This window comes from Aegilops tauschii, chromosome 4 (genome assembly GCF_002575655.3).
Source record: "Aegilops tauschii subsp. strangulata cultivar AL8/78 chromosome 4, Aet v6.0, whole genome shotgun sequence".
In the NCBI taxonomy this organism is placed as follows: Eukaryota; Viridiplantae; Streptophyta; class Magnoliopsida; order Poales; family Poaceae; genus Aegilops; species Aegilops tauschii.
This window is the reverse complement of record NC_053038.3, coordinates 499,202,489-499,273,097: the sequence shown is the minus strand read 5'-3', so window position 1 is coordinate 499,273,097 and position 70,609 is coordinate 499,202,489. Positions and strand designations below refer to the sequence as shown.

Sequence of the window (70,609 nt, the reverse complement as noted above, 5' to 3'; positions counted from 1 at the left end):
TTTTACTACTCCCTAGAGATACAGAGCAAGTGCGTGAGGAGCTTCGTGACTATCTTTCTGTTCGTGCTCGTTGGAGTTGTATCGACAACCATTCACTGTCTCTTTGGGTATCCTTGACCCAAAATTGATTAGTGTCTAGAGTTTGAAACCTATATAGATTTCTGTAGTTTAGTTAATGTTAGTGCTTCAAAATTGATGCTCGGTGTATGAGGAAAGATCAGTGTTTAGATTACTGTTGTTTGTGCTTCAAAGCTGATGTCCATCTATGGGCAAGATCAGCTTGATTTATGTAAGGGAATGGTACAAAGTTAGTTCAATCAAAAAATGGTTTTATCATTAGAGTAACTTTGATTATTTTCCATTTTACAACCGTGAAATGGAAGAAGGGATTTGTGTATGTAACCAACCACTCCCGAATCTAATTACTTCTACTTCGCCTTCGGAAAACTTCAACTTATGCTTATAAAACAAGTCACACAAAAAACCATATCAACCCAACCAAACAGTCAAATGGCATGAAGGATAAGCAAACTCAAATTTACGATCATCTTGCAGGGCAAAGTTGCAAGACTTGTGCCAAGGAAGAGCACTCCACCAAAGTTTTAGGCCCAAAAAGTTGCCATACTCGGGAGAACCGTGACAATTCATCCTTTTATGAAATTTCAACCAAACAATCCTCCTTCGGGATTTTGGAAATATCTTCCATTTTGCATCCATGAGATGGCAGAAGGGATTTGTGCATGTATTTAGGCTAGCTGGAGTACACTACCTAGTCATAATCATAGCCCTAGACTGGCTACTAGTACTACAGAGGTGAAGATAAGGATGCAAACATAGGCTACGCCTCAGCTAGAGCCTGGAAACATGTAGACCAGGCAAAAGATCTCCTCACCCCAGCAAAACCTCTCCCTCCCTCTCTCTCCTCTCTCTCTCTCTCAAAATGGTGGAGAATTGTTACACGTTCAACTTTCTTTTCGGCTGTTTGTGCACATTACACAGGTTCAGTTTGTGCAGGATTTGCATTTTACTACACCGTAGAGATTCAGACCAAGTGTGTGAGGAGCTTCCTGACTATCTTTCTGTTCGTGCTTGTTGGAGTTGTATCGACAACCATTCACTGTCTCTTACATTGGGTATCCTCGATCCAAAACTGATTAGTGTCTAGAGTTTGAAGCCTATTTAGATTTATGTAGGTTAGTGCTTCAAAATTGATTCTCAGTGTATGAGGAAAGATCGGTGTTTAGATTAGTGTTGTTCGTGCTTCAAAGCTAATGCCCGTCTATGAGCAAGATCAGCTAGATTTATGTAACATGAGATTTATGTAAGGGAATGGTTCAAACTTAGTTCAATTGAAAATGGTTTTATGATTGGAGTAACTTTGATTATTTTCTTTTTTACATCAGTGAGATGGCAGAAAGGGATTTGTGCATGTAGCCAACCACTCCTGAATCTAATTACTTCTGTTTCACCTTTGAAAATCCTCAACTTATCCTCATAACACTAGTCACACCAAAAACCATGTCAACCGAATCAAACAATCAAATGGCATCAAGGGTAAGACAACTCAAATTTACGATCATCTTGCAGGGAAATGTTGCAAGACTTGTGCCAAGGGAGAGCACCTCCACCAAAGTTTTAGGCCCAGAAAGTTGCCATTCTTGGGAGAACTATCAGAATTCGTCCTTATACGAAAGTTCAACCAAAACAATCCTCCTTCGGGATTTTGGCAATATCTTCCATTTTACATCCATGAGAGGGCAGAAGGGATTTGTGCATGTATTTAGGCTAGCTGGAATACTACTACCTAGTCATAATCGTAGCCCTAGACTGGCGACTAGTACTATGGAGGCGAAGATAAGGATGCAGACATAGGCTGCGGCTGAGCTAGAGCCTGAAAACATGTAGACAAGGCAAAATATCTCCTCACCTCAGCAAAACCTCTCCCTCCCTCTCTCTCTCTCTCTCTCTCTCTCTCTTCTACTTTGTGTGTGGGAGAGAGGTGGCACTGGGTTCTGTTTTTTACTCTACATGCTTTTAATGTTTGGTGATGCTAGAAGTAGCAGGGGAGAGAGAGGGCGAGTAAGACCAAGCCAAACCAATGCGACCTGGTTCCCACGGTACTTTGTTGCCACTGTGTTGCTTGCGCATGTCTGTTAATCATGTCTTGGTTGGTTGCTTTGTGACTTGGTTGAGTATGAGTAGCAATGTAGCAGTACCATCCTGGTGTGTGTCTCCTCGACGCCTATATAAACGCTCATAGTATAGTCCAACTCATCACCACAAGCCAACAACCTAGAACAATGGAGAATACATTCGGTCACATCTTTCCTTAAAGCCGCTGAAATCATTCGCTGGTTCGCTGGCATGTTTGTCGTAGTGCTAGCTCTCATCATTTTTGCCTCCAGTTCCACTCATTCATCTCCTTGGGCACCCCTGCTAGTCCCGCCTCCTATCATACCACCTGCAATGAAGATGAGTTGCATAAACTCATCGCAACTTACATGCGCTATGTAGTTTACGCTATGGTCATCGCCATGCTGTTGATGATTTTTGTTCGGAAGGTTGCAGATGGGGCAGCCAAGGACCACAAGCGGGTCACCGCCTCCGAGGATGTAGCTTACAAGGCTGCGTACAATGCCGCAGACATCACCAAGGTAGTTGTCGACGCCGCCAAGAAGACCTTCGACAAGCTTAATGGTGTGGATCGTTGCAATCTAGCCGCGGGCGCTGTGGAGGGTGCCCCGCACGTCCGCCCCGATGAGGGATCCTCACCCCCTCCAACTTTGGCTCAAGCACGGAACACGCTGGATGAGCTCATCCAGAAGTGGAGGCTCGCCATGGATAAGTTGGAACGCCTAAAGCCCAAGGAAGGTATTTCTTGCCTTAACAAACGGCGAAGAATTGTTGCGCGTTCAGCTTTCTTTTCTACTGTTTGTGCACATTACACATGTTCGGTTTGTGCAGGATTTGCATTTTACTACTCCATAGAGATACAGACCAAGTGGGTGAGGAGCTTCCTGACTATCTTCATGTTCGTGCTCGTTGGAGTTGTACCGACATCCGTTCACCGTCTCTTACTTTGGCTATCCTCGACCCAAAACTGATTAGTGTCTAGAGTTTGAAACCTATTTAAATTTTTGTAGTTTAGTTAAGGTTAATGCTTCAAAAATAATGCTTAGTGTATGTGGAAAGATCAGTGTTTAGATTAGTGTTGTTCCTGCTTCAAAGCTGATGCCTGTCTATGGGCAAGATCAGCTAGATTTACGTAACTTCATATTTATGTAAGGGAATGGTTCAAACTTAGTTCAATCGAAAAATGGTTTTATCATTAGAGTAACGTTGATTATTTTCCATTTTACATCCGTGAGATGGCAGAAGGTATTTGTGCATGTAACCGACCACTCCCGACTCTAGTTACTTCTACTCCACCTTCGGAAAACCTCAACTTATCCTCATTACACAAGTCACACCGAAAACCATGTCAACCAAACCAAACAGTCAAATGGCATCATGGGTAAGGCAAATCCAATTTATGATCATCCTGTGGGGCAAAGTTGCAAGACTTCTGCCATGGGAGAGCACCTCCACCAGACTTTTAGGCCCAAAACTTGCCATTCTCGGGCGAACTGGCAGAACTCATCCTTTCTCGAAAGTTCAACCAAAACAATCCTCCTTTGGGATTTTGGCAATATCTTCCATTTTAGATCCATGAGATGGCAGAAGGGATTGTGCATGTATTTAGGCTAGATGGAGTACTGATACGTCTCCAAGGTATCTATAATTTTTTATTGTTCCATGCTATTATATTATCTATCTTGGATGTTTTATATGCAGTTATATGCTATTTTATATGATTTTTGGGACTAACCTATTAACCTAGAGCCTAATGCCAGTTTCTGTTTTTTCCTTGTTTTTGAGTTTGGCAGGAAAGGAATATCAAATGGAGTTGACCTGAAACTTTACGATGATTCGTTATGGACCAAAAGAAGCCCACGGAGTACCGGAGATGCACCAGAGGAGTCCCGAGGCCACCACAAGGGTGGGGCCCCCCCTCCTAGGGCGCGCCCCCTACCTTGTGGGCCCCTCATGGACTCCCCTGACTTGTTCTCGACGCCAACACCTCTTATATATCCCCAAACCTCCAGAACTGAACCGAGATCGGGAGTTCCGTCGCCGCAAGCCTCTGCTGCCACCAAAAACCAATCGGGACCCTGTTCCGACACCCTGCCGGAGGGGGAAATCATCACCGATGGCCATCTTCATCATCCCGGCGCTCTCCATGACAAGGAGGGAGTAGTTCACCCTCGAGGCTGAGGGTATGTACCAGTAGCTATGTGTTTGATCTCTCTCTCTCTCTCTCTCTCGTGTTCTTGATTTGGCACGATCTTGATGTACCGCGAGCTTTGCTATTATAGTTGGATCTTATGACGTTTCTCCCCCTCTATCTTCTTGTGATGAATTGAGTTTTACCTTTGAGGTTTCACTATTATTGGATTGAATACTATTATGGATTTGAGAACACTTGATGTATGTCTTGCGTGGGATACCCGTGGTGACAATGGGGTGTCTATTGATTCACTTGATGTATGTTTTGGCACTCAACTCGCGGATTCCCAAGGTGACATTGGGGTAATCTATGCATAGGGGTTGATGCACGTTTTCGTCCTTGTTTCTCCGGTAGAAATCTTGTGGCACTCTTTGATGTTCTTTGTGTTGGATTGAATATTATGAATCTGAAGTTGTTTGATGCATACCTCCCGAATATAATTACTTCTACTTCACCTTTGGAAACATCAACTTATCCTCATAACACAAGTCACGTCAAAAACCATGTCAACCGAACCAAGCAGTCAAATGCCATCAAGGGTAAGGCAACTCCAATTTACGACCATCTTGCGGGGAAAAGTTGCAAGACTTGTGCCAAGGGAGAGCACCTCCACCAAACTTTTACAACCCACAAAATTCATCCTTTCCCAAAAGTTCAACCAAAACAATCCTTTTTCGGGATTTTGACAATATCTTCCGTTTTACATCCGTGAGATGGCAGAAGGGATTTGTGCATGTATTTAGGCTAGCTAGAGTACTACTACTGAGTCATAATTATAGCTCTAGACTGACTACTTGTACTACCTAGGAGAAGATATAAGGATGCAGACATAGGCTGCGCCTGACTGGAGCCTGAAACGTATAGATCGAGCAAAAGATCTCCTCGCCTCAACAAAACCTCTCTCTCTGTCTCTTTTTTCTATTGTGTGTGTGGGAGAGAGGTGGCATCGGGTTCCTTTTTTTACTCTACACGCTTTCACTGTTTGTTGTTGCTACTAGTAGCAGGGGAGAGAAAGGGCGAGTAAGACCAAGCCAAACCAATCCGACCGGGTTCCCACAGTATTTTGCTGCTACTGGGTTGCTTGCGCATGTCTACCAATCATGACTTTGTTGGTTGCTCCGTGACTTGGTTGAGTACGAGTAGCAATCTAGCAGTAGCATCCTTGTGTGTGTCTCCACCACGCCTATATAAATCTCATAGTGTAGTTCAACTCCCCACCGCAAGCCAACAGCCTAGCACAATGGCAAATACATTCGGTCACATCTTCCTTAAAGCCGCTGAGATCTTTTGCTGGTTCATTAGCACAATTTTTGGCATGTTTGTCTTAGTTCTAGCTCTCACCATTTTGCCTCCATTTTCACTCATTCATCTCCTTGCGTTCCCCTGCTAGTCCCACCCCCTATCATACCACTTGCGATGAAGATGAGTTGCATAGACTCATCGCAACTTACATGCGCTATGTAGTTTATACTATGGTCATCGCCATGCTGTTTATGATTTTTGTTTGGAAGGTTTTGGATGGGGCAGCCAAGGACCGCGAGCGGGTCGCCGCCATGGAGGACGCTGCTTATAAGGCTGCGTATGATGTTGCGGAGGTGGCCAAGGTGGCTGTTGAGGCTGCCAAGAAGACCGTCGAGAAGCTCAACAGCGTGGATCGCTGCAATCTAGCCGCGGGCGTTGTGGGCGGTGTTCCGCCCGTTAGCCCAGACGAGGGATCCCTGCCCCCTGCAACTTTGGATCAAGCATGGAACACGTTGTATGAGCTTGTCCAGAAGCTGAGGCTCGCCGTGGATAAGGCGGAATGCCTGAAAGCCCAAGGAAGGTATTGCTCGCGTGAACAAATGGTGGACAATTGTTGCGTGTTCATCTTTCATTTCGGCTGTTTGTGCACATTACGCAGGTTCTGTTTGTGCAGGATTTGCATTTTACCACTACCTGGAGATACAGACCAAGTGCGTGAGGAGTCTCCTGACTATATTTCTGTTCGTGCTCGTTAGAGTTGTGTATCGACAACCACCCACTGTCTCTTACTTTGGGTATCCTTGACCCAAAACTGATTAGTATCTAGAGTTTGAAACCTATTTAGATTTTTGTAGTTTTGTTAAGGTTAGTGCTTCGAAACTGATGCTCAGTGTATGAGGAAAGATCAGTGTTTAGATTAGTGTTGTTCGTGCTTCAAAGCTGATGCCTGTCTGTGGGCAAGATGAATTAGATTTATGTAACTTAAGATTTATGTAAGGGAATAATTCAAACTTAGTTCAACCGAAAAATGGTTTTATCATGAGAGTAACTTTGATTATTTTCCGTTTTATATCCGTGAGATGGCAGAAGGGATTTGTGCATGTAACTAACCACCCCTAAATCTAATTATTTCTATTTCACCTTTGAAAACCTCAACTTATCCTCTTAACACAAGTCATGCCGAAAACCATGTCAACCGAACCAAATAGTTAAATGGCATCAAGGGTAAGGCAACTCCAATTTATGATCATCTTGCGGGGCAAAGTCGCAAGACTTGTGCCAAGGGAGAGCACCTCCACCAAACTTTTAGGCCCAAAAAGTTGGCATTCTCGGGAGAACGGACATAATTCATCCTTTTTCGAAAGTTCAACCAAGGCCATCCTCTTTCGGGATTTTGGCAGATCTATCCCTTTTGCCCGATAGCAGCCTAAAAAAAATGTTAGATCTGGTTGAGATTACGGCCAGGGGGTATGTATAGCTGAATAGAAAAGAGTTAGTTATAGTGGAGTTGCACGAGTTATATGATCACTTGATACTTAACCGCTGGTTCCAGAGGAGTAAAAAGTAGCGTGTGTTATGGGAGGCCGAACGAAACAAAACCCACAGCGGCCCACAGTGCATTATCAGGTGGTATGGCGGCCCTGCCAATGCAGCAGACACTGTCCAACGCCCGGCCCTACCACTCTTCTTTTACAGGCTGGAAACAGAACACTATTTGAGCCTTTGTTTGTTTCAGTTCGCGCCCTTCAGCCGGCTCCCGTGCGCGTGAAAAGTGGCCATTCTCAGGCTTATTTTGGCGCTAGCGTTCGACTTCCACCGTTGTTGGCATGCATGCATGCATAGGCTATGTTCTACGGTGCATGGACATGGAATCCTATGCAGCAACCACCTGCATCCCTGCGACTGTCTGTATGTGACTTCAGTGAGTTGGAGCAGTGACTATGACATTGAGAAACATAGTCGTGTTCTTTTAGGGAACATAGTCGTGTTTTGGGATGCATATACACACACGCCTCATTTGTCATGAACATATATCCCCAGGATGTTCGAGCACGGTAAGGCCCTATACGGTGGTGTCAGAGTGTGAAATTTACAGAAGGCCGGACCGGATGTGAGAAAAACACCGAAAACGATACTGCTCCGATAGGGAGAAGCTGGACGCACAGAAACTTCTGATGCACCTTCTAGAAAAAAAACTTCTGCTGCACAAATGATATATATCGCCCCGCTCTGGGTGCTACCCTTGCGATCACTCACTAGTGCACGAGTGCGGGCCATAGTACATTGCGATTGTGGGAAGATTGCAGATTATTAAAAAAAAAAGAATCTGCCCGGCTTTTTTTTTCAAATTTTCTTTCTATTCCCATTTTTAATTCCAATTTTAGAACATTTTCAATTTCATGAATAATTTTAAAATTTGCTACATTTTTCATTTTTTGGAATTGATTAACGTTATTCAATTCACATTTATTGAATTCTTGTCCATTTCCTGAATTCACAAACACCTTTTGAGTTCAGTTTTTCTGAATTTGCAAACATTTATTAAAAAAATCAAATTTTAAAGTATGCAATAATTTTTGAATTCGCAATTATTTGAATTTGTGAATATTTTTTGAATTCATGAACATTTTCCAAACTAATGAATAATTTCAGAATTTGGAAACACTTTTGAATTTATGATTTTTTTTACTATTTTTGAATTCACAAACTTTTTCCAAATTCAAATTATTTTATATTAATGAATTTTAAATAAAAAATAAGACGGTCAAAATGAAAAAGGGGAAAAAGATGTGTGCTTCTCTCGCTAGTTCCTCGTTGCTATTGCTGGGCCAATCCCATGTAGCGTGATCGTGTTAGCAACATGAGCTTGCAACTGGGGCGCCGCTATGTGGTGATGCCCGTTATGCTCGTTATGTGCCGACAAGAGATGAGGAGAGAGGTGTATGTGGTAACATAATATATTACCGTAACATAAAGCATCTTAATGCAAAATGAGTCTACAATTTAATAAATGAGGGCTTGCATGACACTACACTTATATTATTATCAATAACATAGACTTGTAACATATGCATGTTACTTGTCTAAATTACCTCTCACTTAATGCCATCGATATTTTTTGCGGCAGTAAGAGGCTTCTGAGGTCTCAGGCTCTGCGGATCCTTATCGTTCCAAATGGAATGGACTGACTCGCTCCTGTCGGCTATGGCGGCTGCCTTAAACTAGCTCTGCTCGATGCATGGGCGGATTCAGACCCCAGGCAGAAGGGAGGGCGACCTGGGGCGTGAGGCCCATTTCCTTCGTATATTGTAGTACCGTTCTACAGTAAAATGCTACAATCAACAAAGGTTGCCTGAGCTTTGGCCTAGTTCGCCTGGGGCCTGGCCCATTTCTAGGTTGGTCACTGGCTGGATGCATTCAGAGTCGCATGCAGCAGGCTGGGTCGTCTCGGTCTGGGTGACTGACTGTCAACGAGGAAGGCGACCTACATTTAATTTTTAGAAACTATTGCAAACCTAACGCAGTTGGCTTCTGGCATACACTGAATCACGAATGATACGATATCCATTGGGCTATTGACTAGGCCTGAAGCAATGTTACATGGGCCGACGACCAGGAGTAGTTTTAAATCCGACGTACACAAGGCGATCCTGATTTGCAACCATGGTCTCTGCTTTCGAACAACCTAATTTGCTTGCATGTTCTAAGAAAAAAAATCATCTAATTCGCCTGCACAAAGAAGAAGAGTTCAAAAGAAGAAGAAAAACTAATTCACTTGCGCATGATGATTTGTCAATTTTCTTTCCATTTGTGGGAGGAGAAACTTTATCACGTTTGATGGTTTTCCGTCTAAATACGGGTTTTCCATTTTTGCTGGTGTGTCTACCTTGGTCCGTAATCCCCATTAGTATCTTGAAACAGATGATGATTTTTTTGGAGAACCGCCCTTCTAGGCATTTTATTCAAAAAATGTGGAATTAGTCCCTCCCTTCTAATTTAGAGGGCCTATTTCATTTTTTTTTTGTTTTCCCCATTTTGCAAGTCCTATTTTTTATGTTCTCCACCACCTGTTTAGACATTGAGGTATATTAATTCGTTGACATACATACATGCAAATTTTGGGTCATTTAATGATCACGCATGCCTGCGTTGCAATTAAGCATCGGTAAACACAATTTTTTTCCGGGTAAAACGAGCGCACTAATTTGACTCACCATCGGGCGAGTCTATAACTCGCTCGTAGTGACTCCTACGTGACAATCGCCACCTAAATGGGTCAGGCCCAGCTAGCTAGAAGCGTTCCATTGGACAGCAAACATCTGTAATGATCATGCGTTTTTCATAGACCAAGGATGGAGTTGTTTCTTCATTTGTTTGTTTTTTTACATTTATTCATATTTTTAAAACATGCTAATTACATATATTCCAACACTTGGTTTCACTTCAAAATTATAAAAACCATTAATACGAAAAATGTTAATGCAGTGTAAAAACGGTTAGGGTAATTTAAAAAACATTCAAAAATGTTCACGGGTTTAAAAAATTGCATATGACATTTTAAAAACGTTTATAGATTGTACACAAATATTTTCATAATTCAAGAAAATGTTTTGTACCATTAAAAAATGTATATACATTTACAAAAAAAAATTATGAGTTTCAAAAATATGATCATGACATTTTAAAATACAAATGTGCAGAAACGTTCAAATACTTTAAAAAAATTGTATCATTGAAAAAACATGTATTTGTAAAATGTTTAACGCGTATTTAAAAAAAAGATTCAGTACAGCCCTCCTCCTAGCAAAAATATACTGGAATCTCTGAATATCCGAGAGAATAGACTTCAAGAAATGATGCTCTTTGCCCTCGTGAAAAACACACGCACACGAATGACAGCATCAGCAGCCGCACCCATCTAAAAGTTAAGAAAAAGGGTCACATGACATGCACGCAGGGCAATCGCGGACGATCAGCCAAGAATCCCGGCCGCATCTGCACTACATATGGTGCCGTTTATTTAAGTACTTCCATTGTACTAGTACCCTGAAATAGTTGACATTTTGTCGAATCCATCATGGTTAAACTTACCTCGTTTCCACAAACAGCACAAGGAAGCGTGCCCAGAGCCGGAAGAGCAATCATGAAGTAACGTGCATGGCGCAGATCTCAATTGACCATAACGTGGTAAACGGCCATGAAGACATAAACAATCCACAGTAGTCAGTAGGGTATACGTCTAGTTTGGCAACTTTAGCAAGTGTCAGGACGTGCAGCTCCTGGGTGCTTATAAATAGCATCGCTCTGCTCCTTCGATGCATACCACACCACATATAGTCGATCTTCACATCACATTCTTCTACTCCAATCAACATGGCTCCAGGTTCAGCCACCCTCGTTCTCAAAGCGGCCGCTGTCGCTTCCATCCTCGCCATGATGGTCCTGCCCTCCCTGGGACGCTGTCCGTCGCTCGGCCCAGAACCGCCGGTGGCGGCTCCGGCACCGGGGCCGGGGCCGGCGATGCGGTGTGACGACTGTGGCCCGCACTGCATCTCGACGTGCAGAGTCTCCGTCCCTCCGAAATGCAGCAAGCCCTGCGGCGCTCCGAGCTGCGACGAGTGCAGGTCCGCCGCGTTCGAGAAGTGCAGCAGGGCCGACTGCGCCGGCGCCAGCTGCGACGACTGCGACGGCGAGGCGACCCGGTCGTGCTACGACTCTTGCTCCAACAGCTCTGCGTGCGCGGACTGCACCAGGGCTGCCAGCAAGCAGTGCTCGGCGGACTGCAACAGCCACTGCGCCGCCACCTGCTTCTGAAGAGAATCAGGAAAGGGAACACGCGCCGTCTACCCAATGTGTGCATCTGTTTCGTGGTTCTATCGTTTCTAGTCGTGTACGCATCAACGTGTGGCATAATGTGCGGAGGTCGTTTGTTGTCATCACGGACTACCTTATGTTCAATCACTGTCTTAACAAATTACTACTACTCGGTATTAATTTTTGATTTGGAATAAAATATATCCGATTCTTACAGCACGTTCGTCATGTGCTTTTGTATCCGTCTCCTTCTCCTCTTTAGGTGGCAGTCCGGCCATGTTGCAAACCGCCCAGGCTTCCTCGAGAGAGAGAGGGCGGTCATGTTCCTCCTCTGCCGCTTGTGGAGGATGCGAACACGGATGACTTCCTTTTCGCGGTTTCCGTCACATCGGCAGCGAGGCGGGCCTCGCGCTCTCACCGCCTCTGTTTGTTACGGTGGACACACCGGTCCCTGCAACCCTCGTACTCCTCCGGGCCGGAGAAGGGGCGGAAGCCGAACCTCGAGCTTCCAGCCCTGGCAGATCCGAGCGCCAGTTGTGCTGGCGCAATGGATCCCCGTCGAATCGAATCCGACTGGGTCCGACGCACTCCTCACGAGAGCAGCCGAGGGCCATGCGGATGGCCATAGCCTCCCCCCCCCCCCCCCCCCCCCCGCGCGCATGGGACGACGCCTCAGTTGAAGGATCAAGAGTGGTTGGAGTCGGATCCGCTGCCCGTCAAGCCGAAGAAGGCCTAATATTGTTGGAAGGGAGATTAGGGCAGAGCAGAGTGGAGTTGCTAGGGTTTGGTCCTGGAAGCGGATGGGGACGAATATATATGGGGTCGGGATGGGCCATCGCGAGCAGGACCCGAAATGGTGGATGCGCCGGGTGGTGCCGGTCAGCCTGGGCGTTTGAGGCCGATATAGGGCGTTCGTCTGGGTCGAGTTGTTTTTGACCGGTCAGGAATCGGGCCGTCCGTCCGAGCGTATAAGGGGAGTTTGGAGAGTCCGGTTGTAGATGCTCTAAAAGCATATATTCCACTAAAACGAAATATTTATGACCCGTGGCAACGCACCGGCAATTTCTTAGTAAATTAAAAAAATCGTAGTGACTCCTAAACTCATGTTTTATATTAAATATAAACAAATTAAGTTCACACCTATCACTGAACCACAAGGAAAGGGGTTAGTTAGCATATACTCCCTCATTTCCTTTTTAGTCCGCATAAAAGTTTTCTCTGAAATTTAAGTATCTTAGTTTGACCAAACTTGTAGGAAAAATATGAACATTCACGATGCCAAATCAATTTCATTAGATTCATCACGGAATGTAGTTTGATATTATATATATTTGATTGTATATGTTGATATTTTTTTAATATAAGTTTGGTCAACTTTATAAAGTTTGACTTACATAAATCTTATACGTGGGGTAAAAAGGAACGGAGGGAGTACAGCATGTGGAGTGCCTAACTGCCTAAACGAAAATGCAATGTAAATGTAGCACAAATTAAAAAATAGATTGATGATGCACAGAGCGTGGTAGGGAAGAGAGGGGTTTAAGCTCCAGGATAGCTGTAACGCGTGGCGCTCAAGTTGAGCTGGCCGTCTGGCTTCCACCATTGCTCGAGCCCGTGGGCGTCGCAGTCGCTGGAGTTCTTCACGAGCATGGCCGAAGGCAGGAGATGCGGCCGCTCCTTGTCGGCGCCGACCAAGGAGAAGAGCATGTCACGGTACGACAGCGTCATGGCCGACCTGGCCACGCCGCGGAAGCGCTCCTGAATGAGCTGCCGCTGCTGGAAGTAGTCGATGAAGCCCAGGCAGACGACGTCCCTGTCGTGCACGTACAGCCGCGGCGCCCACGGGGCCAGCCTCTGGAACAGCGTCTCCATGCGTTTCCGGTGGGGGCTGAGGACCAGCCCGAGGCCGGCCTTCAAGACGTAGCTGGTGGCGTACAGGTCCCTCTTCCCCACCTCCGTCGGGTGCAGCGCGTTGATCACCGGCGCGGGCGACACCTGCGGCGGGTTGAAGAGGAAGGTCGGGAGGCTCACCCCATTCTCCGCCATCATCCTCCGCCCCACGTCCAGCGCCAGGGACGCTCCGAGGGAGTGCCCCGTGAGCCACACGGGGCTGCAGCCGGCGCCGAGGAGCGCCTCGACCTCGGCGCGCGCGCGCTCGGAGCGCTTGCACCGGTGCAGGGTGTTGGCCATGACCTTGAGGTCGAGCCACAGGTCCTTGAACGGGTCGGGATGCCTCAGCATGGTCCCTCGCAGGGCGACGACGTACTGCGGAGCCGAAGGGTGGCGGGGGGCGCCCGCCGGCGGCACGTGCTCGTAGATGGCGCCGAAGATGAACTTGTGCTCCCCCTTGCGGCCGCAGTCGTCCTTGAGCACTTTGACGATGCGGAAGTGGAAGCTCTCCCACCACGCCGGCGCCAGCGCCTCCCCCACCAGCAGCCTGCACGTGTTCCTGTCGTCCTCGAGGATGTACGTGCCTTTGACGATGCAGGCGGCGATGCACCGGCGGTGCTCCTCATTGTCCCTGTGACATTACGAATTTATGATGAGCATAAGTCAGCGACTCAGCGTACAGCTGCAGCCACGACCACGATCGACTAAAGGCCCGCCGGCGAGGGATGTGACATACATACTGACCAGTCAATCATCATCGTCGTCGTCGCTAAAGAACGGACGCCGCCGGCTCCCGGCATCATATGCGTCGGTCCCGATAGATGAAAGCGGTCGTCGGCGTCGGCGTCCATCTTTGAAGCTATCGGTCAATGCGGACGAACGACCTAGCTAGCTAGAGGTAGGCGCAGCTACCATCCTGTGCTTGTTGTGTTTTTGCTACCATCCTGTGCGTCTCATATACTATGTACCATACAGTCTCATTCTGTTGACATCAGCTGCTAACGATGCTTCATCCAAGTTGCAGTGGTATCTCCAAACCAGGGGAGCCGGATCTTGACCTATCCTACCCTTCCACGGACGCAGCTTCAGTGACTTAAAAGGCACCTGCCTTTGGGTCCTTGACATGTGGGCCAGCCATCTGTTGGACCCACATGTCATAGGCACAAAGGCATGTGCCTTAAGGCACCGAAGCACAGTCCCCCTTCCACCATCATCACCATTGTCAATGGGGCTCGCGCTCCATTTTGGGACTCTCGTCGGCTCAATGGGGCCCGGACATTTCTCCCCTCATCTATGAGGCCTCTTCTAGGAATAAGGGCAGGGTGCACGAGGCCATGAAGGATTGTGCTTGGCTCTCCAAAAATAAGCTTCCGGTGCATTGGTCATTCTACCACAATCGTGAGATCGTCTCCCTTTGGACAATCCTAGGTGATGTCCAACCGCACAAAGACGCTGAGGACAACATCACTTGAAAGCATACTGCTAGTGGGCATTACTCGTCGGCCTCTGCTTACAAGACACAATTCCTCGAAGCCACCAGATCTGTCATGAATTCCACCGTGTAGAAGGTTGAAGGGCTTGGGCACTGGTTGTCCATCCAAAATCGTATTTGGACCGCTGAAAGATTGGTCGAGTTGTTGGACAAATTGCGGATTATGCCCACTTTGCAAGCACAAGAGTGAAAGTGCTGACCACCTATTCTTCAAATGCCAGTTCACGCTTCGGCTTTGAGGCATGATCAAGGAATGGCTTCAACTTGTGCATATTGACACCACCGCATGGTACTTGAAGCCTTTCATTAAGGAGTGTTGGTTCGACATGTCCGACATTAACGCCCCGAATAGAAAGGCAATATCCTCACTCTGTCACTAAACATGCTCACCTCATAGACGATTTGGAATGAGAGAAATGCTCGTGTCTTTCGGCACAAGACTGCTCCCCTGACGATTTTACTTGAAAACATCAAGCATTTCTTTGGGTGGTCGTATGTGCGAAATAGGTGGGTATAATCATGTCGAGAGAGTAACGATCTAGTTGTAATTTGAATTTTTCTTAACACACTCTATTATCACTCTTAATTAACAAATGAAGCAAATCTTTTGACCTTGTTTAAAAAAATGATGGGTAGGATGTCGTGTATAGCCAGGTCGGCTGCGAGCGCCTGGTGGTTAGCTATTATTTTCCAAGCCAGGCAGGTTGTAATCTTGGTTTTTGCCTGATTTTTTTCGTAATTAACATGTTAATTGTATTCTTCTCATCTTAATAAATAAAAATGATAAATAGTTTGCCTCATTTAAACAAATCCTTGAGATATTTATAAAACGTGGGGTCCTTGTATACAGCATATACATGGAAAATTATGGCAAAAGATTATCCGAAAATAATGTCGTTTCGTGTAGTAATATCGTTGAGTTCAAGTTAATAAAACGGTACTCAGTTCTCAAGGAGAGAGAGAGAGGGGGAGAGAGAGAGAGCGCGCGCGCTAATTAACTGATAGAAACCGATAGAGCGTTGACGAGGAATGCACACTGGACCTTATATACTTCCTCCGTTTCAGTTTATAAGTCCTGCGCGTATATCTAGGTAGTCAATTTTATCACCCTAATGTAAACTATATAACACAAAAATTATACCGTTTGAAAATAGAACATTTGGAGTTTATATTGGTATATTTTTCGTAATATATGACTTGCATTAGGTTCGTCAAATTGACGAACTAGGGGTATGCGCACGCCCTGTAAACTGAGAGAGAGGAAGTATTCTTTTGTTGGATTATTAATTTGTTCTATACAAATGCATACGTGAACGTGCACTCCAGTGACCCAGTCATACAAGGCCAATGTCCAATGCCGGCATTTGGTTCGGTTGACTCTGCTCAAGTTGGGTTGCGAAAGAATCAAAAGTCACTCCCCTTATTGCATAGTAAAGTACTTGATTTGGGGATGAATAATACTTTTAGACTACTGTGCTCTATTCCATAATACTTGGCTACCGTGAAGTCTTTGCCCTTCATCCATTGGCCAAGACAAACCTAAGTCTTGAAGAACCAATGTTTCAATATTAGTGCCAATTGCTCGTCAACCACTAGTGCTCCATCAACGCTCCATCCACCACTAGTGCAGCATCATACCGTTCGAAACCTCTATCACACACGATTTAGTAAATCCTCAACGCGCGTAGTAGGTGTGTGATTGGGGAGATATCATCGCACACGCTATATAAAAATGTGTGTGATGGGTCACAACTCACAAACAGTTTAAGAAATGAACATGTGCGGTGTAGGGATCGGATCTATCATCACACATTCTACAATAGCACACTTTTTTCGGTGTAACTATCATCAGACACGTTTCTTAACTAGGAACCATGTGCGGTATTTGTGGCTTGGTGCTTATCAAACCCGGTTGACACAAAAGAAACGAGTGCGATGATGAGGATGGCCGGAGCTTAATTGCTGGTGCCTATCACACACGGTTGATACAAAGGAAACGGGTGTGATGATAAAGATGATCAAAGCTTCGTTATTTGGTGCTCACATTATTAGTCCCTGTTCGAGCGGTAGGACGCTGGACGGGTCTCGGCAGGCGTCAGTCCCGGTTCGAATGGGACCTTTAGTCCAGGTTGCAGACATTAACTGGGACTAAAGGGGTTGCGGCAAGCGCGATACCCTTTAGTCCCGGTTGGGGTCTTCAACCGAGACTAAAAGCCTGTCTTCAGTTCGGGTTTTAGACTCCAATCGGGACTAAAAATTTGCCTACATATATCCTCGCCCTTGCCCGTCGAGACCCTAATCAGGACTAATGTCCCTTTTTCTACTAGTGTGCCTATCACACACAAAACAAGTGTGATGATGATGATGATGGCCAGAGCTTAATTTGGCCAGCGCACGGGACAAAGGCAATTCTGTTGGACTCCTTCAGAAGAAAGCAAGTTTGTCGAGTTGTTTTTGTCATGCACTCGAAAAAGCCTTTTTGCTGAGTGTAAAAAATGGGAACTCAGCAAACAAATGGAAGAGCAAACAATGTTGGTGCCCCATGTCGCAGGTGTTTGCCTAGTGTTGCACTCGAGTGCAGGCAAAAGGCTTTGCCGAGTGTTGCATTCCGCCAAAAAATTTAGCAAAATTAAAAAAGGCACGCCAGCAAGGCATATCACAACGCTGTTAGCAGAGCTCGTGCTCAATCGCGTCCTGGATATTGCGAGCCAGCCCCGGGTACCAGCCCGTGGTGGTCTTCCAACGCGGCCCCACAACGAGACTGAGCACATAGCTTTGGCAGACGGCCCAAAGCCAAGCAACAGGTGGTAGACCCCGCTTGACGTTGATGAGGAAGCCGCATCGGGACGCCGGGGCTCGATGGAGGCGGCCATGATGGGTTGAGGCTACTCGCTAGGAGGGTGGCGACGCGATCATGGGGAAGGTGGAGGACGATGATGTGGGTGTCGTGGCGAAGGAGCGCCGGGTCACGGCCAGGCGATGCAACGCACCTTCCGGGCAGCCTTGTTGATCTCATAGGCGACCTGCTCGAGTGTCCACCGGGGATCCTTGGCCTATTCGCACCCGATGGTAACGAGGAGTGTTAGAATAAATCCGAGGTCACCGTCGATCATCCGAGGATCAAGCAATCATATGAGCACGACATCGAGATTTGTTAACGAGGTTCGCCGATATGGCTATATTTCCGGACCCTGACTATGGGCGCTCCTTCCCATGACACCGCTACAATACAGCACCCGGTCGCCCTGGACACCGGCACACGCCGCCGGCTTCCCCTGCGTTCCGGTGCTATTATGTTGGCATAGGTTACATCGTGTGTCTAGCCCCGCTATATATGAGAGGCCTAGGATACAAGTGTCCTACTAGGACACGACTCCATATCCTATCTAAACACAATACAACTACAAGTCCAACTGTAACCTACCTTGTACACTATATTCGACACAACTCCAACAAACTCCACCTTGGCGAATATACTTCACCATTCTGGATTTGTCCATGCGTCAAACTTCCATGTACATTGGACTTGAGCTTATCCCATGAGTACCGCTGCTACTCCAAAGACTCCATATGACTCCACCTGCAACTTGTAGTCCCTTCTTTTCTTGACCACAGTCAACACTTGAGCAAAATTAAGTTCCTTGTCACTCTAGTTTGCGCTCCCAACTTCCAGAGTATCAGTCCAACGCTATCACACACTGATCACGGACCTGCGTGAAATTGAACAACTCACATATTGGGTGTCATACATAAGAGTTACCTAAACTCAACATCACCGCTCCTTTCTTGACCGCTTGTGAAACTTGAAGGAATTTCACCATTGCTTGTAGTCATCCTGAGTCAAATTCGCAGTTGTCTCACCACATGTATGACCACCAGAGCCCTGGCCCGTCTCCATGTCCCATGCATACCGCACGCCTCACCGCTATTACCGCGTCGAGCCTCCGCTGTCCCGGTCGAGTCTCAAGGGTCGTGAATCCACATCACTCAACCCCCACTGCAAAGTACCACCGATCATCACCGACCGATGACGAGTTTCACGCTTCCATCAGACCCTTGGGCTCCAGTCCGAATTACGTGTCACTTGCTTTTCTCCCGCTAAATAGGCTTCGACTCTCTGTCGACTTACGCCGTAGCCCCTCAATCAGCACCGAGTGAAGTCTTACAAACTCCAGCTCCACCTTCAACATGATTCCATGGTGGTTGTACGTGCCACCCCGCGCCCCGTCGGCTCTAAGATCTCATGTGCACTGTCTTGAATCAACCCCGCGCTATAGTCTTGTCAAAGCCACACAAGCCCTCGGGCATGTGCCACGTGTTTCCACGCCCCAGAAGTCGGTCATCATCAGCATCACGCCCCTAAGTCGTCGTCGCCGATCCCACCATCGTCTTCTGTACCAACCAACTCATGTCGATCCGTCAGACTAATTAGTCCGACCCAGCCGAACTTCCCCAACTGCAACCATCCGTAATTCCTCACAGTCCTCATCGTCCGCCTGGCCTGACATCCAGCAACGCCTTCAAGCATCCCTGTTGTGCCAACAAATTTTTTCACCATTGTCTGCCATAACCCAAAGTCGTCAGTTCCGTCGAACTTCTCCACCTCAAACCTGGTACCCGTTGGCGCCATGATTCTTTGTACGGCTGACCTGTGAAAAAGAAATCGAGCACTCTTTCCGTGATCCCCAAGTACACCGAGTATACTAGTAGCGAATCCAACAAGATAGCTTCTGGTCTTCACATAGAGTGGCTCCCATGGCTCAACTTCAATGCTAGCTTTGCCTTGCCAAAACCTTTTCCTTTCCAATGTAGTACTCACCATTGATGTTTGCACGTCCGTGTATCGGCCTCCAAGAGAAACGCGTCTCATCAAGGGACTCGGTCCCTTTTTTTTTCTCAAACAAAATCTCTCGTGTCTTTGCACCCCTTCGACTCAGCACAATGCAACAACCAGCCGGCCACCTGTCAGCTCCTTGCACACGCGCACACGGCAACGCCTGCACAGCCGCCCAACACCTGGGCCTAGCCCGCCATGCCTGCTCTGCAGCGGTCTCACCTGGGATGCATTTAGCGCACGAAGCCTCACCAGCCTGCCACGCCTTCAAGCCGCCGCCTCCCACGCGTTTGCGCTGACCGCTTGCACCGATGCGGCTCTGCGCCCCTGCCTGCGCCACGCGATTCAAGCACTGCTGCAACTTGCCGAGATCGATTCGGATCACCGCCATGAAGATTACAACGCGATCATATCCGCTTCTGATCCGCAACTCGCCGACGACTCTGTCCCGTATTACGATCGCTTCTGCATATTTCTATTGATGTTCAATCCATAGCCTCAAGAACAACCTAGCTCTGATACCACCTGTTAGAATAAATCCGAGGCTACCGTCGATCATCCGAGGACCAAGCAATCACATGAGCACGACACCGAGATTTGTTAACGAGGTTCACCGATATGGCTACATCTCCGGGGCCTGACTATGGGCGCTCCTCCCATGACACCGCTACAATACCGCACCCGGTCGCGCTGGACACCGGCACACGCCGCCGGCTTCCCCTGCGTTCCGGTGCTATTATGTTGGCATAGGTTACATCGTGTGTCTAGCCCCGCTATATATAAGAGGCCTAGGATACAAGTGTCCTACTAGAATACGACTCCATATCCTATCTAAACACAATACAACTACAAGTCCAACTGTAACCTACCTTGTACACTATATTCGGCACAACTCCAACAAGGAGGGAGATGGAAGAGGAGGTGAGGAGCGGATGTGGACAAAACATTATTAGATTTGACTAGGTCATACGTCTGTGGAGCCGGCCGATATAAAATACAAACAATCCCATCTCACACAAATTGAGTAAATTACAAAACAGATTTGTGATGGAGACAATGGATGCTAGGGTTTGATGCTTTCGGTTTGTAGCAGGTAGAAGGGGATCTAGCCGCTCTTAGGAGGGGCTCTGGGTGGCTCTGGCTGAGGGCCTTGCTTGCCAAGATGAACACAAGCGTTGGCGCTCTAGCTGGACGTCAGGTGCGTGCTGCCAGAGGCATGGAGGCCGAGGGAGAGGGTGTGTGTAAAAGACTCATAAACATCATAATTCAATGGATAATGGATTCAAATATTTGAAAGAACTCCTTGTTTTTCTTATATAAAAATAAATTGAATATATGCGACCATGCTATTTTTAGTCCATACTACGAATATAATGGAGATCAATGTGGTGTGATTGTGGACATAGTGTACTATATATACATTGAACAAGCATGGAGCCAATGGTAGGGGATGTCGCTCTGCTGGTAGGGCGGCAACCCAGCCGTGGAAGAAGAGTGCGGCCACCATGGGCCCGTCCACTCTTGGGTGTCGCCGCCCGCAGCCACCTATCCACCACCGGAGCTCCATGTCGTGCACCCCGACGTCCTCTGTGTGGCCGGTTGGAGAGAGAGATTTTTTTTTTGCGAGAGGTTGGAGAGAGAGATGACGAGGAAGGAGGTGGGTGGATGATCCATGTCCACCTCAGCAAATTGTACATTTAGGCATGCCACATCAGCTCGATAGGTGGGCAAAACCGCGCACTTTCGCTGTTTTTGCGAGCTCAGCCGACGATCAGTGTTAATAGTTAGGCTCAAATTCGATGGTTGTACGTGAGTTGTTCTTCAAGTGTTATTGATCTGTTTCGCTATCCCCGTATGGTGTATGGTTTTGCGTAATTTACTCCACCAAATCGCACGCAACATTCGTCGCCGTAGCGAGTCCGAAGCCCGAGCTAAGCAAAGGTCGGTGACGGTCGACACTGAACAAGGACGCTCGCCGCAGCGAAACAAGCATATTCAGCTGAGCTCCAGGAAGCGCCGGGCCACGGGGTGCTTGGCCCGAGCCAGGTCGGACGCCGCGAGCACCTCCACGACCTCGCCGTCGACGACCAGGCAGACCAGGTCGGCGACCCGCTGGATCTGCTTCACGCTGTGCGAGACGATCACCGTGGTGAGCCCCCTCGTCTCCTTGAGCCGCACGATGGCCTCCTCGATGTTCTGCGTGGATATCGGGTCCAGCGCGCTCGTCGGCTCGTCCAGCAGCAGCACCTCCGGGCCGTTGGCGAGGGTGCGGGCCAGGGCGACGCGCTGCGCCTGGCCGACGGACAGCTCCGACGCCGGCCTGGAGGACATGGCGGGGTCGAGGTCGGCCAGGCTCAGCAGGCCCTCCACCTCCGCGTCCGTGAGCTTCTTGCCCCGCAGCTGTGGCCCGTACCGCACGTTGTCCGCCACCGTCCCTGGAGCAGCACACGGGGAAGACAAACGGAATTCATTCAGAGGCCTCTTGTTCCTCTTGGATGCAATCAGAGTTCACATGTCAGTCAGCTAAAAGTCTGAAACTTCTTTTCTGTTCTAACAAATGGAAAAAAAAAGGTGCGCTATAGCGTTCTTAGCAATATCTCGTTAAATGAATCAACGTGCAATGTCTCGCTAATAGCACGCGATATAACACGCTAATAGCGTATTCTAAGGGCCTCGCTATTTTTCTTTTCATTGGTTCTAACAAAGTCTACCTCCATCACATTGATAGCTGACATTATGCACGTGATATTCAAATGACGCTAGCAAAGCAGGGGTGCAATTGCGTAGCAAAATGGTCGATCCGATTGGACATGGACATTTTAAAGTCAATATGTTCTCTTCACCGGTATGAAGTCATGGAAAATGTGGGTGCCCAATGTCATTTTCAAAGCAAGATTCGGCTTAACTTTGTCAACGGATCAAGCACCCCGTGATAGCCTACCAATAGCATGCACCTCCCTCTCCTCTAAAGTATAAATAAAATAAACAACTGTCATTGCACTACCATGCATCATCATCATCATAATTAACAAAGTCCAAAGTCACGAGTAGGTTTTCAGATGACGTAGGATTATATATGGGTCTGGGTTTGTCATGAAGTTCAAAGAAGCCGAAACCTCTCTCCAATCATCCCCGCCCACTACAGCACTACTGGAATCTGGAATCACGGAACGGTACCTTTGGCACAAGCAATCCGATTGTCTCAACTTTGTTACTGACCTTGACAGGGATGCATCCCCCACTTCATCATCATCTCCTACTAATTTCCAACCATGGACTAATTAACCGATACACAATAATCAATCCAAGATCGCAGCGGATCAGCTCTAATCAGTTCATGCTTTGGGGAAACAAATCCGAGCATTTCAATTCCGCGACAGAATTTCGGCAGCAAAAGCATGCCGGGGCGTGACTGTGTAGTACAGGTACGTACCGTCGAACATGGCGGGGAGCTGGAAGAGCATGCCGACCCTGCGCCGGAGCGCGAGGACGTCGATGCCGCAGATGTCGGCGCCGTCGAGGGCGACGGCGCCGGGGGCGGGCTCCCAGAGGCGGTTGAGCGCGCGGAGCAGCGTGGACTTGCCGCCGCCGCTGGGGCCGATGACGCCCATCACCGCCCCGCGCGGCACGTCCAGGTCCACCCCGCGCAGGACCTCCTCGCCGCTCGCCTCCGACCGCCGCCGCAGCCCGCGCACCCGTATCTTGGGCCCGTCGGCGACGTCCAGCAGATGCTCATGCTCCCTGCTAGTGTCATCTGTGCGTGCGTGCACGGCATGCAAGGCCGTGCGACTGGACGTAGGAGTCATGCATACATCTCGAACTTTCTCCGGTGGATTACCTGAAGCTGAGCCCATCGATCGTGGAACGGGGAAGAAGATGGCGGGAGAGAAGGAGCAGAGACAGGGGCAGAGTGCGCGCCGGGTGGAAATGGGAAGGGCGGCGCCAGGACTCGAACTATGCGGGGTCAAGCTTTAAATTTATAAGCTAGTGGAAATAATTTGTCATTACAGTAAGCAGTACAGTAGTACGTCATGCTAATCACAACTGTAAAGAAAATCCACGGTAACACCCCCCATGATCGTCAAAATCTTGATAGGTATGCATGACGGCCTTGGTATACATCATCTGCTTCGACATAAAATCAAACGATGGGATAAAAAGTCATCGGCTACTCTGTTCTACAAGTCAGACTTGATATATCTCATTGCAGATAATGCTCTCTCATGTGGCGACTGTAGAACCAATATTGGCTTCAGCAAAAGAAAAACACCAGAGGAAAGGTTGTATGCTTCTTTTCTTCGTCAGAACGTTTGGCAAAGTTCACCAACACCTTTCAAATCTGAGAATCTGGAGTCATCGCGGGTGTTTGCCACAAGGTTGTCTTTTTTTGTTTGACCGTAAACAACAGGAGCTCTGCTTTTTTAATTAAGAAGGGGGGAATAGCTGTACAATGGGCTGAAGAAATCAGCTTACGCAGTTAGAACACACTCACAAAGTGACAGGAGGGAGACCCAAAACTACGTACATCTCTGGATCCTGTCAAAACACTAAAGCGATTACTCCTAAAAAAGCCTCCCTGTAGAGGCAAAGATCATCACAAACCAGCTGATAAACTACAACTGGGTCACAGCTCTTGTTTTCAAAAGTTCTTCGGTTTCTTTCCAGCCAAACATGCCATGCTATGTACTATGAGGCCACTGATCCCAAGTCTTTTTGCTCCTCTTTGGGCAGTAAGCAGTTGACTTTCCTCCATCATCCCTTAATCGTTGTCACAGTTATTCCGATGATGCTCACCAGGATATAAATGAGCCATGGCCAATATTGTTTTTCCTTGTCAAAGTCTGAGAAATAATCTGAAGGATCCAAACAACCCACTCCGAGAAGCAAGGTAGTTCTGGTTTCACTGGCACAGCCATGAAGCTCCACATGCACTAGCTCAATGACACCATACATGACACGTCGGTGGTAATCCTCATTTGATATTGCCATCAATCTGGGTTCTTCGCTTTAACTTTGATCCTTGGGGAACATGCATGGCATCCATATCTGGAAGTGAAATGTCATATTCGATGCAAAACTCAATAACTTGTGTAAACATATCTTCCCACCCTTCCTTTCTCATGTCGTGTAGCCTTCTCTTAGTTGTACCAAGATATGAAACAACATTGACAATCTCTTGTTCTTTCCTTTTCAAATAGGTGTTCAAATCAGTTGTAATCCCAAGTATAACCTTCCTGAAGTGCACCATATTCAATACTCCTTTTGCTTTAATCCTATCAATAGCTTTGGGTCCATTTTCTGCAATAGCGTCAATGACTTCAATTACCGAGGGAAACATGACAGTCATATTCAAGAGAGAGTTCAAATGGGAACCCCATCGAGTATCACCAGCTCTTCTAAACCCAAGTTGTTGATACAATCCTCTCCCGGTTTCAAGTTCACCCATTTTCAATCCTCGTCAATATTCTTTGCTTGTTTCTCGTAAAGCATATCCCTATTCTTGAAAGGACATCCTATCGTGGATAGGATGACCCATCCACTCAAACAACCATACAATATCTTCATGGTTCTTGCAACCGCAAGTAGTGTCAATTGTAGCTGATGTGCAAAACAGTGAATACTCAGACCAATCCCCCCCCCCCCCCCCCCCCCCCCAAACAAAAAAGAGAACAACAGTCCAACCCCCAAGTCGCTGATGTTAACCGAATTTAGTATGGAAAGAAAAAGGTTTAATGGCAAAAAATGTTTTCAGTGCTTGCTTGAAAAATGTTAAGACTAAAAAAATTGAGTGTTCCAGTGAGCTTTGTGCACGTGCAAAGACTGAATGCCGAATGTTGCTCCCTAACTGAACTGAATTGAAGGGGGCAAAAACTGAACTTGAACAAAACTAAAACAACAACTATTCTATCGTCTATAACTGAACTTGAACTGAACAAGAAGACCACTATTGCCCAGAATTGTAAACTAATGGAACCCAGAATTGAACTAGATGATAACTATTTGCCCATAATTAAATAAAACTGAATGCCAACTTGTGAATGTGTAGGAAACCTTCAAGTCCAAAGCTCTGCCTTGAGCCCCACCGACAACATGCAGCTGCTTGGCTGCTACAGCCACTGGAAGCGATGCCGCTGTCAGCGGGCTTGTTGGCGCTGGCCCCGCAAAAAAAATGATTTTGCAAGTTGTATCGCTGATTTCACAGCATGTATATGACCATGGTGGGATCCGACGCCACTTGACACCCCATTCAATCCATTTCCCAGCTATGTATGTCATCTGAAAAATGAAGACTAAAGTACTGAAATGATAAATGTAGTCTCTGAAAACTGATAAACTGAATATTGACTGAAGAAACGACAGTACTAAAACTAACGCACACTGATCCACTATCATGTAGTGTCACCGCATGTGGGCCTCAAGTTAGACTTGCTCGATGAAAAGGGCTACATACAGAGAAATGTCTAAAGGAAAAATAGATGCATAGAAGATAGCAACAGGAAAAATGAGGCGGTTACCTTTTCATTTAGAAGGGGAAAACTGAGCGGATGTAAGTACAATACAACGACTATGACTACATATAACACTGAATTGATCAGAAGAAATATGAATGAGTAAACATAATGAGTAATGAAGAAAGAACGCTGAATAATGGCTGAAGAAATAAACCTAAGAGATAATACAAACAAAAACTGAACAAAATTGAAACAGTAATAAGCTGAGCATAACTGAATATAAGCTAATGACTGAAGGTCTGCAAAAAAAATGTCAGGACTGCGATAACTGAATTAAACGTTAAGAAAAACAAATATTACGAGAACTAAATGTTAAGAAAGTCATAACAACAAATGAGTGAAAAGAGGGGACTGAAAACTGTCGGGAAAACAGTCTGAAGACTTATAAACTAAATTGGCTGAAGAAAAAACAATACTATAAACTGAGGAATGCAAACTAAAAATGACAAGTACTGAAGACATAAATAAAAACGGGAAGGAATAAAACTAAATGAACTTGAGACTAAGAAGAGCACTGGAAGGAACACTGCATTTGACTGAAATAAAGATTACTGAGTTACGCCAATCAAAATTACTCATGCAGTAATGCTCAAATCTTTCAGGATGCCGTTGATCTACTTTTGGCTGAGCACAAACCAAAAATGTTAAATGGTTGCGAATTTGCAGGATGCCGAGAATGAGTTTGTCCAGCCTGGAAACCTGGAGGAAAAAATGTAAGCGCGAAGGAAGAAAAGGATAGATGCAAAAAAAGGGCTGGTGCTACTTCGTCACATGATGATGTGCTATCCTCAATGCTGTCGCTACTGGACAGACCGACATCAGGGTCATAGTTGGGTTGGTAGCCACCGCTCGATGACCTCTGAGCCGTAGAGTCCCCAGACCTTCTGCAGAAACAAAAAACACATGTTATGCGGATGGAATGTAAAATGGGGGATTTGCTAGCAGTAGAGAGAATGAACAGCCAAAAAAATTAAGGCCAACAGAACCATATAAACATTACTATGCTAGTGAGACGTCGCCTCGAAACGATTAAGTACTAATCAAATAGTAACACTCTTTGAAACAAAAGTTCACATAAAAAACATTCAGAGGACACTGCAGAAACATATCGAACAAAAAAGTGCAGACATCTTCGTGTCCTGCAGCAAACCCATTCTCTAAAAAAAATTAGAAAGTAACTGGCTGCCATTAGAAGCATTCACTAAGATCTTCAAACACATATAGTGTGCGAGCTCCCTCCTTACTATTGCTGAGAAAAAAAGGTAACAAACACATATACTGGAGTAGATCTTCAAACACATATAGTGTGCGAGCTCCCTCCTTACCCGCAAAAAAAATACTATTATGGCATAACATATTGGAGGAATTCTCCCTGACTGCTACTGAGAAAGAAGATAACAATACATACACTGAATGTCCTCCCAGGAAAGTACGCTAAACTGAATCTACCTAGAACTGACTACATCTCATGAGAAAATAAACTTGAGTAGGTCTCATAATCCACTGAATCAGCATAGAAAACTGGCTAAAATGCCATACGCATTACCCCGCTGAATTCAATAAACAAAAAAAAAAGCACTATGAGCTAAGTCTGCATAAACTGAATCTGCAACCTGACACAAAAGGCACTATGAAAACTGAACGAACAAAGCCTGAAATAAATCCAGGAAAAGCGAGCACCGGTGCCAAGTCTAGGACTTTATCTCTGGTGGGCTGGTTTCACCACAAAGAACCTAACCATCTGATCTATGCTCAGTTCACATATGACTGGCTATTAGGATGTTGTTTTGTGTAGACAGATATGATGCATATGCACTATTAGGATGTTGTCATGCAGGGATTCCATATAGTGTCATGGCAATTTTACATGTTTATTAAACAGATATGTGTGTGCTCACAGCAGCTTTCAACAAACAGGGGCCACTCAGACAATCTGATAATGGTTCTGTTACTAAGTTACAGATACAAAAGAGGAGCAAACACACATCTGGTACTACAACAGACCATCAAACACTGATGAAGTTGCGTCTATCGGTACTTCAGTCCATCACACTAGAGAACCAGTAGCATCACCAGCTGCCCATGTGGAGTGGGCATAGAGCACCCGGCCTTTCCATCCTTGTAGAAGCCACCGGTGATCCTCGCAGATCATGAAATGCTTGTGGTACCGATTCTTCACTTCGTCCTTGAGCATCATAACAATATCAGGGTCCAATGGCAACTGCCTTAGCCCCGCTCGCTGGTTCCGCGTCTGCCACTCCTTGTAGTTCTGAGGGCGCTCCACCCGGTCTGCGCCTTCACATGCGATCCTGTTTATGGCGGACCGTGCAAGTATCTCCTGCTCCACCAGAAGTCTCTTGTCGCTGTCCCATGGAACGGTGGTCTCCATCATATCGAACAACGCCGAGAAGTAGTAGAGCGCATGGCGGAACCGCGTCATAAAGAACGCCGCACTGTAAGGTCCATTGACAACGGAACTGACGAACACAGACGGCCTCATCTTCCTGATAGTGTTGAGTACCATGTCCCTTGGGCTTAGCATGTCAGAGGTGAGGCTCTCGTCCATCAAGGTCCTGAACTCGTATAGGCTGCTCACGGCCAGGACCTCATCTGGATCGATGTGCAGGTCCTCAGCCCGGACATCCTCCAGCTTGGATGCGATGGCGCGGAACTTGAATGGCACGCCAAACTGACTTGCGTAATTGTTGAGCCGGTGCCCTGCCTCCTCCATTAGTGCAGCCGGACAGGGCCCGGGCTGAGGGGTGTTGATGCCGGTGATCCTCACTTCTGGTGGCCCGCCCTCCCTATTCGCCAGTAACCGGAGCAAGTCCGGCCACTGAAACCCGGTGCTGATGCCGTAGTGCACAATGTGCAGTTTCCTCCTCCCTGCAACGGCCTTGTAGATGGTGTTGGTGGAAAAGAGCAACCCCACCTTGATCGAACAGCTCGCGGCCGTGTGCAGATGGTAGGCCCTGATGAGCTCCACGGCTGAGGTGCGCTTCCCCATGAGCGATCGGTACAGTCGGCTCCCCGTGCCAGCCAGCCGTGCCTCCAGCCCCTGGGCGAAGTAGTGCGCCAGCCGCTGCCTAGCGTCCCCTCTCGGCGATGAGTGACACTTGATCCGCTCCAGCAGCTTGCTCGCGCCACACACGTCGCTGCTGGCCACTGCTTCTGCACAGCGGGTCAGCAGAGTCTCTAGGTCAGTCACCATCGTATGCCTCGCCGCGCACCTCCCACGCCTGGAGATGCTCTGCCGTGCTGCCTTGTCCTCCTTGTCCTCCCAGGTGACACGTACTACCTCCTGCATCTCGCTCGGGGACGCTTCGTAGCCGTTGAGGATGAGCCGGTCCAACATCTCCAGCGCGGTGGCTTCCTCCTCTTCCTCCTCCTCCAAGGCACTATGCAGCATCACAACTATTTGCTTGCTGCTCCTGCCCAAGCCCGCCTCGGTCTCACCATCCATGTCAGATCTCTTCTTACGCCCCCTACCATCCACCATCACATCATCTGCGGGCAAGAACCTGTTGGCGTCCTCCATGCCATTGAAGAAAGCCATACTCATACTCGATAGCATGTTCATGCTGGTGCTGCTCTCGCTGGGAAACACCATACTATTGGGCTCCACTGTGCCTGTGCAGTTCAATAAGGCTGGATCCTGTACCTGGCACCCGGAAACCATGACGTCTGTGTTGTTTCCTTGGCTGGGCATCAATATGGAGGTGGAGTCGGCAAAGGAGTCCTGGTCGGCGGCGGGTGAGGTGTTGGCGAGGATCTCGGCGAAGGGCTGCTCGGCCTGCAGGAGCTTCGGGTGGTCAGGGTACTGGTAGAAGAACTTATCGACGATGTCCTCCTCTGTGAGCACGCGCGAAATGTATTCCAGGGCCAGGTCATTCTGTGAGTCACCATGGGTCGTTGGAGGAAGGTCGAGGAAGAGGGAGGGGGACAATGGTGCAGGCTCGGCGAGGCCCAACAACTCCTCCGGTGTGGCAAACATAGTGGAGTGTATGCTGTTCCTGATGGTGCAGTGACAATATCTTGGATTTGGAGAGGATGTCTCATTTCCTACTCCATCCATTCCATGTGAAGCCAACATGTACATCGTACAGTACGAGTTGCTGTCAATTGGAACCATCGTAGCTTCACATTTCACATGGTTAGTTTAACCATCCGCCGGCCTGCCGGCTTCTGCACATATAGGCAAAGAGAGGGTTTTGAGAAAGACCATATCCATCTTGTTGTCGCAGCCGGCCTTCTGTCCTTGTCTGATCAGAAGCAGGCAACTTTCTTGTAGACATCAATTTATATGTTTTAAAATGGCAGGCTGTTGTGAGTTCACGTGTAGTAGCACTAGCAGGTAAGATCATTAAAAGATCTCTAGTATTATCCTGAAAATTGATTAGTTCACATATAGTAGCAAGTTTTTCTAGATGCATTTAACCTGTAACCATGTTCAGTTATGCTTCTTTCCTGCTCCACGCTTGGACACCTGCAAGTAGGCAAATGGATTTGTAAGATGAGAACGCAGAGAAAGAAATTGAATTCAAGACATTTCAGCTATCATTTTTCTTTGAACAATGCGGGAAACAACAGAGACATTTAGCATGCGCATGCGGCAGTGGCACCCTGTGGAATTATTCATATTCGTGTCTAAGAGCGAAATTTAAGATGTTTGAAGGAAACAGGAGGGGATGCCACAGCTGTATCTTATACTAATGTCCATAACATTAACCTCTCCTACGCAGAAAATGTATCAGAAGGAAAATGTATCGGGATGACTCTTCTTTACAAAAGGAACATCATGTACTCTGTTAAAAATAAGCAATGAAATAATCAGAAGTTCTCGGACCTTCATCTTCCTTACCAGCGTCCCACAAATCCATCAGGCCATGACAGAGAGTTCAAATGGTTCCTGTGAACATACAAAGCTCAACTTCAAACTCCGGAGACTGAATATCCAAAACTCTGCATCAAACAATAAAACGAGTATGCAACTATGACTAAAAGAAGAGCATTGAATTGAACTGAGGAAATATGAATGAGTAAAAATAATGAGAAATGAAGAAAGAACGCTGAATAATGACTGAAAAAATAAACCTAAGAGATAATACGAACAAAAACTGAACAAAATTTAAACTGAATAATACAAAAAGTAACTGAACATAACTGAATATATACTAATGACTAAAGGCCTGCAAAAAATGTCAGGACTGAGATACCTAAATCAAACGTTAAGAAAAACAAATGTTAAGAGACTAAGAAACTAAGATGAATTAAATCTTAAAAAAATCAGAACAACAAATGACTGAAAAGAAGGGTCTGAAAACTTATAAACTGAACTGACTGAACAATACTATAAGCTGAGGAATGCAAACTAAAAATGACAAGTACTGAAGACATACATAAAGAAAAACTGAAGGACTAAAACTAAATGGACTTGAGACTAAGAAGAGGACTGAGAGGAACACTGAATTTGACTGAAATAAAGATTACTGAGTTACGCCAATCAAATTACTCATGTAGTAATGCTCAAATCTTTCAGGATGCCGTAGATCAACATGTTCAGAATATAATACTTCTAGCTGAACATGAACTAAAAATGTTAAATGGTTGCAAATTTGCAGGATGCCGAGAATGAGTATGTCTAACCTGGAGACCTGGAGGAAAAAAAAGGAAGTGCGAAGGAAGAAAAGGATAGATGCAAAAAAGGGCTGGCACTACTTCGTCACTTGATGCTGTGCTATCCTCAAAGCTGTCGCTATTGGACGGACCGACAGCAGGGTCGTAGTTGGGTGGCTACATCAGGGTCGTAGTTGGGTTGGTAGCCACCGCTCGATGACCCCTGAGCCGTAGAGTCCCCAGATCTTCTGCAGAAACAAAAATCACATGTTATGTAGCAGATGGATGGAATGTAAAATGGAGGATTTCCTAGCAGCAGAGGTAATGAACAGCCAAAAAATAAGGCCAACAGAACCACATAAACACCCCTTGAAACGATTAAGTACTAATCAAATAGTAACACCCCTTGAAAGAAAAGTTCACATAAAAAACATTCAGAGGACACTGCAGAAACATATCAAACAAGAAAGTGCAGACATCTTCGTGTCCTGCAGCAAACCCATCCTCTAAAAAAAAGAATACAAAGTAATTGGCTGCCATTAGAAGCATTCACTAAGATCTTGAAGCACATATAATGTGCGAGCTCCCTCCTTGCTACTGCTGAGAAAAAAAGGTAACAAACACATATACTGAATAACCTGAGGATCGTGAAGCCACTATCCCCCTGCATCGCCCCCCTGCGTTACTGCTTGTTATACTATTATATGGCATAACATATTGGAGGAATTCTCCCTGACTGCTGCTGAGAAAAAAGATAACAATACATACACTGAATGTCCTCCCAGGAAAAACACACTAAACTGAATCTGCCTAGAACTGACTACATCTCATGAGAAAATAAACCTGAGTAGGTCTCATAATCCCCTGAATCAGCATAGAAAACTGACTAAAATGCCAGACACATTACCCCCACAGAATTCAATAAAAAAAGCACCATGAGCTAAGTCTGCATAAACTGAATCTGCAACCTGACACAAAAAGCACTATGAAAACTGAACCCCTACACAAAACCTGACTAGCTCTCGATCAAAAAATAACTGAAAAATCAGTGCCCATTCACCTTTGTCCTGGATTAAAAAACGCAGCGGCACTATCTAATCGCTTGTCACAAACTGAACCACGAAACAGTATCTTCCTGCAGCGACAAAAGGTACTGAATCCCCCTGATATGCCTGGTTCCCCATTGAAATTAGTGATGAACCCCTGATATACCCGGTGACAGAATGTCTGGACACAAATAACGTATCGAAACACAACAGAGGTGCTGAGTTTCTCAAAGACATTTGCCTGGCAGAGGCGAATAAGTGACAAGGGGGGCAGCGCGGAAGAGCCAAGAGAGATGCCTGCAACAAAGCTCACCGTACCTGCTCTTGGCCGGCGATGACCTGGGTTCCGCCCCCGCGGACCACCAAATGCTTGTTCGCACATGACCGGCTATTAGGATGTTGTTTTGCGTAGACAGATATGATGCATAGGCGCTATTAGGATGTTGTCATGCAGGGATTCTACATAGTGTCATGGAAATTTTACATGTTTATTAAACAAACATATGTGTGCTCACAGCAGCTTTGAACAAACAGGGGCCACTCAGACAATCTGATAATGGTTTCTGTGACTAAGTTACAGATACAAAAGAGGAGCAAACACACATCTGGTACTGCAACAGACCATCAAACACTGATGAAAGTTGGGTCTATCGGTACTTTCAGTCCATCACACTAGAGAACCAGTAGCATCACCAGCTGCCCATGTGGAGTGGGCATAGAGCACCCGACCTTTCCATCCTTGCAGAAGCCATCGGTGATCCTCACTGATCATGAAATGCTTGTGGTACCTATTCTTCACTTCGTCCCTGAGCCTCAGAACGATATCAGGGTCCAATGGCAGCTGCCTTAGCCCCGCTCGCTGGTTCCGCGCCTGCCACTCCTTGTAGTTCTGAGGGCGCTCCACCCGGTCTGTGCCTTCACAGGCGATCATGTTTATGGCGGACCGTGCAAGTATGTCCCGCTCCACCAGAAGTCTCTCGCCGCCATCCCGTGGAACGGTGGTCTCCATAACATCGAACAACGCCGTGAAATAGTAGAGCGCATGGCGGAACCGCGTCATAAAGAACGCCGCGCTGTATGGTCCATTGACGACGGAACTGATGAACACAGACGGCCTCATCTTCCTGATAGTGTTGAGTACCATGTCCCTTGGGCTTACCATGTCAAAGGTGAGGCTCTCGTCCATCAAGGTCCTGAACTCGTATAGGCTGCTCACGACCAGGACCTCATCTGGATCGATGTGCAGCTCCTCAGCCCGGACATCCTCCGGCTTGGATGCGATGGCGCGGAACTTGAATGGCACGCCGAACTGGCTCGCGCAATTGTTGAGCCGGTGCCCTGCCTCCTGCATCAGTGCATCCGGACAGGGCCCGGGCAGAGGGGTGTTGATGCCGGTGATCCTCACTTCCGGTGGCCCACCCTCCCTATTCGCCAGCAAGCGGAGCAAGTCCGGCCACTGAAACCCGGTGCTCATGCCGTAGTGCACAATGTGCAGTTTCCTCCTCCCTGCAACGGCCTTGTAGATGGTGTTGGTGGAAAAGAGCAACCCCACCTTGATCGAACAGCTCGCGGCCTCGTGCAGATGGAAGGCCCTGATGAGCTCCAAGACTGAGGTGCGCTTCCCCATGAGCGATCGGTACAGTCGGCTCCCCGTGCCAGCCAGCCGTGCCTCCAGCCCCTGGGTGAAGTAGTGCGCCAGCCGCTGCCTAGCATCCCCCGTCGGCGACGAGTGACACTTGATCCGCTCCAGTAGCTTGCTCGCGCCGCGCACATCGTTACTGACCACTGCTTCTGCACAGCGGGTCAGCAGAGTCTCTAGGTCAGTCACCACCGTATGCCTCGCCCCGCGCCTCCCACGCCTGGAGATGCTCTGCCGTGCTGCCTTGTCCTCCTTGTCTTCCCAGGTGACACGTACTACCTCCTGCATCTCGCTCGGGCACGCTTCGTAGCCGTTGAGGATGAGCCGGTCCAACATCTCCAGCGCGGTGGCTTCCTCCTCCTCCAAGGTAGTAGTACTATGCAGCAGCACCACTATTTGCTTGCTGCTCCTGCCCAAGCCCGCCTCCGCCTCACCATCCATGACAGACCTCTTCTTACGCCCCCTACCATCCACCATCACATCGTATGTGGGCAAGAACATGTTGGCCTCCTCCATTCCTTTGAAGAATTCCATGCTCGACAGCATGTTCATGCTGGTGCTGCTCTCGCTGGGAAACACCATACCATTGGGCTCCACTGTGCCTGTGCCGTTCAAGAAGACTGGATCCTGTACCTGGCACCCGGAGACCATGACGTCTGTGTTGTTTCCTTGGCTGGGCATCAAGATGGAGGTGGAGGAGGCAAAGGACTCCTGGGCGGCGGATGATGAGGTGTCGGCGAGGATCTCGGCAAAGGGCTGCTCCGCCTGCAGGAGCTTCGGGTGGTCAGGGTACTGGTAAAAGAACTTGTCGACGATGTCCTCCTCCGTAAGCATGCGCGAAATGTATTCCAGGGCCAGGTCATTCTGTGAGTCACCATGGGTCGTCGGAGGAAGGTCGAGGAAGACGGAGGGGGACAGTGGTGCAGGCTCGGCGAGGCCCAACAACTCCTCCGGTGTGGCGGCCATAGTGGAGTGTATGCTGTTCCTGATGGTGCAGTGACAATATCTTGGATTTGGAGTGGATATATCATTTCCTACACCATCCATCCATTCCATGTGAAGCCAACAAGTACATCGTACAGTATGTTGCTGTCTATTGGAACCATCGTAGCTTCACATTTCACAAGGTTAGTTTAACCATCCGCCGGCCGGCCGGCTTCTGCACATATGGGCAAAGAGAGGCTTTTGAGAAAGACCATGTCCATCTTGTTGTCACAGCCAGCCTTCTGTCCTTGATCAGAAGAGGTCAACTTTCTTGTAGACATCTATTTATGTTTTAAAATGTCAGGCTGTTGTGAGTTCACGTGTAGTAGCAGTAGCACTGGCAGGTAAGGTCATTAAAAGATCTCTAGTATTATCCTGAAAATTGATATAGTTCACATGTAGTAGCAAGTTTCTAGATGCATTTAACCTGTAACCATGTTCAGTTATGCTTCTTTCCTGCTCCACGCTTGGACACCTGCAAGTAGGCAAATGGATTTGTAAGATGAAAACGCAGAGAAAGAAATTACAAATTCAAGACATTTCAGCTATAATTTTTCTTTGAACAATGCAGGAAACAACAGAGACATTTAGCATGCGCATGCGGCAGTGGGACCCTGGGGCGTTATTCATATTCGTGTCTAACAGCGAAATTTAAGATGTTTGAAGGAAACAGGAGGGGATGCCCCAGCTGTATCTTATACTAATGTCCATAAACATTAACCTCTCCTACGCAGAAAATGTATCAGAAGGATAATATATCGGGACAACTCTTCTTTATAAAAGGAACATCATGTACTCTGTTAAGAATAAGCAATGAAACAATCAGAAGTTCTCGGACCTTCATCTTCCTTACCAGCGTCACACAAATCCATCAGGCCATGACAGAGAGTTCAGATGGTTCCTGTGAACATCCAAAGCTCAACATCAAACTCTGGACACTGAACAGCCACTGCAGTAGCCAGCTGCATCAAACAACAAAATGAGTATGCGACTAGATCAAATTTACCAGATCATGAATAATAGCCATCACCCAGACAACACACAACCGTATATATATTTATCTTATACAGTTGAGTACAAGAAAAGAGCTAAGAAAATGCGACATCATCTGAAATGCTTCAAGCTGCCCGATATTTATTGGACGAGTCAAATGCATCTTTCAGGTTGAGCGTATAAACCACACCACAAACAGTATAGTATTAATACATATCTGCTTATGTTCAACTGCAGGAAGGAGAGAAAAAATAGTACAGTTAACAGTGGGAGCTACCACCGTCTGCCTCCCATGTTGAGTGAGCCAAGAGGATGCGACCCTTCCACCCCTGCAGTAGCCATTGGTGATCCTCGTCGATGACAAAGTCCTTGTGGTATTCATTCTTTACCATGTCCCTAGCCATCTTAACAGTTTGTTTGTCCAGTGGCAGCTGCCTCAGGCCTGCCCGTTGGTTTCTGACTTGCCAATGCTTATAGGTCTCACCACGCTCCACCCGGTCCTTTCCCTCATATGCGATGGCATTCAGGACAACCCACCCAAAGACGTCGCGCTCCAGCGCCAGCCGCAGTTTGCTCTCCCGTGGCATGGTTGCATCAAGCATGTCAAACAGTGCAGAGTAAAAGAAGAGGGCCCCTCGGAACCGTGACAAGAAGAAGGTGCCATTTGAACCATTCACGGTGCTTTGGACAAACACGTCCGGTTTCATCTTGCTGATGTTGGTGAGGACAACATCGCGGGGGTTCGGGCTGCCTATGACGACACACTCATCCATTAAGGTCCTGAAATTGTACAGGTCATTCACAGCAAGCACCTCATCCGGTTCCAGGTCCAGGTCCTTAATTCAAACGGTCTGCCACTCTGCCAATATGTCACGGTACTTGAATGGCACACCAAGCTCTCGGGCAATGTCAGTCAGCCGATTACCGATCTCCTCCATATGTTTTCCTGGGTGGAGTCCGGGCTGCGGCCTGCGGGAGGTCAATGTGGGTGATCCTGACTTCTGGCGAGCCACCATCCCTTGCTGCCAGCCAGCGCAGAAGTTCTGACCACTGGAATCCATAAGAAAAGCCATAATCAATGATGTGCAACGTGCTCCTCCCCACTGCCGCTTTGAAGATGGCCCTGTTGGCGAACAAGAAGGACACATTCCTGAAGCAGCACGTTGAAATGAATACGTGGTAAGCCTCTGGGTGTGCCATGGCAGAGGTAGCCTTCGCCGTAAGTGTCCCATACACCTGGCTGCCTGTGCCGGTGAGCCGTGCCTCCAGCCCCTCGGTGAACCAGTAGGCAAGCCGCTGTGTGGCGTCACCAGTGGGTGAGGCGCGCTGCTGGATCTCCATGAGCAACTCACCTGCCCTCCGGCGGTCATCCGTCACCGCCTTGGCACAGTGGATCAGCAGCGTGTACAGGTCAATCACCCGCGCCTTGCTCTTTCTCCCCTTCTTGTTACTGTTCCCAGACTCATTGTCCATGGAACTGCACATCTGATCGAAGTCTAACACCTCGCAGGCATGAGCTTCGACTAATCTGTTCGTCCTACTGACATCAGCCTCCACCTCGTCGCTCCAGTCCTTGCGGCCGCTGCCACTTTTCTCTTTCGGTTGGTCCTGCTCACCGGTGGTTGTCAGCTCACAGTTTGTGGGCAAGAACTTCTTCGCCTCTTCCATGCCCTTGAGGAAAGCATGCACAAAGCATGACGTGTTTTACTCTGCTTCTGATGTTTGGCAAAATGACAGGGCAGCATACATTGACACATACGACCCTCCCGAGTCCTTAACTACAATTCAAATTGTATCTCAGTTACACGCACACATAGTTACATATACTACTTTGTTGCACATGAATCTTGAAGGGAAAAATTAGTGCATAAACAATAATTATTTAAGTGGAAGCTTAGAAATTATGCTGATATGTCAAAAGAGTAAATGATATTCCTGGAGAAGCTAAAATATACCTCGTTAAAATCTTGAAGATGCTATACTTTGTAATAAACTTACTGTCCAGAGTTGTTTTAACCATGCAAGGGGTGAACCATCCACATCTAGACATAATGGCAAATATAGCTAACTACCGAGTATAGAAGAGTACCAGATCATTCCCAGTAGGATGAAAACCATCATCACCATCGACAGACATAATCAAATCTCGAGGATTTGCACCAATTAGCCAAGGAGATGCTTTCATCCAGTTTGCATGCCTATCATGTAAACTCTGCAAGTAAGATAGTGCCAAGTGCCCACAATTACTTGTAGTAGAATCTTGTAGAATTTCAAAACAGAAAGCACAGCAGAAAAAAAAGGCACAAAGCACACAGCACATGAACTCATGAAGGCTGAAGCTAGATGCTGAAGGATCACTAAAAATGATGGTGCAAATGTAAAACACAGCCTGATAAAGCCTGGTTACACTCTATGGATTTGAAACATAAAAAAATGCAAGTGCCAGAAAGTGAGTACATGAAAAAACAGCAACAGATGCAGCAATGTAAAAACATTTCTGACAATATCCTTAATCTTGTAACTGCTACATGCTCATCACTCAGCATTTTATGCTTTTCTTCAGCGCTCCAAAATCAAAGAAATGACACAAACTAACTAGGAAATACTCATGCTTAATCTACAGTCCTATATCCCTGCCACGATTCTGCATACTTGACCAAATCAGTAACCTCCTTCAGGCCTGCAGCAAGCAAGCAAATAAACACATCACATGATGCTATGAACTTTTTAAGGTGAAATCACGGAGATAATTGGCAACAAAATCAAGCAATATGGATGTACAGAGGTTCACTCAGTATTCCTCGCTGCTCTGGTTTGCTCTGGCCATGTGAAGTGCATAACAAAATGCAAGCCATTGTGCCAATATCTGAAACCAGAAAAAAAAATGGCAGAGCAGTATGAGGATGGGTCTAGAAATGTGACACAACTGGAGTAACATCCAATCTGCATCTGAGCTAATGAACGCAGTGGTAGGCTGGTGGTAGCTGACAAGCACATCGAGTAAAGATTTAGCTTGTTCAAATTTTATCTCACGCATCGGTCTCCAAAACGCTATCTACGTATATGTTGATCTTCATGCGCTAACCGCCCAGGTTAACAAGATTTGACCTGAACGAAAGCTGCCCTGGCGTGCTCACCCGTCCTATCGGTACAAAATAATTAGGCAATGAAGTAATGCCCAGCGGCAGCAGCACGACGGCGGCCGGGGAGCAGCCAAGGCAGAGTCGGCGCCCGCCCGCCGGGGCCCGGGGTGCAGGAGAGCGGCGAGGTTGGGCTGGCGCGGAGCGGCCAGCGGGTGGTACTGCGCACGCGTTGGACCTGGACGGCGGGGGGAGGGGGAGGGGCAGACGGAGACGGCGGCGGACCACGGGAGCCAAGCAGGGAAGAAGGGTCGAGAGCCCGCTTCCGGCCTCTTGTGCCTGGGCCGTACTACGGTAAAGCCCAGGCCCAATACAAAATCTACATAGTTTTTTTTTTGGAGAAATACAAAATGTAGGCATTCCCTCTTTGGCAGGCACTTCGAGCATGATTGGTTTGCAACCAATATTTTGCTGGAAATACAAAAGAGTTGTCAAATATTGGCAACTTTATGTGAGACGTGCAAGAAAATTTGGTAACTAACCAATTAGTGGTCAATATTTGACAACTTGCCAATATTTGCAACCAAACCAACTATGCTCTTCTCATGCGCCCATTTTTGTTGTTTCTAAAAATGGGCGCACGCCCCCTTTTCTGCTCTGGGCCGGCTTATTTGCGGGTTTTTTCCCTTTAAAATTTTGAAAAAGATGCAGCGCCGAAGTTCGAACGTGAAACCAGTTCCTTCGGCGCCAACGACAGTAACCACTAGGCCACTGAAAGACTAGTGTTTTCTAACTTCTTTTTTTAGTCGCGGGATTCCGCGGTTTTGGGAAGCTTCCCAAACCATTTTTTCCTGGTTCCCTGGTCATTTCCGGGGTGATTTTATTCGAGTTTTTTCCTTTGTTCTTTTTAAATTCATATTTTTAAAAACTGATGATATTTTATAATGTTTGTGTTTTAATAAAAAATAATGAACTTTTTACAAATTTGATGAACTTTTTTCAAATTCGATGAATTTTCTTTTTAAAAAATAGATGAACTTTTCAAAAAAAAAACAATGACCTTTTTTCAAAATCGGTGAACTTTTTTCAAATTTGTGAACTTTTTTGAAAATGTCATCTACATTTTGGAATTCACGGATTTTTTGCTATTTTGTTTTATTTTTCTGAAAGTCAACGGTTGACCGGTCAACCGCGACCAGTCAGCAGCGAACCCAGGCGACCAGTCAACACCGAAGCAATGTGAACAACCGACGGATGTGCGTTTAGGCCGCGCCCAAGAGTGTGCCTGTGTGGGTGCCAGAACCCATAGTTGGCGCCAAAGGGCCCAGCCCTTCCCGGCTTAAAAGGATGTGCCAGAACATAATCCAATCAGCATTACTACCCAGCCGGATTTCTGGGCATGGCACTAGGAATGAACATGGGTGTTCTCGGTTCGTTCATGCTACAAGATGTTGGTGGACACCAAAAGGAGACGAGAAGTTTGGTTAAATGGTGATTCTGAAAAGTCCAACCAAGAACAAGAGGAGAAAAACTGGAAGGGCCTTTGAAAGGTAAAGGTACCTCCTAACCTACGAACATTTGCATGGTGATCTTGCAAGATCATCTCTGCCAACTGGGGAAGAAAGAGCAAGGAGGAGGATGGCATCTACATCGGTCTGCTCCATTTGCAACGCGGCCAATGACTCATGGAGACATTCGCTCCTAGACTGCAATATAGCAAAGGCCATCTGGATATCTGTGTAATGATGACGTTGTTCTACCGATCTATGGGGACGAAATGTCCCGACCCTAAACGTGGCTCTTTCCACTATGCAACACCCTATCCCACGAGCAAGTCATCGACGTTCTCGTTACGTTGCGGGCGATTTGGTATGCTCGCCGCAAAGTAATTCACGAATAGGAATATCAAAGCCCTCTGTCTATTCACTTATTTATCACACGATATTTGGAGGAGATCAAGGGGATGGTGTTGGAAATATGCCCTAGAGGCAATAATAAATTGGTTATTATTATATTTCCTTGTTCATGATAATCGTTTATTATCCATGCTAGAATTGTATTGATAGGAAACTCAGATACATGTGTGGATACATAGACAACACCATGTCCCTAGTAAGCCTCTAGTTGACTAGCTCGTTGATCAATAGATGGTTACGGTTTCCTGACCATGGACATTGGATGTCGTTGATAACGGGATCACATCATTAGGGGAATGATGTGATGGACAAGACCCAATCCTAAGCCTAGCACAAGATCGTGTAGTTCGTTTGCTCAGAGCTTTTCTAATGTCAAGTATCATTTCCTTAGACCATGAGATTGTGCAACTCCCGGATACCATAGGAATGCTTTGGGTGTACCAAACATCACAACGTAACTGGGTGGCTATAAAGGTGCACTACAGGTATCTCCGAAAGTGTCTGTTGGGTTGGCACGAATCGAGACTGGGATTTGTCACTCCGTGTAAACGGAGAGGTATCTCTGGGCCCACTCGGTAGGACATCATCATTATGTGCACAATGTGACCAAGGAGTTGATCACGTGATGATGTGAGTTACAGAACGAGTAAAGAGACTTGCCGGTAACGAGATTGAACAAGGTATCGGGATACCGACGATCGAATCTCGGGCAAGTAACATATCTGTAGACAAAGGGAATTGTATACGGGATTGATTGAATCCTCGACATCGTGGTTCATCCGATGAGATCATCGAGGAGCATGTGGGAGTCAACATGGGTATCCAGATCCCGCTGTTGGTTATTGACCGGAGAGTCGTCTCGGTCATGTCTACCTGTCTCCCGAACCCGTAGGGTCTACACACTTAAGGTTCGGTGACGCTAGGGTTATAGAGATATTAGTATGCGGTAACCCGAAAGTTGTTCGGAGTCCCGGATGAGATCCCGGACGTCACGAGGAGTTCCGGAATGGTCCGGAGGTAAAGATTTATATATGGGAAGTCTTATTTTGGTCGCCGGAAAAGTTCCGCACTTTATCGGTATTGTACCGGGAGTGCCGAAGGTCCACCAGCCCCGGGGGGCACATGGGCTGTAGGGGGTGCGCCTTGGCCTATATGGACCAAGGGAACCAGCCCCAAGAGGCCCATGCGCCAAGAGATAAGATAAATGGAGAGTCCTAAAGGGGGAAGGCACCTCCGAGGTGCCTTGGGGAGGAAGGACTCCTCCCTGGCCGCACCCTTCCTTGGAGGAAGGGCCAAGGCTGCGCCCCCCCCCTCTCCCTTGGCCCTATATATAGTGGGGGGGAGGGAGGGCAGCAACACCTAAGCCCTGGCGCCTCCCTCTCCCTCCCGTGACACATCTCCCTCCTCCCGCAGCGCTTGGCGAAGCCCTGTTGGAATCCCGCTACTTCCACCACCACGCCGTCGTGCTGCTGGATCTCCATCAACCTCTCCTCCCCCCTTGCTGGATCAAGAAGGAGGAGACGTCGCTGCTCCGTATGTGTGTTGAACGCGGAGGTGCCGTCCGTTCGGCGCTAGGATCATCGGTGATTTGGATCACGACGAGTACGACTCCATCAACCCCGTTCTCTTGAACGCTTCCGCTCGCGATCTACAAGGGTATGTAGATGCACTCCTTCCCTCTCGTTGCTAGTAAACTCCATTGATTGATCTTGGTGATGCGTAGAAATTTTTTGAATTTCTGCTACATTCCCCAACAGTGGCATCATGAGCTAGGTCTATGCGTAGTTTCTATGCACGAGTAGAACACAACGTAGTTGTGGGCGTAGATGTTGCCAATTCTTCTTGCCGCTACTAGTCTTATCTTGTTTCGGCGGCATTGTGGGATGAAGCGGCCCGGACCGACCTTACACGTACGCTTACGTGAGACAGGTTCCACCGACTGACATGCACTAGTTGCATAAGGTGGCTAGCGGGTGTCTGTCTCTCCCACTTTAGTCGGAACGGATTCGATGAAAAGGGTCCTTATGAAGGGTAAATAGAAATTGGCATATCACGTTGTGGTTTTACGTAGGTAAGAAACATTCTTGCTAGAAACCTATACAAGCCACGTAAAAACTTGCAACAACAATTAGAGGACGTCTAACTTGTTTTTGCAGCATGTGCTATGTGACGTGATATGGCCAGAAGATGTGATGAATGATATATGTGATGTATGAGATTTATCATATTCTTGTAATAGGAATCACGACTTGCATGTCGATGAGTATGACAACCGGCAGGAGCCATAGGAGTAGTCTTTATTTTTGTATGACCTGCGTGTCATTGAATAACGCCATGTAAATTACTTTACTTTATTGCTAAGCGCGTTAGCCATAGAAGTAGAAGTAATCGTTGGCGTGACAACTTCATGAAGACACAATGATGGAGATCATGATGATGGAGATCATGGTGTCATGCCGGTGACGAAGATGATCATGGTGCCCCGAAGATGGAGATCAAAGGAGCAAAATGATATTGGCCACATCATGTCACTATTTGATTGCATGTGATGTTTATCATGTTTACATCTTATTTGCTTAGAACGACGGTAGTAAGTAAGATGATCCCTCACTAAAATTTCAAGAGACGTGTTCCCCCTAACTGTGCACCGTTGCGAAGGTTCGTTGTTTCGAAGCACCACGTGATGATCGGGTGTGATAGATTCTAACGTTCGAATACAACGGGTGTTGACGAGCCTAGCATGTACAGACATGGCCTCGGAACACAAGAGACCGAAAGGTCGAACATGAGTCGTATAGTAGATACGATCAACATGGAGATGTTCACCGATGATGACTAGTCTGTCTCACGTGATGATCGGACACGGCCTAGTTTGACTCGGATCATGTATCACTTAGATGACTAGAGGGATGTCTATCTGAGTGGGAGTTCAATAATCAGATGATTTTCATTATCATGAACATAGTCAAAAGGTCTTTGCAAATTATGTCATACGCTTTAGTTCTACTGTTTAAGATATGTTCCTAGAGAAAAATTTAGTTGAAAGTTGGTAGTAGCAATTATGCGGACTGGGTCCGTAAACTGAGGATTGTCCTCATTGCTGCACAGAAGGCTTATGTCCTTAATGCACCGCTCGGTGTGCTGAACCTCAGCGTCGTCTGTAGATGTTGCGAAACATCTGGCATACACGTTTTGATGAGTACGTGATAGTTCAGTGCGTAATGCTAACGGTTTAGAATTGTGGCACCAAAGACGTTTTTGAAACGTCGCAGAACATATGAGATGTTCCGAAGACTGAAATCGGGATTTCAGACTAGTGCCCACGTCAAGAGGTATGAAACCTCTGACAAGTTTCTTGAGCCTGCAAACTAAGGGAGAAAAGCTCAATCGTTGAGCATGTGCTCAGATTGTCTGAGTACTACAATCGCTTGAATCGAGTGGGAGTTAATCTTCCAGATGATATAGTGATGGTTCTCCAAAGTCACTGCCACCAAGCTAGTAGAGCTTCGTGATGAACTATAACATATCAGGGATAGTTATGATGATCCTTGAGCTATTCGCGATGTTCGACACCGCGAAAGTAGAAATCAAGAAGAAGCATCAATTGTTGATGGTTAGTAAAACCACTAGTTTCTAGAAGGGCAAGGGCAAAAAGGATACTTCATGAAACAGCAAATCGTTTGCTGCTCTAGTGAAGAATCCCAAGGTTGAACCCAAACCCGAGACTAAGTGCTTCTGTAATGAGGGGAACGGTCACTGAAGCAGTACTACCCTAGATACTTGGTAGATGAGAAGGCAGGCAAGGTCGACAGAAGTATATTGGATATACGTTATACGAATGTGTACTTTACTAGTACTCCTAGCAGCACCAGGGTATTAGATACCGGTTCGGTTGCTAAGTGTTAGTAACTCGAAATAACAGCTGCGGAATAAACGGAGACTAGCTAAAGGTGAGATGACGATATGTGTTGGAAGTGTTTCCAAGGTTGATGTGATCATGCGTCGCATGCTCCCTCTACCATCGAGATTGGTGTTAAACCTAAATAATTGTTGTTTGGTTGAGCATAAACATGATTGGATTATGTTTATCGCAATACGGTTATTCATTTAAGGAGAATAATGGTTACTCTGTTTATTTGAATAATACCTTCAATGGTCTTGCACCTAAAATGAATCTCGATCGTAGTGATACACATGTTCGTGCCAAAAGATATAAAATAGTAATGATAGTTCCACATACTTGTGGCACTGCCATTTGAGTCATATTGGTATAGAACGCATGAAGAAGCTCCATGTAGATGGATCTTTGGACTCACTCGTTTTTGAAAAGATTGAGACATGCGAACCATGTCTATTGGTATATATGCATGAAGAAACTCCATGCAGATGGATCGTTTGACTCACTTGATTTTGAATCACTTGAGACATGCAAATCATACCACATGGGCAAGATGACTGAAAGTCCTCGTTTTTTAGTAAGATGGAACAAGAGAGCAACTTATTGGAAGTAATACATTTTTTATGTATGCAGTCCAATGAGTGCTGAGGCATGCAGTGGATATCGTTATGTTCTTACTTCATAGATGATTTGAGTAGATGCTGAGTGTATTTACTTGATGAAACACAAGTCTGAATTATTGAAAGGTTCAAGTAATATCAGAGTGAAGTTGAAGATCGTCGTGACAAGAGGATAAAATGTCTGTGATATGATCATAGAGATGAGTATCTGAGTTACGAGTTTGGCACACAATTGAGACATTGTGGAAAGTGTTTCACAATTAATACCGCCTGGAACACCATAGTGTGATGGTGTGTCCGAACATCATAACTGCACCCTATTGGATATGGTGCATACCATGATGTCTCTTATCGAATTACCACTATCGTTTATGGGTTAGGCATTAGAGACAACCGCATTCACTTTAAAAGGGGCACCACGCAATTCCGTTGAGACGACACCGTTTAGAGAAACCTAAGTTGTCGTTTCTTAAAAGTTTGGGGCTGCGATGCTTATGTGAAAAAGTTTCAGGCTGATAAGCTCGAACCCAAAGCGGATAAATGCGTCTTCATAGAATACCCAAAAATAGTTGGGTATACCTCCTATTTCAGATCTGGAAGCAAAAGTAATTGCTTCTAGAAACAGGTCCTTTCTCGAGGAAAAGTTTCTCTCGAAAGAATTGAGTGGGAGGATGGTGGAGACTTGATAAGGTTATTGAACCGTCACTTCAAAGTGTGTAGCAGGGCACAGGAAGTTGTTCCTGTGGCACCTACACCAATTGAAGTGGAAGCTTATGATAGTGATCATGAAACTTCGGATCAAGTCACTACCAAACCTCGTAGGACGACGAGGATGCGTGCTACTTCAGAGTGGTACGTGATCCTGTCTGAGATATCATGTTGTTGGACAATACTGAACCTACGAGCTATGGAGAAGCGATGGTGGGCCCATATTCCAACAAATGGTTAGAAGCCATGAAATCCGAGATAAATGGATCTTTGAGAAGAAGACGGACGTGGACGGTAATGTTACCGTCTATGAAGCTCGACTTGTGGCAAAGAGTATTTCCACAAGTTCAAGGAGTTGACTACGATGAGATTTTCTCATCCGTAGCGATGCTTAAGTCCGTCGGAATCATGTTAGCATTAGCTGCATTTATGAAATTTGGCAGATGGATGTCAAAACAAGTTTCCTTACCAGTTTTCGTAAGGAAAGGTTGTATGTGATACAATCAGAAAGGTTTTGTCGATCCTAAGGATGCTAAAAGGTATGCTAGCTCCAGCGATCCTTCCATGGACTAGAGTAAGCATCTCGGAGTTGGAATGTACGCTTTGATGAGATGATCAAAGATTTTGGGTTTATACAAAGTTTATGAGAAACTTGTATTTCCAATAAAGTGAGTGGGAGCGCTACAACATTTCTGATAAGTATATGTGAATGACATATTGTTGATCCGAAATGATGTAAAATTTCTGGAAAGCATAAAGGGTTGTTTGAAAGGAGTTTTTTAAAGGAAGACCTGGATAAAAGCTGCTTACATATTGGGCATCAAGATCTATAGAGATAGATCAAGACACCTGACGATACTTTCAAAGAACACACACCTTGACATGATTTTGAAAGAGTTCAAAATAGATCAGCAAAGAAGGAGTTCTTGGCTGTGTTACAAGGTGTGAGTGTTGAGTGAGACTCAAGACCTGACCACAGCAGAAGAGAGAAAAAGGACGAAGGTCGTCCCCTATGCTTTAGACGTAGGCTCTACAGTATGCTATGCTGTGTACCGCACATGAAGTGTGCCTTGCCATGAGTTGGTCAAGGGGTACAATAGTGATCCGGGAATGGATCACACGACAGCGGTCGAACTTATCCTTAGTATCTAGTGGACTAAGGAATTTTCTCGATTATGGAGGTGAAAAGGATTTCGTCGTAAAGGGTTACGTCGATGCGAACTTTGACACTAATCCGGATGACTCTGAGTAGTAAACCGGATTCGTATAGTAGAGCAATTATTTGAAATGGCTCCAAATAGCGCGTGGTAGCATCCACAAGATGACATAGATATTCGTAAAGCACATACGGATCTGAAAGGTTCAGACCCGTTGACTAATAACCTCTCTCACGAGCATAACATGATCAAACCAGAACTCATTGAGTGTTAATCACATAGTGATGTGAACTAGATTGTTGACTCTAGCAAACTCTTTGGATGTTGGTCACATGGTGATGTGACCTATGACTGTTAATCACATGGTGATGTGGACTAGATTATTGACTCTAGTGCAAGTGGGAGACTGTTGGAAATATGCCCTAGAGGCAATAATAAATTGGTTATTATTATATTTCCTTGTTCATGATAATCGTTTATTATCCATGCTAGAATTGTATTGATAGGAAACTCAGATACATGTGTGGATACATAGACAACACCATGTCCCTAGTAAGCCTCTAGTTGACTAGCTCGTTGATCAATAGATGGTTACGGTTTCCTGACCATGGACATTGGATGTCGTTGATAACGGGATCACATCATTAGGGGAATGATGTGATGGACAAGACCCAATCCTAAGCCTAGCACAAGATCGTGTAGTTCGTTTGCTCAGAGCTTTTCTAATGTCAAGTATCATTTCCTTAGACCATGAGATTGTGCAACTCCCGGATACCGTAGGAATGCTTTGGGTGTACCAAACGTCACAACGTAACTGGGTGGCTATAAAGGTGCACTACAGGTATCTCCGAAAGTGTCTGTTGGGTTGGCACGAATCGAGACTGGGATTTGTCACTCCGTGTAAACGGAGAGGTATCTCTGGGCCCACTCGGTAGGACATCATCATTATGTGCACAATGTGACCAAGGAGTTGATCACGTGATGATGTGAGTTACAGAACGAGTAAAGAGACTTGCCGGTAACGAGATTGAACAAGGTATCGGGATACCGACGATCGAATCTCGGGCAAGTAACATATCTGTAGACAAAGGGAATTGTATACGGGATTGATTGAATCCTCGACATCGTGGTTCATCCGATGAGATCATCGAGGAGCATGTGGGAGTCAACATGGGTATCCAGATCCCGCTGTTGGTTATTGACCGGAGAGTCATCTCGGTCATGTCTACCTGTCTCCCGAACCCGTAGGGTCTACACACTTAAGGTTCGGTGACGCTAGGGTTATAGAGATATTAGTATGCGGTAACCCGAAAGTTGTTCGGAGTCCCGGATGAGATCCCGGACGTCACGAGGAGTTCCGGAATGGTCCGGAGGTAAAGATTTATATATGGGAAGTCTTATTTTGGTCGCCGGAAAAGTTTCGCACTTTATCGGCATTGTACCGGGAGTGCCGAAAGGGGTCCGGGGGTCCACCAGCCCCGGGGGGCCACATGGGCTGTAGGGGGTGCGCCTTGGCCTATATGGGCCAAGGGAACCAGCCCCAAGAGGCCCATGCGCCAAGAGATAAGATAAATGGAGAGTCCTAAAGGGGGAAGGCACCTCCGAGGTGCCTTGGGGAGGAAGGACTCCTCCCTGGCCACACCCTTCCTTGGAGGAAGGGCCAAGGCTGCGCCCCCCCTCTCCCTTGGCCCTATATATAGTGGGGGGGAGGGAGGGCAGCAACACCTAAGGCCTGGCGCCTCCCTCTCCCTCCCGTGACACATCTCCCTCCTCCCGCAGCGCTTGGCGAAGCCCTGTTGGAATCCCGCTACTTCCACCACCACGCCGTCGTGCTGCTGGATCTCCATCAACCTCTCCTCCCCCCTTGCTGGATCAAGAAGGAGGAGACGTCGCTGCTCCGTATGTGTGTTGAACGCGGAGGTGCCGTCAGTTCGGCGCTAGGATCATCGGTGATTTGGATCACGACGAGTACGACTCCATCAACCCCGTTCTCTTGAACGCTTCCGCTTGCGATCTACAAGGGTATGTAGATGCACTCCTTCCCTCTCGTTGCTAGTAAACTCCATAGATTGATCTTGGTGATGCGTAGAAATTTTTTGAATTTCTGCTACGTTCCCCAACAGATGGGCCTAGCGAAGAAGGCTACATCAAGTGCAAGAGCAAAGTGGGAAGATGGATCCCTCCACCTAAGGGGTTTTGTAAGATCAACGTGGATGCGGCCGTCCCAAAAGCAAGTAACCGCGGGGCAATCAACGATGTTTGTCGGGATGCCCAAAGAGTTTTTCTAGGTACATCAGTTGTGATATTTGAGGGGATAACAGATGCAGAGACCCTGGAGGCGATCGTATGCCGATAAGCTCTCGCTCGGTGAAGAGATGGGCACGGGGAAGCTCAAAGTCTCATATGACTATCTGAGAGTCATCACAGAGCTTCAGGCGGACAAAAACTTGGGTGCTCATTGTATGATCTTGAAGAAGATTAAAGCTGAGAGATCTTTATTTTTGGCATGCCATGAACGTGGTTTGTGTAATAAGGAGGCTCATAATCTGGCCAGAATGGCTACACAACATTAGATGTTGGTCGTCATGTCTGGTTCTCTACCCCTCCTGTCAACCATTGTATTCCTTTGATTTTTAGCTACATGAAACCTGCTCAAGTTGAGAAAGCAAGGGCTGACTGGACTGCTGCTCACTCTTCTGCTTCAATGGCCATATAGTCTCCATCTTTCGCCCACCTCAGGGGTTAGGGTTATCTTTTGAAAGAATCTCTTCTATCAGCGATAAAGAACATTGTTCATCTAAAAAAACATATTTTTTTAATGAAAGTTATGTGGCGAACCACACAGTTTTCGTAACAGATCCGAACGACTCGTTCGTCATTCTATACCGATCATGCGGGGCGCACTGGCCTTCCCTCTTTTCTGATTTCCCGACTACCGTTTACTATTTCCTGCATGTTGCCAATTTTCCATTTCCTATTTTCGCCTCTCCTCTTTCCCGGTTTTGTGGGATCCTAATTTAGGCATTTAATTGCGATGGGGCACACCTAGATTTATATATACAGAAACAAAAGTAACAACAGCTTATATATCTCTGTTACTTTTGTTTCTGTGTACACAAACCCCCTCATGGTTCTAGAAAAGATCATACACATTGCAGTACATGGTTCTGGGAAGAAATTATGTTGTAATGCATACCTGCACGTAGGTAAGTTGGGATATCGTTTTCTTGACAGTATTACTGCTAGCTAACAAAGACAAGGATGAAACTGTGAGAGATGAATTTACTTCTTCTAAGCAACCACAAACACAGAAACAAACCCCAAACGAATTAACACCAGCTACGCACACACGCACGAGCTAATTAGAAGCTGAGGCCAAGCTGCAGCCCAAACGCGGCGTGGAAAAGGAAGAGCGTCATGATGCTGCTGCCGAGTAGGCCGTGCGCGCCTCTCAGCCCAGGGTTCCCCTGACAAACAAAACAGCATCACAGGTTATCCATCGATCCGAGCCATTGCTGTGCAGGAGTTGATCTTATGTTGTTACCTCAAACAATGTTGGCAGGAGAGACTGCACGGTGAGGAGCGCAAGGCCGATGACCCCGGTGACCGCGTGAGGACTGCAAATTGAAGCCATTCCAACAGGTGAAGCCAAGCTTTCAGTGTGCACTGTTGTTGTGAATTCTGAGAGGTGCGTGCACGTACGTACCTTTCGAAGATGGGTTTACCGGAGGTGAGGAGGGCGGTGACCCCGCCTGTGGCGCCGAGGGCGAAGAAGAAGAACATGCCGCCGAGGAGCTTGGGGTGGAGGTCCTTGGCCTTGGCCTTCTCCTCCTGTATATATGCAGTTGTGATGCTTTTGGTGTCGGTTCCAGATTACACACAAGTGCTGGCAGTACCTCCAGTGATTGTTAAGCCTGTACTGTGGACAAAATGTTGTACGAGTGCTACTTACAGGGTCGTCAGACAGCTTGATCCTGAATCCGAGGTATGTCCCGTACCCACCCATTGCGAACAGCACCACGGCCTGAAAGGAACAAGGATATTTTCTACTGATTTTAGGCTGTTTTTGATGGCGAGGAGGAAAGAGCATAGAGCAGGGAGTACCATGTTGCCGGGGTGGCCCCAGTGCACGAGCCAGTCGGGGAGGCTCAAGGTCCTGACCAGCTCCACGAAGGGCTCGAAGGCCGCGCTGATGGGCTCCGCCCCCGGCAGCAGCGCCGCCAGCAGCAGCGGGTACGGCGCCAGCGAGTAGAGCCGCGTCGTCGTCGCCGACCTCGTCTCGCCGGCCACCACCACGGAGAGCCCCCCCTCCCGCGGAGGAGTTTCAGCAGCCGCGGCCCGGAGGCGCCGCGGGGCGGGCAATGCCGCCCGGCGCGTGGGCGCACGACGAGGACTCGTGCTCGGCAACGACGACGACGCCCGCGGGCGGAGGACCAGGGAGCTGCTCGCCATTGTCACGGCGCCCATCACCGTGGTTCTCGTGCTGCTGCTGAAACCTCCGGGACGTCTGGGGGTTTAGTCAGTCGGGTGGTGGGGAGGATAGAGTTGGGGGCGAGGAGAAAGGGGCGGGAGACGGTGGAGCGTGGAGAGCGCCGGGCCAAGTGACGCGAGGAGGCCACGCGCACCCCAACCCTTGGTAGTAGGTGACACACAGGACAAGTCACGGGGAACCCATGATTTGCCACAGGAAAGAGAGATCTCGTCCTCGGTCCCTCACTAGTCACTGCCCATGACCACCCAGTCCCAAGAGTGGTAGGTGCCCATACCACCCACCCCACAAAAAATCATTGGTCGATAGGCCATCCAGGACATTGCAAAAAGATGAACCACAACAACAACACATCAGGGAAATGCAGGCTTAATAAAAACGATGTCAAACTAACAATCACTAACCCCGAGACGCCCCAGGCAGTCGACGCGACGATTTTCGAGCAAACCCGAGCACCAAGTCAGAATTTCATCGCATGGGGCGGCCAAAGCGCATGCCTAATACAAAACCTCTGTATATTTCCAGTTCCCGGCCCGTAACTTCGCCGGCCGGCCGGCAGGCTAATCGGAGGAATCCCGCAAAAATGAGCCCAACTCCTAGACAAGGTTTCCGTGGGCCAATACCAATACTGTTGTCACCCAAAAAGAGAGAGACCAAAAAGAATCATCGGCGAGTATGGCTCGGACATATACGAGCGGAGCGGCGTGCTTAACGCTGGCGCTGTTGTACAGGGAGGAGAAGCGGGCGGGCGGGTGATCAGGGGCTGAGGGCCACGGCCACGCCGAACCTTGACGGCGAGCTCACCACCTTGGGGTCGTACTCGGCCGAGAGGGTCACGTACGACTTGGGCCTCCACTCGTGCCGGCAGAGGAGCCCGGCCTTCCCGCTGTTGCTGAACCTCGTCTTGAGCGTCGTCGAGGGGTCGAGCGCGTGGGAGCTCCCGATGGTGAAGTAGTTCTCCTTTGTTTTCAACCTGTGCGTTACCTCGGCCGCCACTGCGCTGCTCGGGCTGAACAGGTGGATGTAGGAAGCTCTCAGTGTCTCGCCTTTGTCAGCCCTGTGTAGCAAAACACAAACCAAGGTTTGTTAGTGAACGGCAAGCGAGGGCTTTGTTAACCAAAATGCACCCGGTCATCAAACTTGCAGAAGATATCCAATATAGGAAAGACATATCAGATGGAGTTTGTCAAGAGAAAATGTCTGTAATCCTAGAGACAGACATCTCAATGCACTGTATGGGTGCTGCTGCCCTCAAAGTTACCAGTATTATCCTATATGATATTTTAATCAGCTACGGTTTAAAACTTCAGCCCAACCTGAAAGTCAAGCTCTTCCTTGTTACTATATTCTAAAGCAATACCGAACAACTATGTGGGCAAGTTTTGCAAGCAGAAAGATGTCATTGGCTACATTCGAGCAATGTGTCACAATGCAGATCTCGTATGCTTGAAGCCTTGAACAAAGCAGAAACTTGCAAAGACTTACATTTGTAAGGCGGCAGAAAAATCATCCTTGGTATAGCTGACACCTGAGTTGTACTTGGTAACAGAAGCTGAAGTACTGTCAAATCCAACCTCGGCACCGACAGCAAGTTCGTTTGTGCCAATAGTTGTTGCCAGCTCGATCACAGGTGCCGAAGTCAAGCCAATGGTTGAATTCAGTGCGAAGCGATCATGAAGGTATTGCAAATCGAGCTGACAATGAACAGTTGTTAGTAGAAAAACAATGGAATTAACACAATATGGAGAAGTGGTGGGGTTGAATGTTGGTTATAAGCCAATTTACAGGCAATAGATAAATATAATATGAAAAAAGACTCAAATCCAGCTTATTTAGACTCGCTGAATGCATTACTCGTTTACTACAGCACCAACTCCCTATGTTTTCTTCCCGCAAAAAAAAAAACCCTCCTATGTTTCAGTAAAATTGATTACCCCTCCAAAGCAAAATATACCCACCTTCCCTGACTTTTGATCAGGAACCTTGAAGCCGAAAGAAGTCTTCAAACCAGGGACTACTTCATCAAAAGTGACCGCTGTTGACACCTGCAGGAGCAAAGACTCTAGTAAGATACATAGATAGACGATGTTTAATTCTGACATGCCATAAGTCAGGAAGATTGGAAAAATAAGAATATTCAGTCTTCAGAATGAAAGAATGAGCTAAGAACACAGCTGCATAGGTATGATAGTCTATCTAAATCTCACATTCAGAAATCAACAAGTTGGCTATGTCAGTGCATTCTTTATAGCCTCAAAACTCAAAACGGAAGGCCGTCCAGCATTACATATAACATTCATCAATTTCAGCTGAACAAAAGCCAAATTAAAACACATGTCCTGCTTATTTTGGCACTGCATGTTACTTCCTATTTCGTCTTCTAATATACATTTATGAGGCTGTAACGGGGCCAAACTAGCAGCCCCTATTTGAGAAAAATATAAGCAATAATACACTGTAGTCTTTGCACTAAATACAGGCATGTAAACAAGAATAGAGAACCAAACTTTACAAGGATCTTACTTTGGAATCGCAATCGATTGTGACATCAACAGTATTTCTACCACTTTTATGTTGTACCCGTATGTCACCAATGAACAGTTCATCGAACTTCACACCAGAGGCTGTGATACCCTGCAATATAATATAATAAAGGCAATGTATTTTTAGCTAACAAGCAAGCAGGTAGTTAGGACATTATCTTCACACACACACAAAACTGCAATGGGCTAAATGGCGAGTGTCTTACCAAACCAGATTCGCTAGTTGTTGACCATGAAAACTTTTGGTCAAAATTGTAGTCCTTGTACAAGAGATCTATAGATAGAGAAATAAACATATGAGACGGTTACTGGAAGACACTCATAGATTCAGAGGACAAGAAGTACAACCAGACGAAAGCTTAATAATGCCGAAAACCAACATAAAAAGGCACAGCATTAATCTGTATTTGGTAGGCAACATCAGATAAAGGCAGGAAACGGTTATTGCCCAATCTATCGGTAAAACAACGAGATATACTAAAACAATATGAGCAAACAGTAATCCAAATCCCATTCCGCATAACGGTTGGGTCATATACAGGGTTCCCTCGGAGTAGAGCCGTTATTACTTTATAAACACGGCCCATCCATGCCGATCATAGGTATGCAACAACGGTTTACAGTTGGCAGGTATATATGGGACTACACATCAAATTAATGCAGTAACTGAAAAAGGAAGCTGATACGAGAGTATCCATCTATTTATCCATTCAAAAACTATCATATAGCTCCACTAATAATGAGCAAAGCGATTATTAAGTCCAGTGGATTCAAAGCGAGCCCTATGCAACATGTTGGAACATATGCTGCTGTCTGTCTGTCTTAAGTTAGCTCTATCTAAACGATACCAAGAAACACACTGCATTCTCAGGACCAGCCACAACAAAATTAAATCGCCAAGGCACACAACAAGTGCATAAATTAGCAGGATATTTGACAATTGAGCACCAGGGAAGAGGAAGATGCCTGCCTACCTTTTGCTTTCTTCCCAAAGCTAGGGAACGGAACCGGGCCTTTGCTCATCCTTCCCAGCTAGAAGCAACTCAGGTCCTATAATCAGTTTAAAGGAAAAAACTTGACCACATCAGCAACGTGATCAATCGACGCCACGGCGAGGCAGCGAGGTCGGCGGCGGCGGATCCAGACGGCGCGCCGGCCACCCAGGAATCGTGGAGATCAGTGGGGTTTGGAGAATCAGCGGGTGCAAATACCTCGAGTCCCAATGGGGGGGAAGGCCGCGGACGGGGCGGAGACGGCAGGGGCGCGACGAACGGCGACGGCGGCGGCGGCGGCGGCGACCGTGGGAGGGGGCGGGGACGAGGCGTCGGTGGCGGCTGTAGGGCAGGCGCGTGCTGGCTGGCAGAGAGAGATTTTAGATCCGGGCCGGGTCGGGTTCGGTAGGTCACGGGCTCGGGAGGGGTAAAAGAACGGCGAGGAGTCTGTAACCACGAGGAGGAGATGGATATTTGGACGTGCACCCGAAGCAAACCAAATTTAAACGAAAAACAAACTGTCCATTCAAACTAAACTGGATATATTTTTTCCCGGACTCCTCTAAATTTTCTTGAAGAAAAATTTAAAGCCTGTAATTAGTGTAGGCATGGATGCAAGAGAAAAGGGCGACGCCGGGCGTCAGCCGACCGGTGGCAGCTCTCGATTGGTGGGCACCCGATCCGGCCTTCCGCGGCCGTTGGATGCCCCTTCCTCGAACCGTTCTCTTCCTCCCGCATCCGCACACTCTCATCCCCTCCGCAGCCGCATCCCTGCACCCCGCTTTGGACTCGCAGCACCGCACGCGTGCGAGCATGCCGCACCAAAGTCGTCCGCTCGCACCACCCCTGACGCCGCCCGTAACACCTGCTGCCGGCTAGCTTGCGGCGGCCCGTCGCATCGACTGCAGCATGCCGTCTAGCCCGTCTTCTCCTCTCAGCGCCCACCGCAGCATCGGTCAACCGCGGTCGCAGCGTCCCCCAACGCCGGTACAACACATAGAGCCCACAGCCGCAACATCGTCACCGGCCCGGTTACCGCAAAGGTCACCGCCGCTCCCAGCAAAATCTGCCGCAGGTTGCAGCACCACCGATTTGCCGATCCAAGCAAAAAAGCAAAGCAACATCCGTCGTCGGTCACATCATTCTCCATCTCTGGTCCAGCAATATGCTTCGCAAGATGTAGCATATGCGGTTGTCGGTCGCAACAATGCGGCTCGCCGGTGCTGGTTTCTAGTACGATCGAACGTCGTCGGGTGAACCTCGCGGCTCGGCGGTGCTATTGTTGTGCTGATGTGGCCAATTTTATTCGGTATCCTTGCGATTACGACGGTCTCGTAGTCGAGTGGCACGCGACTTGTAGGCGGCATGTTGTTGGGTTGGTGGCGCATCCTTGTCACTAACATCCTCGATGGCCTCCATGTGTTGTGCACGGTAAACTTGATCAACTATTCGCATCTTTGCCCCCGTCGCGGACCAATAAATCTAGGTCATGCCAGAGAAGAACTTAATGTATAGTAAATATATCTTTCTTACAGGGAATGTATAGCAAATCTCGACCATTAATGTTCCTTTGGCTTACAACCTCCAAGGACCGAGGTGGAAAGAGGGTGGTTCCTAGAGGGATACCACCGCCGACATAAAAGACATGTTAGTTTTACACAGGTTTTGCAAGGGCTTGGCGGCAGCAAGGGCTTAGCAAGATGTCGACACAACATCGGACAATGAAATGCTATAGAGCCCCCCCCCCCCCTCCCGTAACATCCTCCACTAAAAATTGTTTTCCTCCTAGCATGGTCCTTGAATAAGAATTAACAAGGGTGAATTTTCATAAAACATGATTGATTAAATGGGAGGCAAAAAAAGAAGATTTCTATAAGCCTTAGGAATGCAAAACACGCTTGAGATGACAGATCCTGGTGAGGAGTACCAATTTAGGTGTACCCATGTGTTTGTTTTTTCGAAAAGGAGCGCTTTATTACTTAAAAAAATTAAGCATTACACCCGGCCTGTACATAGCTAAGATGCACATAGACAAATAAGGTCCTCTCACACAAATAAAAAATAAAAAGGCAAAATACAAAGAAACATGAAGAGTCTGAATAACGCCTAGAGCGGAGGGGGCAATCCTAAGATCATGCTGCGACCTATGTTGGGTAAAAGTACCCCTCGCCGTAGCCACCAATCGTGTACACATATTTGTAAATACGTTTCGATTCTCCACGCGTTGAAGAGAGGACCATAAATGAAGAGTTCCAATATATCTGTAGATAACCTGCATAAGTGAAGTATTTTTATCATTAAAAACCTTATCATTTCTACATAGTCAAAGCGACCAAATAACGACAAGCGCTCTGATGCCTGCAAGCCAAACAGGGTTGTGTCACACTTTCGTGGAAGTATCCCAATTAGTTATCGTCCCAACAAAGAGCAAAGGAGAGTATTTATAGTGGAGCTTCTGTCACACACAAGGTGTCACAGTTCTTGTGTGAAGTAACTGCTTGACCTTCTGTAAATATTGTTGTGGATGAATAAACCAGAATAGATACGGTAAAAGGTTTTAAAGTAACGAAGTCAAAAACTCTTATAAGTAAACAACATAAATAGAAGTGAGAGTGGTGTTTCTTGCAGTGAATAGATTAGGCGCAGAGAGAATTCAATTCATGGTAAGAATATATATCAAGTGTGCCAGTGCAACAGTAATACCAGTTACCTTGTAACATACTCATAGTATTTGATATGTGTGTTCTGTAGGAAGATCACCCTAAAGTTATGAAACTCCTCCTCGCGGGATCATATTTCATTATATGCTCCTGTTTCATCGTTGCCATAGAGTGATCATTTCCATAATTAAGGTCCTTGGACCAGAACCAAGCATTATGTTTCATGGATCACCCTTATATCATATTGTCTTCAGACCTCATAGATATCTCCACTTGTCACGTCAGAGGTCACAGATTCCCTAAACAATATGTGTTACCTGTGTAGGTCTTGAGATCATGTTGCTTGAGCCCTTAAATTGGACAATATGCATAGAGTTTATCACAGTATAACAACGTACTAGACAGATCATACTACTGCAAATACAAATGGCGACATATAGATTGGGCACAATCAAATCTTGCCACTCACCCACATCTCTCACGCCTATGGGGAATTACTCACACATCGTAGGATAGAAACCAATCATGATAGATATAGAACCTATGAAAATCATATCAATAATACCGTGAAGATCCACAATAAAAATGAAATGGACAATTCAAATAGTCTTGATCTCCAGATGAGATTGAATAGAGTCGCAATTGTTCTCATAACTTGGGATTCCTCTTACAATAGTGAAGGATGAGATGATGATGGAGATGAAAGGGACAAAACTAAGAAGATCTTCGAAGGTTCTTCAAATCCCATCTTCTTCTGTTCTGGACGTGGTGGCGGCTAGGGTTCTCTTCTCCTTTGTGTCCCTTCACAAAAGTGTCTTGTATAGATGTCGTGGGGCTGTTGGCACCTCATACGACCGCTCATACGAGCACTTGCGATCGTATGGAAGGCCATCTTTTGCTATGGTGTGTCTGATGGCTTGGCTCTCCACATGGAAGTTGCTCCATTTGACTTGATTTGTAGTAATTCTCCTTGGTTTCCTTCCATATATGATATTTCCCGCCAAACAATGAAAAAACGGATTTTTTTCTCTCTCTTGAAGGATTACCGTTAGAAATAATCAAGAAGTAACAAAATTTCGGTGAAAACCAAATAAGAACCACTAGAAAAACATCGTAAATTCTCGAGCCATCAACTCCCCCAAGCTAAAACTTGCTCGTCCTCAAGAAAATGAGAAATCAAGACAACAAAATGGAGCTTGAATGAGTAGAAAGAAGTTTTAACGACTCAAGAAAATATGACATATCCATCCTCACTTATCCTACAATATCATCCAAGAAAGTATTCGCATTCGCATATCTACACCCGAGTTCGTTGCCTAACCTCGTATAGTTGCTATCACTAGTTATAATTTCTCAAACAAAAATTTTCATTGTTAAACAAGTGTTAGGCAAGCGAAAGCATTTATTTCTTTGGATGGACATTCTTTTAGGCTCTTCATAAAACAAATACATCACGAGGTTTCGAAAATGAAGAGAGCAAAGAATTCAAGCATCTAATTAACACCCACAAGTACCTCCTAGTCATGGCTTTAAAACACTTCTTTCAATCATTATTCTTTGGAACTTTAATTCTTGGTGACGGGGTTATGCTAAAATTTACTATATGTAGTTGGGTTCCGTTGTGGCTTAATTTTGTGCATTATAGATCAAGAATGGTTGTCTCTTTCGAGCTCAGCGATCGGTGCTCTTATTTACCACATACACACTTCCTTGGAGAAGGTCGATCATTTACCACTCAATTTCCAAGTCTGTGACGGCGTCGCAGTTACGTGAATTATCTCAACATATAGCAACGGGACATAAAACTAGCAAAGAGTTGAGAAGCTCTACGATTTTAGTATCGCGTATAAGTTTTGGCATAACCTCAGTCACTTCAAATGTTCATTCCTCCAGATAATTCTATCAATAGGTGCAGTTAAGACAATCAAATTCAGCACTATGGAGTTGAAGTGTTTGAATGCTTGTTCTGTTCAAAAATCTGAGCCCCTAAGTTTTTCATAGAATTTCTTTTAGAGCAAAATCATGCTTCACCACAAGGTTTCACTAGCAAAATTTGAAGTTGGGAGTTATGACTAAATGATATTCAACTAACGAGGGGAACTAACTCAAGTGCAACCAGTCAAATAAAATTATTTCTCAAATAATATTGCGAGACAAGGGATTATGCATATATTATACCTCCTTGCGCTGGCTCACTTCCCCCCTCGGTCAATCCTCCGCTTCATTTTCTTCATTTCTAATTTGCTAGTGGTGAACAAATCTATGGGCTTGAAGAAACAAAACACAAACGAATAGAATTCCAACAAATCAAGAGCAAAGCTTGCTCTACAAATTTATTATACAAACTGAAAAATAAACATGCTAAACAAAATAAAAAGAATAAAAATAAAATATGCATGCATTTATAACTAGGGGGTGAGATCCCCCAAGTTTAGGCTCTTGGCCTACTCTCTAGTCCATGTCCTCGTCATCCTTGCCCCTCTGACCAATATGAGGCCACTGCATCTGAGATGGACCGCTAGAGCACTGACCTCCCGTGCCAGGGTGCGGTTGCCAGAAAGAAAAGAGGGACTACATGTTCCCACTAAGTAGGTTAATGTTGTTGTTAGTCTCATGGAGGTCCGTACGGATCCCTCCGACCTGCTGCTGCAACTACTGAAACTCTAACCTAGGCACTTAGTCAGTACCTTGCCCGCACTGAACCTGGGGAGCACATTGGGGTGCATTACCCCATGCATACCAATCGTGAGCACCCCCCTCCGCGGCGGCATCCCACTCTGGTGCTGGCTCGGGATGAATATCATTCCCGAACCCAACTGTGTGTCTATGCTCAATGATTTTATCGATGGAGAGCACCCACATACCACGCATAGAAACAGTAGCAAATCTCATTTTGTACATAACCCGTAATCATAGCATTTCTTGTATCAGACACATACAAAACTCGTTTTCTACGACATCCAGAGATAGAGACGGTGATACAGTGAATCACAATGATTGATACCCGAGCAAGTTACAAAAACCTCTATATATATTCTATCATTTATAAGGGGCGGCGTCAAGAAATATAGCCATTGGGTTCACTCATTTGAAAGCACAAGTGCTCCCTGGGTGATTTTGGTAATTAATGTCAACATATCTCTTGTTGGACTAACATCTTTATCTAGTATATTTCAGAAAGTTCAACAATGGCGTGGCATGGACAAGAGGATGTGGAACCCCTTCAAAATGCTAAGGACAAAGATTGGCAAAAGCTCAAGGCTCTCCATTTCTATTTTAGTGATCCAAGATCACATTGAGTCCATAGGAAAAGCCAATACTATTAGAAGGGGATGAGGTGTTGCTTAATGGTCTACTTGCTCAAAGTGCTTAGTGATATTGCTCCATAACCCTCATCCACTTTCTTAATTCCTAATATGTCAAAAACCTAAAGTCAAACTCGGCCCCATCGATTTGATCTATCCGGCGCCACAGAGTTCCTTCGACATAGCCATTGCCAGAAACCCTAATCAGTTCGGTCTCACCGATCGGGATCTCGGTCTCACTGAAATGGCCTTGCAAACTCTCTCTTGACTGTTGTAATTATTTTGGTCTCACCGAAATGTGCAATCGGTCTCATCGAGTTTGCCTGACCAACTCTCTATTTGCTCATTGCTTGTAACGCCCCAGACCGACGCTTCAGAAGACTTCCATATTTTTCGTGATCACCGTGTGTTTCTTTTGTGCTTGCTCTTTTATTTTTCATTGCATCATGTCATCATGCCTTCATGTCATTTAATTTTTAAAAACTCAACTAAGTAAATTGCATGGATCTTCGATCCATTTAAATCGAGGGAAATGCACATGGTGATTTCTCTTTATAACATATATCCTCCCAATATTGTTAGGGAGCTATATTAAAATATTCCATTAATTGGAGTTCACCATAACACACTTGCAAATATCCCAATGCCTTTGTTATCTTAATTCTTGGTCTCCAATCTTGCCATATATTCTTTCTTCACTTTCCGGAGCTCCACCAAATATCCGAACATTTTTGGACCTTCCCAACCCTCGCTTCCTATTCAAATCATTTGAATTTAAATCTTTCAATCATGCCACTTCTATTTTTCCTGGATCAAGCGCATTTTTGTGAGCCCGGGAAAATAATCCCCATGCCCAAGTTCTTTCCAAAGCCTCTCTTTCTTTTCTTCTCTCTATTTCTTTTTCTGCTAAAGAATGAAAGAGAAGGGAATGGAAGGGAGAGAGAGCCTGCACCCGCCGGCCTGTTGGGCCTCACCAACCAGGCCGGCCATCCCTGCCCTAAGGCCCAACCGCACCTAAAACCTAGCCCGACCCCCTCCTCTCAATCTCTCCCCCTGCCGCCGCCTCCTGCTCGATCCCCCTGCTCTCGCTCGTCTCCCTCTCCTCCTCTCGCGCTGTCGTCCACGCACAGGAGAGGGATCCTGATCCCGCAGCGCCGCTACCTTGCGCGAACCGCACGGCCGCCGGCCATGGAGGCCACCGTGCCGGCCCTCAAGCGTGTCGGCCGTGCTCCTCCCCCGACGCCCTCCTTCGGCTGCTCGCGCCTGCAGCTCCGTCCGCGAGCTCGTGCAGCCATGGCCGCCACAGGAGCCTCGTGCCCGACCCCCTCGCTGAGGCCATGGATGTCGCGGACCCGCCTTCCTGCACCTCCACACGGCGCCCGCACACGCCACCAACCGCTGCTCCGCCTCCATCGAGCTCCATATCCTGCTGTCGCTGGATCGCCAAGATGCAGCCCCGACCCCGTCGGCCCCTTCCTCTGCCGCCGTGACGTCGTTCTGGCCGTCGAGCCCATCTCCTCCGTCCATCCCCATCGCCCCGCTGCCGCGCCGTCTTTTCACCTTCTGCCTGCGTCCCTCTGCACCGTGCTGCCCGAGCCGCCGGGATCTTGTGCCATGGCCTGGACTCCTCTGCGCCCATGAGCCTCGACGCCCTTGCTGCTGCCCGCCAGAGGCCCCTGTTGTCTCGCTTGGTGTTGGTTTGGTTTTAGATCAGCAAGAACGAGATGCCAAGACCCGTACCCGGACATTCAAGCATCTTCTCCGAGAATTTTGCCAAGTACCACGACGATGCGCCAAGTACCTCTACGACCCGTGTACGACTACGTGATTTCACCAAGTACCCCTCGGATGCGCCAAGTTCGACTACTTGGACCACCAAGTTCCTCTACCGATGACTCAAACGACTACGAAACGTGTACCACTACCGCCGACCCTCGAAGACTCCGTGGACATCAAGTTCCTCGCCATGACCCCGAACATCTACGGAACATGAACGACTACTTCCTCTTCGAAACGTGAACCACTACTTCTACTACCGTCGCCGTGTACAACTACTTCCACTTCGAACCCGTCCGCCTCCAAACGCACGCTTCGAAGGTATAACCGACGGGACGGTTGCTTTGAACGAATGCATGCATGTTGTATGAGATGCTCGTGTTTGCACCGTGTCCGAGAGAGGTCTTTGCACGTTCCTCGATTGCCATGCCGCCGTACCGTGGGAACCCGAAATCTGGGAGCACCCCACCATCTCTAGCTTGACATGCTCACGCCCACTTCTTTTGCACCGGTATCTCCGTGAGTTATCGGATCATCGGAATGTTGCCGTGGCACCATTTTCGTTATCGTTGCCGTGGCACCCTTTTCGTTCCACCACGGTAACAAATGCTTCATAACATGCTTATGTCAACATTTTCATAAAATTGCTTAAAAACTTGCATTGTCATCCGCATCATGATAACAACATTTGAATGTTTAAAATTGTGTTTGCATTAAAATTGCTAAATGAAATGAGGATTTTCCGGAATTATTGTTTGTTGTTCCGGCCTCATTTAAATTGCCTAGATAGTTAGTTTACTTATGCTTCACCTCTTGCCATGTTAATCAACATTTAATATTGTTGGGTACATAACCGAGAGAACTAAACAATTGATGTGGTGTTTCGTCAATATGCAACTCGTTGCATATTGAGCTCCACTTAACTTGTAGTTTCGTTTGTGCACTTTGCCATGCCATGCCTCTTTAAACCGGACATGCATCATACTTGTTTGTGCATCATGCCATGTGTATGTGGTGGTTGTTTACTATGTTGTTTGTTTCTTTCCGGGTTGCTTCTCTCGTTAGCTTCTGTTTCGTTCCGGAGTTGTGAGGATTCGTTCGACTACGTCCGTTTGTCTTCTTCATGGACTCGTTCTTCTTCCTAGCGGGATTTCAGGCAAGATGACCATACCCTCGAAATCACTTCTATCTTTGCTTTGCAAGTTGTTCGCTCTATCGCTATGCTTGCGCTACCTACCACTTGCCATATTCATGCCTCCCATATTGCCATGTCAAGCCTCTAACCCACCTTTCCTAGCAAACCGTTGTTTGGCTATGTTACCGCTTTTGCTCAGCCCCTCTTATAGCGTTGCTAGTTGCAGGTGAAGATGAAGTTTGTTCCATGATGGAACATGGATATGTTGGGATATCACAATATCTCTTATTTTAATTAATGCATCTATATACTTGGTAAAGGGTGGAAGGCTCGGCCTTATGCCTGGTGTTTTGTTCCACTCTTGCCGCCCTAGTTTCCGTCATACCGGTGTTATGTTCCTTGATTTTGCGTTCCTTACGCGGTTGGGTGATTTATGGGACCCCCTTGACAGTTCGCTTTGAATAAAACTCCTCCAGCAAGGCCCAACCTTGGTTTTACCATTTGCCTACCTAAGCCTTTTTCCCTTGGGTTCTGCAGACTCAAGGGTCATCTTTATTTTAACCCTCGGGCCAGTTCTCCTTCGAGTGCTGGTCCAAACCGAGCGATGTCCGGCGCCCCCTGGGCAACCAGGGTCTATGCCAACCCGACGTCTGGCTCATCCGATGTGCCCTGAGAACGAGATATGTGCAGCTCCTATCGGGATTTGTCGGCACAGCGGGTGGTCTTGCTGGCCTTGTTTTACCATTGTCGAAATGTCTTGTAAACCGGGATTCCGAGACTGATCGGGTCTTCCTGGGAGAAGGTTTATCCTTCGTTGACCGTGAGAGGGCTACGTTGGGACACCCCTGCAGGGTATTATCTTTCGAAAGCCGTGCCCGCGGTTATGTGGCAGATGGGAATTTGTTAATATCCGATTGTAGAGAACTTGACACTTGACCCTAATTAAAACGCATCAACCGCGTGTGTAGCCGTGATGGTCTCTTCTCGGCGGAGTCCGGGAAGTGAACACGGTTTCTGGGTTATGTTTGACGTAAGTAGGAGTTCAGGATCACTTCTTGATCATTGCTAGTTCACGACCGTTCCGTTGCTTCTCTTCTCGCTCTCATTTGCGTATGTTAGCCACCATATATGCTTAGTGCTTGCTGCAGCTCCACCTCATTACACCATCCTTTCATATAAGCTTAAATAGTCTTGATCTCGCGGGTGTGAGATTGCTGAGTCCTCGTGACTCGCAGATACTTCCAAAACAGTTGCAGGTGCCGATGATACCAGTGCAGGTGACGCAACCGAGTTCAAGTGGGAGCTCGATGAAGATCTTGTTTGTTGTGTTGTTTCGTTTCATGTTGATCAGTAGTGGAGCCCAGTTGGGACGATCAGGGATCTAGCAGTTGGGTTGTCTTCTTTTATTTTGGTTCCGTAGTCAGACCTATGTGTGTACTCTGATTGATGTATGATTTATTTATGTATTGTGTGAAGTGGTGATTGTAAGCCAACTCTTTATCCCATTCTTGTTCATTACATGGGATTGTGTGAAGATGACCCTTCTTGCGACAAAACCACAATGCGGTTATGCCTCTAAGTCGTGCCTCGACACGTGGGGGATATAGCCACATCGTGGGTGTTATATTGCTAAAATTGGTCCCACCGAGTTCATGCAATCGGTCACACCGAGATGAGGTTTTTCCCTAACCCTAGCACATCGGTCCCACCGAGCTGATCATGTCGGTCCCACCGAGAATCCTAACGTTCACATTTTGAACTGAATCAATCTCACCGAGTTCACCTATTCGGTCTGACCGAGTTGGGTCAATTGTGTGTAATGGTTAGACTTTGTGTGGAGGCTATATATACCCCTCCACCCCTTCTCTATTCAAGAGAGAGCCATCAGAACGTGCCTGCACTCTCACTAGTCATTTTTTGAGAGAGAACCACCTACACATGTGTTGAGACCAAGACATTCCAATCCAACCACAAGAATCTTGATCTCTAGCCTTCCCCAAGTTGCTTTCCACTCAAATCATCTTTCCACCATAGCAAAATCTATGAGAGAAAGTTGAGTGTTAGGGAGACTATCATTTGAAGCACAAGAGCAAGGAGTTCATCATCATCACACCATCTATTATCTTTTGGAGAGTGGTGTCTCCTAGATTGGTTAGGTGTCACTTGGGAGCCTCCGACAAGATTGCGGAGTTGAACCAAGGAGTTTGTAAGGGCAAGGATATCGCCTACTTTGTGAAGATCTACCCAAGTGAGGCAAGTCTTTCGTGGGCGATGGCCATGGTGGGATAGACAAGGTTGCTTATTCGTGGAACCTTCATGGGTGAAGCCCTCCGTGGACTCGCACAACCGTTACCCTTCGTGGGTTGAAGTATCCACCAACGTGGATGTACGATAGCACCACCTATCGGAACCACGCCAAAAATCTCCGTGTCTCCAATTGCGTTTGCACACTCCAATCCCATCCCTTTACTTTCTTGCAACTTGCATGCTTTACTTTCCGCTGCTCATATACTCTTGCCATGCTTGCTTGAAATGTATTGTGAATGTTTAAACTTGTGCTAAATCTCCACCTCAACTTGAAGAAATTAAAACTGCTACTTTTGCTTGTTGAGGGTCTAATCACCCCCCCTCTAGACACCTCTTCTCGGTCCTTTTAATTGGTATCAGAGCATTGGTCTCCATTTCTTTGGTTTAATCACCATTAGAGGAAGCTGGATGAGTCTACGATTGGGAGTTTTAGACATAGAGTGCCTATACTTGATGGAGAGTTCTATAGTGCTTGGAAAAATGAGATGCATGAGATTTTCAATGAATATCACTTGAACAAGTACATTACTAGCCCTTGTGCACCCCTTATTGATCCATTGCATCCTACCCCCGATGAGTCTCTTGACATGATTCGCAATCTTGGAACTATCAATCTTATCATTAGAGGATTGCCTAGAAATTTGGTTGTATGCTTGCCTACTCTTGAATGTGCTTACACCATAACAAACTATTCCTTGAAAAATCTAGATGAAATTCTTCAAAAGTCCATAGCTTTTCATAAAATGAAACCTAGTGACCCTAAATGTGATGATTGTCTTTTTTAGCTTCATGACCTTATGCGTGCCAAAGGAGATGTTGGAATCATTAGTAGCATCATCTCTCAAGTCATTAGAATTCATAAAAGTGAGCATTGCCGTGGTCATACATCTAATGAATCACTCTGTCTAGGTGATGATCAATCACAAGACGATGTTGAACATGGATACTATGATGAGGATGATGATAGTGACTTTGATCTCGATGAGTCTATGAGACACTTTGGTCTTATATCTAACCTTCGTGGCTACATGGTTGGAGGAAAGGAATGGGTTCTTGATAGTGGATGTACTGATCACATTACCGGAGACAAAGATATGTTTTATGAGCTTGCTGAAAACGACGGCCCTCGAAAGTATGTCACTTTGGGTTATGACTCAAAGGGTAAGGTGGTTGGCCTTGGTAAGGTCACATGACAGCTCCATCCAAAATGTTATGCTCGTTGAATCTCTTGGCTATAATTTACTTCCGTATCTAGACTAGCCGATTTCGGTTTCAATGTCCTGTTTAGAGAAGTAGATTGCCAAGTGTTTTGAAGAGATAATCATAAGATGGTCTTTACCGGTATTCGTAGAGGTGATCTATACATTGTTGATTCCACTAAAAAGGTTCAACCTAGAACTTGCTTAATTGCTAAATCTTCTAAAGGTTGGTTGTGGCATAGAAGGCATGCGAAATCTTGATAAGCTTATTAAAGGTGATCATATACTTGGAGTTAATGATGTTATATTTGACAAGGATAGACTTTGCAGTGCTTGTCAAGCAGGAAAACAGGTTGGAGGAAGTCATCCCGTGAAAAACATTATGACCACGAGAAGACCACTCGAGCTACTTCATATGGATCTTTTTGGTCCCAACGCCTACAAAAGTCTCGGTGGTAACTCATTTGATTTAGTCATTGTCGATGACTTTTCAAGATTTACGCGGGTGTTCTTTCTTGATGATAAATCGCAGGTCCAAAAGATCTTCAAGAACTTCGCTAGGAAGGCCCAAAATCAATTTGAAGTGAAGATCAAGAAGGTTCACAGCGACAACGGAATGGAGTTCAAGAACGCAAATGTGGATACCTTTCTTGACGAGCTTCTTGGCAAGACGGCATACGAGCTTATCACCGGTAACAAACCCCAAGTTGGATACTTTCGAGTATTCGACTCAAAGTGCTACATTCTTGAGAAGCATCGTCGTTTGAAATTTGCTCCTAAATCTCATGAAGGTTTCCTACTCGGTTACAACTCAAACTGTCACACTTACCGTGTCTACAACAATTTCACCTGAAAGGTTGAAGAGATGGTAGATGTGAAGTTTGATGAATCTAATGGCTCGCAAGTAGAGCAATTGCCAATTTATGTAGGAGATAAAGATCCTTCGGAAGCAATCCAAGACTTGTCTATTGGCAAGATTCGCCCAACAGAGGTGAAGGAGAGTACCCCGTCCGTTCAAGTGGAAGCCTCAACTTCACGACAAGGTGAACCACAAGTTGACTTGGAGGCATCCACAAGTGGAACACGCCAAGATGAAGGAAACGAGGAAGTACAACAAGATGAACCTCATCAACCTCCTTCTCCACCCCCACAAGAGAACACCAACACCAACAATGAAGAAGGCCATGAGGAAGAACAAGATGATGAAGAGGATGTTCCATCCCGACCCAAACAAAAGCTCTCATGAATTAGAGCAAGAGTTTCAAGAGAACATCCTGTTGAACAAATCTTTGATGATATTCAAACCAGGAGAATTACTCGCTCTAAAACTCGTTTGGCTAACTTTTGTGAACATTATTCATTCATCTCTATTATTGAACCTATGAAGGTTGAAGAAGCTCTTGATGATCCGGATTGGGTGAACGCCATGCATGAAGAGCTACACAATTTCAAGAGGAACCAAGTGTGGACATTGGTAGAAAAGCCGGATGACACCCAAAATGTCATTGGAACCAAATGGGTGTTTCGGAATAAGCAAGATGAAGATGGGCAAGTTGTACGCAACAAGGCACGTCTCGTCGCCCAAGGCTACACTCAAGTCAAAGGCATGGACTATGGTGAGACACATGCCCCCGTTGCTAGACCTGAGTCCATATGTATCTTACTTGCTTATGCCAATCACCATGATATTACTTTGTACCAGATGGACATTAAAAGAGATTTTCCAAACGGTGAGATTGAGGAGGAAGTTTATGTTAAACAACCTCCCGGCTTTGTTAATCCCAAGAAACCTAATCATGTTTACAAACTTCACAAAGCTCTTTATGGACTTAAACAAGCTCCTAGAGCATGGTATAGATGCTTGACCAAGTTCCTTATTGAAAAAGGCTCTGAGATTGGGAAAAAATGATTCTACACTTTTTACTTAAAAGGTTAATGGTGAATTATTTGTGTGCCAAATTTATGTGGATGATACCATATTTGGTTCTACTAACCCTCATTTTAGTGAAAAGTTTGGAAGGCTAACGTTGAAGAAGTTTGAGATGTCTATGATGAGTGAACTCAAGTTCTTTCTTGGTTTGAAAATCAAGCAAACTAAGGAGGGTACCTTTGTTTCCCAAACAAAGTACACCAAGGACTTATTCAAGAAGTTCAACATGCAAGAAAGCAAAGGTATGAAAACACCCGTGCCTACTAGTGGACATATTGACTTGACTAAGGATGGCAAACCGGTTGAGCAAAAGGTTTACCGCTCTATGATTGGTTCATTGTTATATCTATGTGCCTCCCGTCCCGATATTATGCTAAGTGTGTGTGCATGTGTGCACGATATCAAGCGGCCCCTAAAGAGTGTCATCTTAAGGCTGTGAAAAGGATAGTGATATACTTAATTCATACACCAAACTTTGTCATTTGGTATCCTAGGAGGTCTTCTT

At 46.5% G+C, this 70,609-nt stretch overlaps 7 protein-coding genes across 7 annotated transcripts; all 7 read right to left on the bottom strand.

Annotated features, from left to right (window-relative positions):
• Positions 1-12,717: 12,717 nt before the first annotated feature.
• Positions 12,718-14,166, bottom strand: LOC109748051 (GDSL esterase/lipase At4g10955-like). The gene is made up of 2 exons (XM_020307108.4): positions 14,018-14,166; positions 12,718-13,904 (listed from the first exon to the last, which is right to left on the bottom strand). Exons 1-2 carry the CDS (start codon positions 14,122-14,124, stop codon positions 12,923-12,925), a joined length of 1,089 nt encoding a protein of 362 aa, XP_020162697.3. The 5' UTR covers positions 14,125-14,166; the 3' UTR covers positions 12,718-12,922.
• A 6,988-nt stretch (positions 14,167-21,154) lies between these two features.
• LOC109748050 (protein STAR1-like) lies at positions 21,155-23,519 on the bottom strand. The gene is made up of 2 exons (XM_020307107.3): positions 23,033-23,519; positions 21,155-22,034 (listed from the first exon to the last, which is right to left on the bottom strand). Exons 1-2 carry the CDS (start codon positions 23,451-23,453, stop codon positions 21,595-21,597), a joined length of 861 nt encoding a protein of 286 aa, XP_020162696.1. The 5' UTR covers positions 23,454-23,519; the 3' UTR covers positions 21,155-21,594.
• A 4,416-nt stretch (positions 23,520-27,935) lies between these two features.
• On the bottom strand, positions 27,936-32,089 carry LOC109748045 (scarecrow-like protein 34). The gene is made up of 2 exons (XM_020307103.4): positions 30,958-32,089; positions 27,936-30,597 (listed from the first exon to the last, which is right to left on the bottom strand). The coding sequence occupies exon 2, from the start codon at positions 30,241-30,243 to the stop codon at positions 28,159-28,161; it is 2,085 nt and encodes a 694-aa protein (XP_020162692.1). The 5' UTR covers positions 30,244-30,597; positions 30,958-32,089; the 3' UTR covers positions 27,936-28,158.
• Positions 32,090-33,312: 1,223 nt separating this feature from the next.
• LOC141020510 (scarecrow-like protein 34) lies at positions 33,313-35,600 on the bottom strand. The gene has a single exon (XM_073497142.1). It carries the CDS (start codon positions 35,466-35,468, stop codon positions 33,441-33,443), a length of 2,028 nt encoding a protein of 675 aa, XP_073353243.1. The 5' UTR covers positions 35,469-35,600; the 3' UTR covers positions 33,313-33,440.
• An 834-nt stretch (positions 35,601-36,434) lies between these two features.
• Positions 36,435-38,752, bottom strand: LOC109748044 (scarecrow-like protein 14). The gene is given in 3 exon segments (XM_045228020.2): positions 36,435-37,363; positions 37,365-38,167; positions 38,479-38,752. Coding segments are annotated over 2 exon segments (1,407 nt in total). The 5' UTR covers positions 38,058-38,167; positions 38,479-38,752; the 3' UTR covers positions 36,435-36,649.
• Positions 38,753-50,930: 12,178 nt separating this feature from the next.
• On the bottom strand, positions 50,931-52,401 carry LOC109748049 (uncharacterized). The gene is made up of 5 exons (XM_020307106.4): positions 51,873-52,401; positions 51,721-51,792; positions 51,475-51,599; positions 51,313-51,385; positions 50,931-51,235 (listed from the first exon to the last, which is right to left on the bottom strand). The coding sequence occupies exons 1-5, from the start codon at positions 52,233-52,235 to the stop codon at positions 51,131-51,133; spliced, it is 738 nt and encodes a 245-aa protein (XP_020162695.1). The 5' UTR covers positions 52,236-52,401; the 3' UTR covers positions 50,931-51,130.
• Positions 52,402-52,692: 291 nt separating this feature from the next.
• LOC109748053 (mitochondrial outer membrane protein porin 6) lies at positions 52,693-56,220 on the bottom strand. The gene is made up of 7 exons (XM_020307110.4): positions 56,012-56,220; positions 55,775-55,850; positions 55,007-55,074; positions 54,781-54,891; positions 54,216-54,302; positions 53,743-53,951; positions 52,693-53,314 (listed from the first exon to the last, which is right to left on the bottom strand). The coding sequence occupies exons 2-7, from the start codon at positions 55,821-55,823 to the stop codon at positions 53,014-53,016; spliced, it is 825 nt and encodes a 274-aa protein (XP_020162699.1). The 5' UTR covers positions 55,824-55,850; positions 56,012-56,220; the 3' UTR covers positions 52,693-53,013.
• Between the last annotated feature and the right edge of the window lie 14,389 nt (positions 56,221-70,609).

Excerpts from the sequence above, each read along its gene's own strand:
- LOC109748045 (XM_020307103.4), bottom strand. The coding sequence starts at position 30,243 with ATGGTTCCAATTGACAGCAACTCGTACTGTACGATGTACATGTTGGCT.
- LOC109748053 (XM_020307110.4), bottom strand. The coding sequence starts at position 55,823 with ATGAGCAAAGGCCCGGTTCCGTTCCCTAGCTTTGGGAAGAAAGCAAAA. Across the intron at positions 55,075-55,774 it reads CTTTGGGAAGAAAGCAAAAG|ATCTCTTGTACAAGGACTAC; the intron begins GTAGGCAGGCAT and ends CTCTATCTATAG. Across the intron at positions 53,952-54,215 it reads CTGATCAAAAGTCAGGGAAG|CTCGATTTGCAATACCTTCA; the intron begins GTGGGTATATTT and ends GTTCATTGTCAG.
- LOC109748051 (XM_020307108.4), bottom strand. The coding sequence starts at position 14,124 with ATGGACGCCGACGCCGACGACCGCTTTCATCTATCGGGACCGACGCAT. Across the intron at positions 13,905-14,017 it reads ACGACGATGATGATTGACTG|GGACAATGAGGAGCACCGCC; the intron begins GTCAGTATGTAT and ends GTAATGTCACAG.
- LOC109748049 (XM_020307106.4), bottom strand. The coding sequence starts at position 52,235 with ATGGGCGCCGTGACAATGGCGAGCAGCTCCCTGGTCCTCCGCCCGCGG. Across the intron at positions 51,386-51,474 it reads GGTAAACCCATCTTCGAAAG|TCCTCACGCGGTCACCGGGG; the intron begins GTACGTACGTGC and ends TTCAATTTGCAG. Across the intron at positions 51,236-51,312 it reads TCCTGCCAACATTGTTTGAG|GGGAACCCTGGGCTGAGAGG; the intron begins GTAACAACATAA and ends TTTGTTTGTCAG.
- LOC109748050 (XM_020307107.3), bottom strand. The coding sequence starts at position 23,453 with ATGGGCTCAGCTTCAGGTAATCCACCGGAGAAAGTTCGAGATGTATGC. Across the intron at positions 22,035-23,032 it reads GCTCCCCGCCATGTTCGACG|GGACGGTGGCGGACAACGTG; the intron begins GTACGTACCTGT and ends GTGCTGCTCCAG.
- LOC141020510 (XM_073497142.1), bottom strand. The coding sequence starts at position 35,468 with ATGGAATGGATGGATGGTGTAGGAAATGATATATCCACTCCAAATCCA.